Source organism: Eleutherodactylus coqui, chromosome 4 (assembly GCF_035609145.1).
Source record: "Eleutherodactylus coqui strain aEleCoq1 chromosome 4, aEleCoq1.hap1, whole genome shotgun sequence".
Lineage (NCBI taxonomy): Eukaryota > Metazoa > Chordata > Amphibia > Anura > Eleutherodactylidae > Eleutherodactylus > Eleutherodactylus coqui.
The window spans coordinates 285248359-285320447 of record NC_089840.1 but is presented as its reverse complement, the minus strand read 5'-3'; the positions used below and the strand labels follow the sequence as shown (position 1 = coordinate 285320447).

At 45.6% G+C, this 72089-nt stretch overlaps 1 protein-coding gene across 1 annotated transcript; it reads right to left on the bottom strand.

The window, feature by feature from the left end:
- Window positions 1-13125: 13125 nt before the first annotated feature.
- LOC136626741 (zinc finger protein 850-like) lies at window positions 13126-69736 on the bottom strand. Its single transcript, XM_066601747.1, has 11 exons — window positions 69290-69736; window positions 68496-68675; window positions 68285-68408; window positions 68138-68202; window positions 67665-67767; window positions 59094-60788; window positions 48346-48725; window positions 25808-25884; window positions 25614-25674; window positions 25141-25243; window positions 13126-16873 (listed from the first exon to the last, which is right to left on the bottom strand). The coding sequence occupies exons 1-11, from the start codon at window positions 69365-69367 to the stop codon at window positions 15597-15599; spliced, it is 4143 nt and encodes a 1380-aa protein (XP_066457844.1). The 5' UTR covers window positions 69368-69736; the 3' UTR covers window positions 13126-15596.
- Window positions 69737-72089: the final 2353 nt, after the last annotated feature.

The window sequence follows — 72089 nt, the reverse complement described above, 5'->3', positions numbered from 1 at the left end:
AGCTGTATGTTACATATGTGTGTGTGTGTGTATATATATATATATATATATATATATATATATATATATATATATATATATATATATATATATATATATATATATATACTGTACAATTTTTTAAAATTAAATATATCCATCAGTTTACTTTATTTTGGAAGCATATTTGTAATTTTTTTTATTCTGATGAATTTAGGAGACTTACAAATCTAACAGCAATTATTAAAATTTTGAAGTGGATTTTATTTTTATACACCAACCCAAATTCAAAAAGGCTTTTACGTCTCAGACTAATACCTATTACCCTATTTTGAAAAATAGACCCCTTAAGGTATTCATTGAGGGGTGTTGTTGGTATTTTAATCCTATATTTTTTGGCAGGAATTAATGCAAATTATGTGAGAAATTTTAAAATTTCATTTTTTCACAAATTGGTCCTTTTTAAAGACATTTTTTTTTGTGCAGAGCACTGAGGCATACACAACAAAATTGATACATCTGTTTCTCCAGTGCTCAGAAATATGCCGATTGTGGCCATAATCCTATGTGGAGACACATGTCAGGGCCCAAAATGAAAGGCGCACTCGGGAGTGATCAGAACCCAAATTTTATTGGGTAAATCCTTCAGGCCCCATTGCACACTTGTAGAGGCACTGAGTTGCTAAAACAAGAGAAAACCCCAGCAAATCGCCCCATTTTGAAACCTATTACGATTTAGATTTTTGGGGGGCAAATGTTATTTTTAAGTAATTTTTTTCAGAAATCACACATGAAAACAGAGACATGCACCCCAAAACTGATTCCCCTATTTCTCCTGTATTTAAAAATATGCCCATTGTGGCCATAATCCTATGTGTGTACACATGGCGGGGCACATAATGAAAGGAGTAGCAGGAGATGTAGACCCCTTAATGCATTCATCTGTGGGTAATAGTGAAAGTTTTTAGATTATGGAAAAATGATTTTGTAACATTTAAAATATGCACAGTGCTAAACCATCATTTTTGGTCATGCCTAATGATATGCTGCTTATAAAAAAGTATGAAGTATGAGGGCCTAGAACTAAAAGTATCAATTTCTCACTGTTACAGGAGATGATTGTGCAGGAAGGGTTAAATTAGCTTCCAGACCATATTTCCACTTATAGACAGATTAGGGGGACACCGCGGAGGACTGATTTTACTGTCCCTACCCTCATAAATTCTAAAAGCGGCAGTATACCCTGTCTCACACAGTTTATATAACTTCAGTCCATAACGTGCTCTTTTAGTTGGTATATATTGCTTGAAGTGAAGTCTGCCATTAAAACTCATTAGGGACTCATCCATGCTGAGGTTTTCTTCTGGGGTGTAATGAGTTTTAAATATCGCATTTAAATATGTGATTAAAGGGGTTGTCCCGCGGCAGCAAGTGGGTCTATACACTTCTGTATGGCCATATTAATGCACTTTGTAATGTACATTGTGCATTAATTATGAGCCATACAGAAGTTATAAAAAGTTTTATACTTACCTGCTCCGTTGCTGGCGTCCTCGTCTCCATGGTGCCGACTAATTTTCGCCCTCCGATGGCCAAATTAGCCGCGCTTGCGCAGTCCAGGTCTTCTCCTGTTCTCTATGGGGCTCCGTGTAGCTCCGCCCCGTCACGTGCCGATTCCAGCCAATCAGGAGGCTGGAATCGGCAATGGACCGCACAGAAGAGCTGCGGTCCACGGAGGAAGAGGATCCCGGCGGCCATCTTCACCGGTAAGTATAGAAGTCACCGGAGCGCGGGGATTAAGGTAAGCGCTCCGGTAAACTTTCTTTAGGTCCCTGCATCGGGGTTGTCTCGCGCCGAACGGGGGGGGGGGGGGGGGGTTTGAAAAAAAAAAAACCCGTTTCGGCGCGGGACAACCCCTTTAATGTCCGAATTTTAAATAAACGATCAAAGTTTGGATCTGTTCTGGGAAGGGCTTGCAGATTACACTGGACAAAATTGAAAAATTGTTTGGTGCCGGGAATGTTACAACTGATTTAGTGTATATTTGACCTTTTATTTGCAAATATGCAAACAGTTTCTCTCCATCAGCTATAGTTTCGGCGCATGCGCATGGCCAGCCATGCTGCGTCACATAGCCAATCTTATTCGTACATTTAGTTTGTCCCGACCAGTAGTGAGGAATGGTTGTGTACATTTGTCGCCCGAGGTGTTGTGGGGTGTTGTAGCTATACAATCATTGTGTTCAGGGGCGTACCTAAAGGCTCAGGGGCCCAGGTGCAAAAGTTCAGTTTGGACCCCTCCCTTCTTCTTAAATCGTGCTGCATACAGCTGCAAAACACATTTCCATACATGAACTAGCCCCTTGGTGTAATCTTTCCAAATATAACACATTTCCTGCGCTACATGAAAATTTATTTGTAGCCCCTTTGGCCACACACACGCTAGAGTACTAGAATACACACACACTAGGGTACTATGTGATTGCTGACTCCTCCGACACTGGTGACATCACCACAGGTCCTGGAAGCTGCTGTCCGCTTTGCCAGTGGGGGTCCATGTGAGACGGCTGTGAGGTGAATGATAGCAGCGGCTGTCCTCTCCTCTTCAGGACAACTGGGGTGATCTTAGGCTGGCATCCTTTCCTCCTTTCCCGCAGCTGCTACACACTGCTGGTGACCAGCCAGTCAAGCACTCAGCATACCCACTGCTCACCCCCGCCGGCACCCGAATCTTTTCTGCTGAGCAGACAGGTGCTCGAAAAGGACGATAGTCGCTCGAGTATTTTCCCTTAACGAGTATGCTCGCTCATCTCTATCAATTTCCCATTAGGCCAACAAAGCGGGTACACAAAATATCCATGTTTTATGTGCCTCTGGGACACTAGGACCAAACAATATTGTAGAAAAAAACACTAATTTGTATGGTATTTGTTTAATTATATCAATCATATGTCTAATATGGAATATGGTAACAAAATTCAGTCGGTGCCTATATCACAGAAACTAGAGCTGATAGGGAAAAATGGATGGCATATTTGAAATCAGGGCACAAAATATACCTTATAACAGCTGTCAAACGCTCTGCACCAAAATATGTGTTGGCCAGTGTTATCATTGAAGTGAAAAAAAATTGTATTTCTTCATAGCGGAGTGTGGGTATCACTGCAGCAAAGACAAGGGTGGTATGCGTGCTACTAGATGCCCAGTAAGATTTAATTGGGGGCTTCTTGACAATCCCCATATTTAACGTGAGCCCCAAGAATTTTTTAAATTCGTACAGGGTTGTAGGTTTCCAATTTTTTGCGTGTGTAGAAGAGGGATGCTGAGCCATATGCTGTTCAGCATGCAGATCTGTTTTGCGGGCTATGTCCATCAGGAGTTCATCACTTATAAAATGTGGGAAATAATTGATGAAGGATAAATTTGTGGCATCCAGGTTTATTCCTGGGGTGGCGGTGAAGTCCGCTATTTTGAGGGTAAGTGATGTGGTGGGTGTTCACACAAGACTAGCGACTTCAATGGGAGGAACCGGTATTTCCTACACTGCAGCGCTACTGGGCCCTGCTAATTCTCCTTGTATGTCTGTGCTGGCAGCCCGACAAGAGTCAGAAACACCGTCGCTGTCACTCACAAGGAAAGCTATATCTAAAACAGCGTCTGTCTCAGGCTCTGAATCTGAGTCAGAGCAGAGCATTACATATGCCACCCCTAAACTGTATAACCCACTGGCCATTTTATAAAAGAAAACCATGTAAAAAAAACAACAAAACTAATATTGTCCCACAGAACTTGAAATAGATAATAATGTGGTGCCCTAGTGTAGCTATATAATATATATATATATATATATATAAAACACTAACCCTAGATAGAAAATAACGGGAGGCCCTAACGTATAATGGAACCTGTAAATAATCTGCAGCACACTAAACTGTATAAAAAAGTATAACGCCCTAACGTACAAAAATGTACACCAACCCTAGATGAATAATAACGTGATGCCCGAATGTACCCTGTAAATGTACTGTAGCACACTAAACTATATATATATATAAATGTATACACACATACTTCATAGGCCGCTATGACAATCCGTCGTCTTCTCTCTACTCAGAAATGAAGCGATCTGAGGAGAGAAGGGGGCAGAGTGAAGCTGCCTGTCACAATATTTATTAAACATTTGGGATTGTGATCACCATGATTGGTTCTCATGATGATGATCACATGTCTGGAGGAACACAGGATTGGTCCCGATTGTTCCCGCGGCTATAGGGTCTCTGAGCTAGTCTTTTGACAGCTTGGACATTGCCGCACAAGAACACGCGTGCCTGAGGTTTAAAACCCAGTCGTAATTTTACATATGGCTGGGTTTTAAGCCCAGGACCAGGTGCCATAAATTTACAGTGCCTGGTCTTAATGGGGTTAGAACATGAAAATAAATCCATATGGCGGACATAACAAGTTACATTGACTTGCATAGCTGAAGGAGGGGGGGGGGGGTGAGTTTGGCTATATTAGGCTTTCAATCCATATATAAATCTTTACAGCACACTATCTATGACTGCTTGAAGTTGGGAATCAAAGTTATTTTCCTTTTATTTCTGCACCCCCTCCTCCAGGGCGTAACGGGCATCTAGTACTTCATTATTAGATTTAACCTCTTCCCCCATCCTAATTTCACCTGGTCCATCCTGTCACTGATTTCTGAAACTGTTGCAATAATGTTGGAAGAAAAGCTTTTAAAATGAGCTTGTATGGTATCTCTTAGTGCTGTGATTGCTTCTTTAACCCCTTAAGGACCAAGCTGTTTTCTACCTTAAGGACCAGACACTTTTTAGGAATTTTACCCATGTGGCGGTTTTACTGCCGTATTTTGTTTCCTTTAGCTACCAAAATTATTTTTGCTGCGCTTTTTTTCTGCGACATATAGGGCGATCCTTTTAAATATTATTTTCACTGACTTTTTTCCGTTTTTTAGTTTTATTGGGGGTAAAATGCTAAAAAAAAAAAAATTTTTTTTTAACATTTATAGTTTTTTTTTTAAATTTAGTGTATTTATGCTAAAATAGAGGAACCCTTTTCCGTACTTTATTTGTTTTGGACGTTTTGATATATAATATGTATGGTTTTGGTGAACAGGGCGCATACGGCGACGGTTTTGGTTGGCGTCGGCTTTGTGTTATTTTCTTTCTAATGTATATATTGTTGTTTTATTCTGAAATTTTTATTTAGTTATGTATGTAATCATGTTTTTTCCCCTATATGTCACCCATGACATAGAGGGTAAAAAACATGGGGGACATAGGTCCCTTCTTTTTTTTAACTTGACACTTTCCTACTGTAGCTGGGGGAGCCCCAGTTACAGGGGAAAACAACCCCTGTAGTGACACTAGTCACTGGCAGAGCTGGCCAGGGTCCATTATGACCCTCCAGCTTTGCTGTAGCAAGAAACCCTGGCGGCCGTAGTGGAAGACACCCTTCCACTTTCACTTTCTAGTACGCAGTGCTCAATGAGTGCTGTGTACTCAGCAAAGAAAAAGGCAGAAAGGGTTTAAAACCCCTCTTGCCTTCTCCGGGTTATCAGCTGTTACTAACAACTGACGACCCGTCCTTGCTCTGATTAATTGCAGAGCAGGAGGCTTAAAGCGCCGCTGTAATTTTACTATCGGGGGATTTTAAGCCCAGGACCAGGCGCTGTATACTTTCCGCGCCTGGTCCTTAATGGGTTCATAAACAACTCAGTGGATGGTCTATTCGTAGAGGAGAGATTTATAAACCCATCTTCTGCTGTTGTTTCAGGGTTTAGAGCAGTTTGCATACCCTCTCTGTTAGACATATCCTGTTCTTCAGGGCTGCTTGTAGGGGAGTTGTTGCCACATATCTTGGCTATGCTGTGTGATCCTACAGCAGCTTCTCACTGCTCTCTGCCCCTACCTCTGACAGGACCGCTGTGCTTGTTTTGTTAGGAGGGGGAGCCATGAGGGGTGGGGGGCTGTCAGGTCTTTTCTCCTTAGTGTTCTGTGTTTCGTCTGATAAGAAGCCAGAAGCCATGGTCATTATCAGAGGAGACTCACAAGCTGCAAATAATGCCTCCAGCCACCCTGGATTTGCTCTGGTGGCCTTTCTTCTTGTCATTCCTGAAGTCCTAGTTAAGTGCTGAACTGCGTACAGCGGTTTTTGCCACCAGTGGTGCTGGTTTAGTTGCTGCAGGAGTGAAGGTGCCGAGAGGAGCTCACTCTGCTGCTTCCGTCTCAGTTCAGATGTGGAATGACCACAACTCCCCTGGATCCAATGAATGCTGACCTGTTCTTCATGAAAACACGAGGAGCCATGGCCAACGTAAATCAGACTGAACTGAAAGATGGAGGAAACCCTGATGTGGGTGGGAAGAAGATTGGAATGTACAAGTAAGCATCCCAAATGTCCACCAAGAATAGGAATTCATTGACCTCTATAAAAACTATTGCAGAGCGGAGGGACTCCATTTGAAAACAGCAAAGATGGATATATTGGTTCAGACATTTCAGGTGCATCATGGGGAAGACTGAGCCATTCTTCTTGGGGACAATGAACAGATTCAGATAGAACTCCGCGAACATTTTCTGAGTGGTAACTTAGAAGTGGCAAATTAAGAGTTTGCTCGAAACCTAGAGCAAGAGAGGAAGATTGGGAAAAATGAGATATAAAGAAACGATCATGGGGTAGAGAAAAATTTTCTCTTGTACCTGGTAGAGATCACCTTTTTTGAAACAAGCTTCCTCGATAGCAGTTAGTCTGATTCCCCCATGATAATAATGCCCCTTTTGTGCCAAAACGTAGTAATAAGGAGCCACAGTAGTGCTCCCTTGAAAGTAATATTGCTCCATGTAGCTATCCTCCCAATAGTCCCATCTTTTTCTCCATATACATTAATAATGCCCCCTTTGTGGTTTATTAAAGGGGTTGTCCCGCGCCGAAACGGGTTTTTTTTTTTTTCAACCCCCCCCCCGGTCGGCGCGAGACAACCCCGATGCAGGGAGGTAAAGGAAGCTTACTGGAGCGCTTACCTTAATCCCCGCGCTCCGGTGACTTCAATACTTACCGCTGAAGATGGCCGCCGGGATCCTCTGTCTTCGTGGACCGCAGCTCTTCTGTGCGGTCCATTGCCGATTCCAGCCTCCTGATTGGCTGGAATCGGCACGTGACGGGGCGGAGCTACACGGAGCCTGCATTCTGCACGAGCGGCTCCATAGAAGATTGCAGAAGACCCGGACTGCGCAAGCGCGGCTAATTTGGCCATCGGAGGGCGAAAATTAGTCGGCACCATGGAGACGAGGACGCCAGCAACAGAGCAGGTAAGTATAAAACTTTTTATAACTTCTGTATGGCTCATAATTAATGCACAATGTATATTACAAAGTGCATTATTATGGCCATAGAGAAGTGTATAGACCCACTTGCTGCCGCGGGACAACCCCTTTAAGGTAATAATTCTGCCTGTGAGTTTCCCCTTACAAAATACCAGTTCCCTACTAGAGCGCCACACTATAATATTGGCCTCCTGAATTCCCCATATGAAGTAATACTGTCCCCATGAATGCCCCCTATATGGTACTAATGCCCCGTTTTCATCTTATGTTGCAATAATGCCAATTTATAAAGCCCTGTAGTAATGTCCCCTTATAATACTGCCCTTCCCCCACTCACTGTTTAGAGATAAAATACATATTACAGTCACCTAATACCCAATCAGGGCAGCGTCTTCTTTTCTTTTTGCTCTGTCACTGACCCAGCACAGGAGGTCTGAATGCATCACTACATTGCGCCTCTAGTGCCAGGCCAGCAGCAATGCATGGAGGAAAGGAGATGCTGTGCTGACTGAGATTAGGAGAGTAAAATATATCGTTTTTTTTTTTTTTTTAATTGTGAGATTCTGGTGCTGGAGGAAGATAAAGCAGGGAACCTCAGGCTCCTTGCTTTCCCATAATTATACCCTGTTTTGTGATCACCGATAGAGCTGAGAGTGACACTTGTCCAGGGATTTGTAGCGCGAGGCTGGAGGTCTGCAGTATATGCCCCAGACCTGCAGTGGTAGCATATCCTCCAGTTACATGTACATTACATACATATACTAAGATTAGCAAACAGAAGGATATAGGAAATTTGGGTTCTCTCCTTTTTTTAGAGAATATACTGAGGGCTTGGGTGGGTCCTGCCATTAAGTCAGGGCCGATATCCACTCCAGGCCCTCTTACTCCGCTGATAGGCAACCCAGATGCACCAACCTTTTTTCGTGGTACCCTATTGACAGCTAGGATAGCGAGTCGGGTCCCCCGAGTTCGAGATGTTATGATAGGCCATAGGTTGAAACCTTGCAAGAGATTTTAGATGGAAAGGATCCCCCGACTGGAGCATGGTATCAATACTTGCAGTTGTGTCACTATGTGAGGTCAGTTGGCAATTTACAACACTTCGGGAGACCGATAACTACTTTTGAGAAGACCTGTTTATCAAGTCCTGACGTTCCGCGGAAAATCTCCCTCTTATATAGATCCCTCTTAGAGACTGAGACGTCGGAGGGAAGCAGGACACTGGAGTTGGCCTGGGAGAGGGACTTGGGTTTGGGCCTCTCGGGTGAGTTATGGAAAAAGGCTTACATCATGACACATAAGATGAATATATCCAGCAGGATGCAGGAACTTAACTATAAAATCCTGACACGATGGTATAGGACGCGCGAACGGTTGGCCAGAGTGTACCCCCAGTATCCGGATCTGTGCTGGAGGTGCCTTAGAGAGGGACTTTAGTACACTTGTGGTGGTCCTGTGCGCTAATTCAGCCACTCTGGCAGGAGGTAGGAGCGCTGTATGCAGCGGTCTAAAAACAGGTAATCAACCTTACCCCTGAAATCGCCTTGTTATCTATGATCCCAGGCTCGATGTCCCACATAAAAGGTTCCTTGTTGCGCTTTTTCTTGCTAGCCATGAGACAAATCATTCCTAGGAAATGGAAGTCCATGACTCCCCCCACGAGATTGATGTGGTTAGAGTCTCTAGACAATCTAAAATACATGGAGGAGCTGTGTGCCAAGGACGAGATGCGTTTCACCAAACTTTACTCAGTATGGGCGGTGTGGCTTCAGTTCCGCTCCTCCCCAGAACTGAACACCTGGTTGGATAATGGTGCCCTTATTCCCTGATTGGCTTGAGATACCCCTTGCCAAATGTACTAGACAATGATAGGACTGAGAGTACAAGCTGGAACCATGGTCAATGTGGACAGATTATCCCTTCCCCCACCCCACCCTATGTTTTCCCCTTCCTTCTTTTTATTTCCTGTCTCTGTCTATTGTTTCTGTCGTTTTTACTTTTCTCTACTCACTACTCGCGGCCTAGGGACTGCAACTCTGAATCCTCTGGCTGCTCCTCCTTCCTCCCAGCCTCCTCACTCCATGAAAATGACATATTCTGAGCAGGTAGACTCCCAGGAACTGTTCTCGGGTCCCTGCCATGAGTGGGAAAAAACGGTTCCTCTCTCATCTGAGGAGTTTGCCATGACCGATGCCCAACCTTTTGGAAAGTTCCCGGATTCCGGGTGATGAGGCTGGGGACTTCCGGCAACTGTCTCAAGAGCTTTTTGTGGATGAGGATGATGAGACACAGTTGTCTGGCAGTGAGGTAGTAGTAAGGGCAGTAGGTCCAAGGGAGGAGCGAACAGAGGATTCGGAGGAAGAGCAGCTGGACGATGAGGTGACTGACCTCACCTGGTTTGCTAAGCCTACTGAGGACGAGGCTTCAGAGGGGGAGGCAAGTGAAGCAGCAGGGCAGGTTGGAAGAGGCAGTGGGGTGTCCAGGGGTAGAGGCAGGGCCAGAGCGAATAATCCCCCAACTGTTTCCCAAAGCACCCCCTTGCGCCAAGCCTCCGTGCAGAGGGCTAGGTGTTCAAATGTGTGGATGTTTTTTAGTTAGAGCACAGACGACCATTGAACAGTGGTGTGCAACCTCTGTCGCACCAAGATCAGCCGGGGAGCCACCACCACCAGCATGCGCAGGCATATGATGGCCAAGCACCCCACAAGGTGGGATGAAGGACATTCACTGCCTCTAGGTCACACTACTCCCTCTTCCCCTGTGCCACAACCTGCCACACAGATCCAATCCCCCTCCCAGGACGCAGGCACGAGCGCCTCCTGGCCTGCACCCACACCCTCACCTCCACGGTCCTCCACTCCATCCAGAAATGTCTCTCAGTGCAGCATTCAGCTGTCGCTAACACAAGCGTTGGAGCGAAAGCGGAAATACGCTGCCACCCACCCGCACGCACAAGCTTTAAACGTGCACATTGCCAAATTAATCAGCCTGGAGATGCTGCTGTACAGGCTTATGGAAACGGAGGTTTTCAAAAACATGATGGCGGCGGCCGTCCCGCGCTACTCGACCCCCAGTCGCCACTATTTTTCCCGGTGTGCCGTCCCAGCCCTACACCTGCACGTCTCCCGCAACATAAATTGTGCCCTCACCAACGCGGTTACTGAGAGGTTCCACTTAACCACGGATACGTGGACAAGTACTGGCGGGCAGGGCCACTATATCTCCCTGACGGCACATTGGGTTAACTTAGTGGAGGCTGGGACTGAGTCAGAGCCTGGGACCGCTCACACCTTACACACCCCCAGAATAGCGGGTCCTACGTCGGTGCTGGTATCTGCGGCATTTTATGCCACCTCCTCCAAACCCTCCCCCCCTCCTCCTCCTACGCCACCTCTACCTCTCAATTAAGAAGTGTGAGCACATCACAATTGTGTATATATCTTTAAGAAAACATATTGAAATATTAAGTGAAATTTCAGTTATAGGGCGTATTCTTCAAATAGTAATTTTGGCTAAGATGGCATAACCAGCCGATGTACTGCGATAAGAGCCATTGACATCACAGCATGTACTCTTATGCTAAAATAACAACATAAGGTAGCAGAACTAATGTTATAGAGCATTAATAGGAAATGTCTACAAATTCTGATATCTAGATTATTGGCTAGAAAGATAAGCGATTCAAAATGTTATATATACCCGCTGTTTGATGCATAAAAGGTAGGGATGAGCGAGTATACTCACTAAGGCACTACTCGCTCGAGTAATGTGCTTTAGACGAGTATCTCCCTGCTCGTCCCTAAAGATTCGGGGGCCGCCGCAGCTGACAGGTGAGTTGCGGCAGGGAGCAGGGGAGAGCGGGCAGGAGAGACGGAGAAAGAGATCTCCCCTCTGTTCCTCCCCGCTCTCCCCCGCCGGTCCCCGCCGACCCCCGAATCTTTAGGGACGAGCGGGGAGATACTCGGCTAAGGCACATTACTCGAGCGAGTAGTGCCTTAGCGAGTATACTCGCTCATCCCTAATAAAAGGAAGGAATCATCTGATTACACCAACACCAATTGTGTGTGATTTGTCTTCATTTCTGGAGCGGCTCCTGTCTACTAATTCTTCTAATAGCAAATTCTACACAAGCAAGATATACCAGTTTCGCAGATAAAATTGCAATAACAGATGCCATCCTGTATCCTCAGTGACCATTCTCTGGTATGGCATAATATTACCCAGGAACCATCATGAGTAAAGAGAAAAACTTGATATGCACATTCATTGTGACATCCAATTCACATAATGCCCGGTATATCACTCAAGGTTACTAATGTACCCGATGCCAATAAGTCTTTGATGCCAGGGACACCTTCGTTGGCACAGATGCTTATAGCAGCCACAGACACCCCCACTGGCACTGATGCTTGCAGCGACTACAGACACCTCCGCTGGCACTCGTGTTTGTAATGACCAGCCAGTACAGAAATCCGCCCTGTGCTGAACACACTGGCCCAGAGAACAGCTGATCAGTAGGGGTCCCTGGTGATAGACCCCACCGATCTACTATTCATAACTGGTCTTGAGGATCGGCCATCAATAGTTTACAACTGGATGATCCCTTTAAATCCCAAATCACACTCGGCTACAAATCTGTAATTCAGGATAAAACAAACTGTAACCAAAATGTTTGGCTGAGTAGGTGAGGAGTAACAGGCACCGGCCAGGATGAGGACAACATAAAGCATATGGGAGTGGGTTCTTATAGGCTAGCAATTACTTAATGCTAGTCTCCTAATTCTAGGTGGGCTGGTCTATAGTGGAGTGTAGGGGACAAAACATCCCTACTGTGCGGCCTGAGGATGAAAAGGAAAGTTCAGACTTTTTCTAGTGCAGCGATATCAATTATGTTTATTTTTTATTGCTCAGACTGTTATGGAAAAAAGGGCTTTTTTAAAAAAAAAATTTTTCTTTACCTTGACTAACTCCACATTTTTTTAGTCCTTGTAGGGACCTTGAACTTGCAATTGTTTGAGCACCTCTACAATACACTGCAGTACTTGAGTAATTGTAATTTTTACATTCACATATTAATCTAACAGGAAGGGCTTAATATGGTCAACTACATGGCAGCTCTGCAAACTTTTCATATCCCTTGGATTACCATGGCAACTATCAGTACCCCACAACCACATCAACGGGGTGATTGTGAATCCGGCTGACAGTTTACATGCTGCTGTTAGTATTAATATTGTATGGTAAGCTGTTACACAGCTGCAATCAGAGCTAGATGTGATCATGGTTGTCTGCAGCGGATGTCAGCGGTTTCAGCCCATACATTAAGCTTATAGGGCTAAAAGTACAAGACAGATTCCTTTTACCGCACATGCTCTGTAATTCCAGACTGTTGTCCCCTCTGAGGTTCTGCAGACTGCCGTCTTAGAGATGGGGTGTCCCGTGTGTATATTATGTATGTATGTATATATATATATATATATATATATAAGGGAGTAGGGTTCAAATAAGTTTTCCAGGATGTAATATTGATTATGTATCCTTAGGACAGCAATATCAGACCAGTGGGAGCCCAACTTCCAGGAGCCCTATCATTTTAGTGTCTTTGGCCTGTGAGGTCATGCTCACAGATCACATGGCCCGTGCATCTCTGTCCCATTGAATTGAACAGGATTGAGCTGCAATACAAGGCACAACCACTGTACAACGTACGGCGCTGTGCTTTTAAACAAGACCAATGTGAAGATAGTAATTGTATTGATCTGGAAGGCATCCAAGTAATCCGGTCTCATACTAAAAGTTTAAAGAAAGTAAAGTTTATTTAGAATACATTTTACAAGTTAAAGGTAAGTAGATAAGAAATACAAGCAAGGAGACCCTCACAAAAAGAGAGTGAGAATCTAATAAAGCACCCCAATGGTTGTATGTAAGGAAGTTTTCTGGTTCTCCGCCATAAGGAGTCTCAATGTTAACATGAGGAATTTTCAAGAAATCTGCAATTCAGCAACAATAAACATACAATAAACTCAAAGAGCTTCTTACATCTATTAGTTAAACATGTCTGCATCCCCCCGCACCTCATCAGAAAACCTTCTGGCCAAGAACATTGCTTTATCTTTACCGAAGACATTTAGGCCTCATGGCCACGGGCAGATCGGATTACGCATATGGATTTCCACAGCGGCAGACCTGCGGAAACCATTTTTGGGAGATCGCGGATGTAATTGTTTTTCCGTGCGGATACACTGCAGAATATCCGAGAGGAAAACAATCTGCCGCCCCCCCCCCCTCCAGCCTTTTCCCCTTCTCCCTAATTGATTTCAATCTTCAAATTCACAGTGCCTCCACAATTGTATTTGCGGATACACTGTGGATCATCCGCACCCATTGACTTCTTTTGAGCCCGTCCACACAGAATCTGCACTGAAATGGAGCATGCTGCGATCTATTTTCACCACCAAACGGTCCGTACATCAAATCCGTGTGCTTAAATTCAGTAGCGGATGCCTATGCCTCCCTATGGGCACATTAAATAGCGGATTTTTCGCGTGGGTGACCTGTGCGGATTCCACAAATCAATTCTGCCCATAGAACTTGGGCAATAAGGGGTTGTCACACTTCTAGCGGTTTTGCTGCAGGAAGCAGACAGCTCTGTTGGGGTGAAAATGTATAAAAGTGGCTATTTGCAGCCCGCCATCTTGTATTCGAACAGCTATGGATGTTCAATGTATAAATTATAAGGATTGCATAACGGAGTCTTATAGACTTGCTGGACCCATGTTAATATCTGGATATAGTATCTCCATTGTCTTGTGATTCTATTGTCTAATTAATCATGCAAATCTATCATCATTGTCTTCTGACTGAACTGGGCCTTATGTATATTTGGGGGTTAGTGCTGTCAGGGTTTTAAGAATCAGTTTTGTTTCTCTGATCTGCTCCCGTTTGAGGAATGGCCACTTACGGCTGTGACCTTGATATTCTCAATACAAATAGACAAGCAATAGATGATACTAAGTATAAAAAACAGGAGAATGTTCTGGAGAGTTAGAAGCATGATGGACCTGTGATGGGGAATACCCTCCCACAGTGGGGTTCCGATGAGGCCCCTGTTCTCTGACTTTTCACCGCTGCTTCTCCGGTTGATGCACAAAGCAGATGAAGTATACTTAAGGCTCTTGGTGATGTGATTATTGATGTAACCATTGTTTTAGAATTGTTTACAAAAGGTATATGCAATATCACTATGTAATAGTGACTTTATGTAACTTTGTTTTATTTTATTATTTGTATTAATAAATTGAGTTGTACCAACTCCGGTGTTCTTTAAAACCGTATCTGAACTTGTTGCCTTTCAAGTTGACAATACACTCTGTACTTTGTGCAGTGGCCTAGATTGGTTTTCCAGGCTTAGTACAATGCATTTCAGTAGGACTCAGCCTGCAGTACCAACCTCAACCACTGTGCAAAGTACAGAGCTGTCTGCTTCCTGCAAAAAAAAACAAAACTGCTAGCAATGGAAAATCCCCTCAAGAAATACAAAGAGTGCAAAACAGTAATGCATAATAATATACTCTATATAAACAACATACTCATATAAACAATTGGTTATTGAAAAGCTATTTTGATTATTAATTATATAGGGAGGTTCAAAAGTCAGGGCCACCCAGTTTTATCTTCTGAACAAAAAGAGATACAAGTGAGAAACTTTGTAAAACAATTAGATAGGTGGAAGCAAAGCTTTTTGCCCTTGTGTAGGTGTCTACTGGCTATCTTGTTGGCAGCCATCTTAGATTAAGCCTAAAACACTTTAATAGAAAAAGGGGATGCAGGATTCATATAAAAGCAGACTTTTATCAGAAATTGATAGGCACAGTCATTTTTTTCAATACCATCAACCTTTTTTTGTAGTTATGGATGATGTGACGTTGAGTATTAATAAAGTTATGTAAAAGTATATAGTATGAAGGACACTAATTGCATGACTTTTCAGGTACCTGAAGATACTCTTAACAATCCAAGACAAAAATGATATCATCTTGATTGAAAGCCTCGGTCGTCTCATGTGAACTTCTGTTACTGACCATCAAGATAACCCAAGAAGACCACAAGATTCAAAATATTAATATGGTTTCTTCCCTGCGTAACTTTTCTATGGTCAAAACGTTTTTATTATAGAGGAAAACATTTCCCACATTCTGGACATGAATACAGGTTCTCATCTGTGAGTTCCCTGATGTTTAACAGAATCTAATTTATCTGCAAAATATTGTTAACGGTCTGAAGAAAATGACTTCTTCCTTGTGTGAATTCTCCGATGTGCAACAAAATTTGATTTATGGGTAAAACACTTCCCACATTCTGAACAGAAAAATGGTTTCTCCCCTGTGTGAATTCTCTGATGTTCAACAAGATTTGATTTATTGATAAAACGCTTCCCACATTCTGAACAGGAAAATGGCTTCTCTGCTGTGTGAATTTTCTGATGTTTAACTAGATAGGATTTCTGAGTAAAACACTTGCCACATTCTGAACAAGAAAATGCCTTCTCCCCTGTGTGAATTCCCTGATGTTCAACAAGATTTGATTTATAGTTAAAACTCTTCCCACATTCCCAACAGGAAAATGGCCTCTCCCCTGTGTGAATTCTCAGATGTTCAACAAGATTTGATTTATAGTTAAAACTCTTCCCACATTCCGAACAGGAAAATGGCTTCTTTCCTGTGTGAATTTTCTGATGTTCAAAAAGATATGATTTATCGGTAAAAGACTTTCCACATTCTGAACAGGAAAATGGCCTTTCACCTGTGTGAATTTTCTGATGTTTAACAAGATGTGATTTATCTATAAAACATTTTTCACATTCAGAACAGGAAAATGGCTTCTCCCCTGTATGAATTATCTGATGTTTAACCAGGTATGATTTATCCATAAAACATTTTTCACATTCGGGACAAGAAAACAGACTCTCCCCTGTGTGAAGTTTCTGATGTTGAACAAGATGTACTTTCCGGCTAAAACATTTCCCACATTCTGAACATGAAAATGGCTTCTCTCCTGTGTGAGTTCTCTGGTGTTTAACAAGATTTGCTTTACTTATAAAACATTTTTCACATTCTGAACAAGAAAATGGCTTTTCCCCTGTGTGAATTTTCTGATGTTCCACAAGATTTGCTTTATCTCTAAAACATTTTTCACATTCAGAACAAGAAAATGGCCTCTCCCCTGTGTGAATTCTCTGATGTATAACAAGATATGATTTTTGGGTATAGCATTTGCCACATTCTGAACATGAATATGACTTCTTCCCTGTGGCAGCTGTTTCTTCTTCAACATCTCTCCTGTAAATGTTATGTTGCTTTCTAGTCTGTGATGAATCAGAAGATGGAACCTGTATAGAAGGATCAGATAATAGATGTTTGCTGGGAAGGGCTGAGGGTATATCTGGGGTAATGGTAGGCTTTACATATGTATCCTGTATGATACCATGATGTACCACAGTAAAACCTGAAGATATCAGATGTCCCTCTGATCTCCTGGTGTCGTCATCTGCCAAGAATTAAACAGATATTAATATTTTTGAATGTAACAATTATATTATTATTTTATTGCATTTCTATATAAACTGTTCATACACATTGTGAACAAGACAGGTTACACAAATCCCGCGCTCCAAAGTCTGTCGGTCGATAACCAGTAAATATTATGTATAAGGTTTTACTCATTTCAATGAGGGGTTCGCGGATATCAGCAAACCTCCTCAAGAATCCAGGTTAGCATCTAAATTATCACCCGTTCCTCCAGGTTTCTTTTGGAAAGTTGGTATGTTCTGGTGTTTATTCCATTAGCGTAGGACAATAGATACAATACAAGAGATGCAACGCGAGTCGGAGGGCGTACTGACTAATCTGCCTTCATTCTCAAGCATATGACACAGAGACGTGATAACAGTTTGAGGTACTTCGTATAACTGGATGACTGGAAGTGCGTATGTGCGTGCATCCAGAAGAAAATGGACACCAAACTATATCCGTGCGCACGCCTGACTAGAAGCAGAGGGAAATATCTGGACACAATTCCGTGCACACTCTGCTCGCACATGTTATTCACACAGATTTAGTATACTTATTAATGAAGCATCACCACATTCCTGAAAAGGATTTTATATGCATTAATACTCCAGAAACCGCATCCTTTTGTTTTTACTGAAAATCCACAAATTCCTTAGGAACACCGCCAGGACACCCAATCACAGCCGAGATCAGGTCTATTACCAGTAATCTTTCAGTATATGTAGTCCACCAACTGCTTTGTTGCATACCTTCTGGGTTACCTAAGGTACACGAGACACCTTTTAAGTTTGATTGTGATGGAGACCAAATTTACGCTGAGTTATGAAAATCTCTACATTACCAGGTTTTAAGAAGGAAAGATTAAGAACCCATATTTAATATTTTATAAATAGAGTTGAGCGAGCACCAAAATGCTCGGGTGCTCGAGTCGAACTTTTCATAATGCTCAAGAGCTCGTTTCGAGTAACGAACCCCATTGAAGTCAATGGGCGACTTGAGCATTTTTGTATGGAACCGATGCTCCGCATAGGTGATGACTTGTGAAACACCAGAAAACATCAGAAAGTCATGGAAACACCACATAAAAGGATACGGAACGGCAGGGGCAGCATGCATGGCTGCATCTGAGGCTCCCAGGTCCCACTATTAAGCCAAAATGGGGGCAAGAGTCTGGCGTCACCCCCCTAACAATTTACTTGGGACAAACCCTCATTAGCAAAGCACACGCGCTGGCACATCTTAGCTAAGCACCAGACTACCTGCAACCAAGGACAATCGCTCTCTGCAGGTGAAACCGGTGCCTCTTCTCCTGGGTTACATGCTGGCATAGCTGTCCCACCCCCCACATGACCCTGTGTCCACAGCGCACACAAAATTTTCCCTTGCCACATGCTCGCTTTATAGCCCCACCACCCTCATGTCTATTTAGAAGTGCGTACTGGATGAGGAGGAACCAAAGGCACACACTGCAGAGGGTTGGCAGGGCTAGGCAGCGACCCCCTTTGAAAGTGTGGGCAATAGCCCACAATGCTGTTGAGAATTGATGATAAATTGACGTACAATCATCATTCCAATCCCGTGCCACCTCCATCACAAAATTGTCAGGAGCCGAAAACGTGGGCATAAAGGGGACTCAGATGCCAGCACTTCTACACATCTCCACAATGCAGCAATACTGTGTGTGGGAAGCACGTGAGTGGGCCCAGGGTCAGGCTCGGTCCCAGCCTCCACCTTGTGAACCAAGGTGCTGCGAGTTAAATAGCTATGGGAAATCCATGTGTCTCCACACGTTATTCTGTGTATGTGTCAGGCAGCTGAACACCGCAATGGGAAACCTTTGCGCACCCACAGTATAGGCGGACCCCTGTAACATTTATGTAGCAAGAGTATAGGCGGACCCATGTAACATTTCTGTAGTAAGAGTATAGGCGAACCCCTCAAACCTTTCAGTAGCAAGAGTATAGACGGACCCCTGTAACATTTCTGTTGCAAGAGTATAGGCGGACCCCCTGTAACATTTCTGTAGCAAGAGTATAGGCGGACCCCTCTAACATTTCTGTAGCAAGAGTATAGGCGGACCCCTCTAACATTTCTGTAGCAAGAGTATAGGCAGACTCCAGTAACATATATGTAGCATGAGTATAGGTGGACCGCTGTAACATTTCTGTAGCAAGAGTATAGGCGAACCCCTGTAACATTTCTGTAGCAAGAGTATAGGCAGACCCCTGAAACATTGGTGTACCAAGAGTATAGGCGAACACCTGAAAAAAATTGGTTACCAAGAGTGTAGGCGAAGGCGGGAAAAATTAGTTAGATAACAGTATAGACAAGGGCCTGAAAAATTGGTGTACCAAGAGTACAAGTGTACCCCTGAAAAATTGCTCAACCGCGAGGGCAGGTGAAACCCATACACATTTTTTAAAGATACAGCTCGCTGTCGCTTAATTTGTAACAGAGCCTGGAGGCAGCCCTGTGAAAAAAAATTGGTTTCTGTCAAAGTATAAATACTTTTGAAGCTTTGAAAAATTGTAAAAAACTTTTAAACAGAGCCTTTTGGGCAGCAGAAAAATTTGCAGTTCAGCGTGATGACATGCTGTTTTAGGAGTAGGCAGAGTAATAATATCCGAGAGTGATTGACAAACCTAATTTCCCCTTTTTTTGTGGTGATAGAGGATGCATTTTTCTCCTGTTGCAGCGAAAAGAATCATTAGGTTCCGCTGCTTTCCGCCAGTGGAGAAGAGAAGTCTGGGGAAATCCAGCCTTTGTTGATCTTTATGAGTGTAGGCATGTGGGCGCTGGCAGTTGACAGGCGGGTACGCTTATTCCTGATGATTCCCCCAGCTGCACTAAACACCCAGTCTGACAAGATGCTAGAGGCAGGGCAGGCTAGCACCTCCAGGGTGTACAGCGCAAGTTCGTGCCACGTGTCCAGCTTTGACACTCAATAGTTGTATGGAGCAGAGGCATCACGAAGGGCGGTCATACGATCGGCTACGTACTCCCTCACCATCTTTTTACAGTGCTCCCTCCGACTCAGACTGGGGAATGGTGACACAGTCTTGCTGTGGAGCCATAAAACTGCCAAAGGCCTTCGAGAGTGTTCCCGTGCCTGTTCTAGACAGGCTGCCTGATCCCCGCGCCTCCCCTACTAGTTGGCCCTTGGAACTGCGTCTTCTGCCACTAGCGCTGTCAGATGGGAACTTTAGCATCACTTTTTCCACCAGGGCCCTGTGGTATTGCATCACTCTCATACCCCTTTCCTCTTCGAGAATAAGAGTGGAAAGGTTCTCCTTATACCGTGGGTCTAGAAGAGTGTACACCCAGTAATTCGTGTTGGCCAGAATGCGTCTAACGCGAGGGTCACGGGAAAGGCAGGGTAACATGAAGTCAGCCATGTGTGCCAGGGTCCCAGTACGCAACACATCGCTGTCCTCACTAGGAGGATGACTTTCAGGATCCTCCTCCTCCCCCTCTTCAGTCCATGCACGCTGAACAGATGAGAGGGAAGCAGCATGGGTACCCTCTGCAGTGTGGCCAGCTGTCTCTTCCCCTTCCCCCTCCTCCTCCTCCCCCTCTCCCTCCTCCTCCAAAACGCGCTGAGATATAGACATGAGGGTGATCTGGCTATCAAGCAACATAATGTCATCCCCCATCTCCTGTTCCAACCGCAAAGCGTTGGCCTTTATGCTTAGTAGCGAACTTCTCAGCAGGCAAAGCAGCGGGATGGTAACGTTAATGATGGCCGCATCGACGCTCAGTATTTGAGTAGACTCCTCAAAGTTTCCGAGGACCTGGCAGATGTCTGCCATCCATGCCCACTCCTCAGTAAAGAATTGCGTTGGCCGACTACCACTCCGCCGCCCATGTTGCAGCTGGTATTCCACTATTGCTCTACGCTGCTCGTACAGCCTGGCCAACATGTGCAGTGTAGAATTCCAGTGTGTGGGTACGTAGCACAGCAGTCGGTGCTCTGGCCGCTGAAACTAACATTGGCAAATTAAACCGATGTTGCAGGGTCCGAAGGGTGGCAGCGTCCGTGTTGGACTTGCTGAAATGTGTGGAGACGCGGCGCACCTTGCCGAGCAGGTCAGACAAGTTGGGGTAATTTTTCAGAAACGGCTGAACCACCAGATTGAAGAGGTGGGCCACGCATGGCACGTGTGCGAGGCTGTCGAGCTGCAGAGCTGCCACCGGGTTATGGCCATTGTCACACACGACCATGCCTGGTTGGAGGCTCAGCGGCGAAATCCAGAGGTCGGTCTGCTCTGTCAGACCCTGCAACAGCTTGGGGGCCGTGTGCCTCTTGTAATCTAAGCTGATTAGTTTCACCACGGCTTGCTGATGCTTGCCCATCTCTGTGCTGCCACGCGCTACCGACTGCTGGCGACGTGCTCACATTTCTTAATTGAGAGGAAGAGGTGGCGGAGGAGGATGGGGAGGGTTTGGAGGAGGTGGCATAAAATGCCACAGATGCAACCGAGGTAGGACCCGCTATTCTGGGTGTGGGTAGGACCTGGCTCTGACTCGGTCCCACCCTCCACCAAGTTCACCCAATGTGCCGTCAGAGATATAGTGTCCCTGCCCACCAGTACATGTCCACGTGTCCATGGTTAAGTAGACCTTCCCAGTAACCGCGTTGGTGAGGGCACGATTTATGTTGCGGGAGATGTGCTGGTGTAGGACATGGATGGCCCACCGGGAAAAATTGTGGCGACTGGGGACCGAGTGGCGCGGGACCGCCACCACCATTGTGTTTTTGAAAGCCTCCGTTTCCACAAGCCTGTACACGGCAGCATCTCCAGGCTGATTAATTTGGCAATGTGCACGTTTAAAGCTTGTGCATGCGGGTTGGTGGCGGTGTATTTCCGCTTTCGCTCCAACGCTTGTGTTAGCGACAGCTGAATGCTGTGCTGAGAGACATTGCTGGATGGAGTGCAGGGCCGTGGAGGTGAGGGTGTGGGTGCATGCCGGGAGGCGCTCGTGCCTGCGTCCTGGGAGGGGGATTGGATCTGTGTGGCAGGTTGTGGCACAGGGGAAGAGGGAGTGGTGTGACCTGGAGGCGGTGAATGGCCCTCGTCCCACCTTGTGGGGTGCTTGGCCATCATATGCCTGCGCATTCTGGTGGTGGTGGTGGCTCCCTGGCTGATCTTAGTGTGACACAGGTTGCACACCACAGTTCGTCGGTCGTCCGCGCTCTCACTAAAAAACATCCACACCTTTGAGCACCTCGGCCTCTGCACGGAGGCTTGCCGCGAGGGGGTGCTTTGGGAAACAGTTGGGGGATTATTAGCTCTGGCCTTGCCTCTACCCCTGGCCACTCCACTGCCTCTCCCAACCTGTCCTGCTGCTGCACTTGCCTCCCCCTCTGAAGCCCTGTCCTCAGTAGGCTTAGCAAACCAAGTGGGGTCAGTCACCTCATCGTCCAGCAGCTCTCTCTCTGAATCCTCTGTGCGCCCCTCCCTTGGCCTTACTGCGGAATGTCACAGCAGGCAGTGGTAATGCCTTCCCCGCAAGTTTATTGGCTAGAAAATGGTGCTAAACATGCAGGGAAGGAAATGCAATTGACTCGAGTACCGCATGGTGTTCGTCTCGACTAATGAGCATCTCGAGCACCCTAAAGCTCGAAAGAGCATCAAGCTCAGACGAGTGTGCTCGCTCATCTCTATTTCTAAATCTTTTATTGATGACATTTTAATTATATGGGGTCGCCCAAAAATGGACCTCCTAAACATTATTTTGGATCTGAACACCAACACATGGAGCCTGGCGTTTTCAGGCAAAATTTAAGCCAATCAGAAGGTATTTTTAGATTTACAATTATTCATAATGGATTGTCAAATTCAAACTTCATAATGGAGGGTCAAAATCCATGTCAAAACTCTTGATGCAAACAGCTTTTCAGACTTTAAAACCTGTCATGCCAAGAAATAGAAACTCAATATACCATATGAGCAATTTCAGAGAATCAGGAGAAATTGTATCACAAACTTAGCTTTTAATAAAAAAAAATCTAATGTTTTAAAGAGAAGGGGCACCCAGGGGTGCTGGTGAGTTCTCTATGCTAAGAGCACAACAAGAAGACCGGTTACAGAAACCACAGCAGAAAGCTGGGAAAACTGACGATCAGACCTCCAAAACATTGTTCATAATTTGCATTAATACTCAATATTCCCACCTGAGGAACATCCTATTGAAACATTGGGGGATCCTACAAGGTGACCCCTTTCTATCTGTCAATATCTCCCATTGACCTCACGTGGTACCTAAACACATAAAACTCAAAAATATAGTAATACCCTCTCACTCGCCCAAACAGAAGATTCAAACTCATATTTCAGGTACAGTCATGCGTATGTGTGAGGGGGTGAGGTCGGGGGGTGGAGGACATTGAGAACGTTTCAGATGTGGCATACGAAATGGAAAAGACTGCCAGAATATTTGCCACAACAGGAAGGAGATAGTTATACAAGATGAAAATAAAAATTATATTAAAAAAAAACTTAATCTGTGGATCAATCTGAATTGTTTATCTCCCTGAGTGTCCATGCGGCCTGAAATATTTTTAAATCATCTGATTGGACACCTTGTCACCCTAAGGACTAAATGAAGCGCTTGAGCATATTTGTTTTTATGCCAATTTTAAATATCTCCTGTATCTTCTTTACCCCCCACCTCCGATTTTCTGTCTTTTGAATGTTACAATTTTTTACTTTATTTTGCAATTATTTTGCCTCTTAATAATTTTTTTGTCCTTTAACAAATATTAACATAAAATGTTTGGGAGAATGGTTGTTGTGAATCTCCCCCTCTCTGACCTCTCTCTTTCCATGCCGCTGCTGTCCTCCCCTTTTCTCTCTCCCTTCACTCTGTCCATGTTGCTTCTCTCCCCCATCTCCATGCCGCTTTACTCTCTTCTCCTCTCCATATGCCACTTCTCTCTCCCCCTTTACAAGACACCTCTCTCTGTCTCTCCATGTCACTTCTCTCTCACCCCACTCTCCCTACCGCTTCTTTCTCCCCTCCTCTTTATGCTGTTTCTCTACCCCTCTTCTTGCCGCTTCTCTCTCCACCCTCTCCATACTGCTTATCTTCCCCTTCTCCATCCAGTTTCTGTCTCCCCCCTCCTTCATGCTGCTTTTCTCCCCCTCTCCATGCCACTTCTCTATTACCCCTATCATACCGCTACTCCCAAGATGCTTTTCTCTCCCCCTCCCCCCTTCAATGCCACTTCTCTCCCCCCTCTCCATTCCACCTTTTTATCCCCTCCTCCATACCTCTTCTCTCTCCCTTCCTCTCCATACCATTTCTATCCCCCCCCCATGCCAATTCTCTCTCCCGCCTCCATACCGCTTCTCTCCCTCTTCTCCATGCCACTTCTCCAAAAGCCACTTTCTCTCCCCCTCCCCCTTTCAATACTGCTTCTCTCCCCCTTCTCCATGCCGATTCTCTCCCCTCCTCTCCATGCCCCTTCTTTCTCCCCTCTTCCATGCCTCTTCTCCCCCTCCAGTGTGTGTGTCTCTCTGAAAGCTTCTGAACGCTGGCAAGAGCGATATCGAGCTGTGATTTATGTCTGAAGGAATCCCCCATAGTGGAGAGCGAGAGAGGGGAAGGTTGAGCTACAGGTGATCTTCCAGAGATCTTACCATATTTGGAGATATAGGGATGGGGCTAAAGGTTTTCTCAGAGAGAAGGGGCAATGGGGGTGGGGCTAGAGAGGGGCAGGGCTAGTGGAGGTTCTCATAGTGATTCTTTTTGAGATGAGAGGGGGAGGGGCTAGAGGGTGGATCTTTCTAGCCCTGTCCCCTCTTTTGGCAGAGTGGCTCAGTGCTGGTGGGAAGCTGTGCGGTAGTTGGAGCCGAGGAGGAGGTTGTCTATGTAAGATATTATTATCTGAGGAGCAGAAGGGCTGTGTAACATATTAGTATTAGAGGAGGAGGTTGTCTGTGTAATATAAGACTGTGAAATAAAAACCATCTGCTCAACTGCAATTCCGGTATTTCCACACCTCTCCACCCCAGGGGTAGTGGGGCTGTCTTATCCCCCCCCCCCCCCCAATCAAATGTGTCAACACAGGATGAGTTATATATGTACCAAGTTTGGTTGAAATTGCTCCTGTCGTTAATGAGTAATATTGCCACATACACACATACATCCTATTTTATTTTTTATATTATAGTGGCTGAATAAGGGAATATACAGCTGAAAACCCTGACAACACAGACTCTTCTCTATATGTAGTCTCACCTGGGGGGTCATCTGTAGAGATCTCCTCCTTACACGGCTGATTCCCCCTCACATGTGTCTCTGTAGCATCAATAGGGATCGGATCTTCCTCCAGTTTCACCAGCTGTGAAATAAATATTGTAAAAGTCATCACACAGTTGGAGAAGTCGTGTGGAAGGTTTTATATGGCCAAAAAAGGTCATTAATTAGTATGAGGAGCCGGAATGACATGACAGCAGTAGTGATCTGGGCCAAATAGCTGCAGGTCTCCTGTATAACTCCAACCTGTTGCTTCTTTATTCCAATCAGAAGTCTCCAGAACCAGAAAATAGTGATAAGATGCGGAGATCTAATGTCTGCGGTCGGCTGTAATCCTGCCATCTCCAGCTTTCTCATTACACAAGTAACAATCATATAATAAGACTGAACACAAGACCTTCCCAGCCGTCCTACAGACCAGAGGGAAGATTTCATGAGACCTTCTCTCCATCTACCTGATCATCCTGTGGAAGAAGAGGACGGGGACAACTCTCCGCTGTTGTTCTCTTACTGGATCTACCTGCAGAAAACACAGACAGCCACTGAATTCATTCTCTACATACAAATAATAAAGGCCATGTGGATTTAGTCCTGTCTATTACCTGGTAATAGGGGGGGCTGGTGGTCCTCCATCATGACGTCCTTGTACAGATCCTTGTGTCCTTCTAAATACTCCCACTCCTCCATGGAGAAATAGACAGTGAAGTACTGACACCTCATAGGAACCTGACAACACAATGATACCATCATCACCCAGACACGTTATACCGCCATAGTGTTACTGTATAATGTCCCGGCATTCCCAGCAGCATCACCTCTCCAGTCAGCAGATGAATCGTCTTGTTGGCGAGTTCTAGGATCTTCTGCTCATTGATCTCCTCCAGTATCAGGGGGCGAGGTGGAGGCCCTGTGATTGGGCTCAGGGGTCTTCCCCATCCATCAGACACTGGGGCCTGACAGCCATCACTAGAAGTCTTCTTCACTACTGTGTAATCCTGTTTATGGGGAGATACATCCATAAATATCACTAAAGACATTTCTAGAGTCCTCCCAGTCTAGTCCGGCAGTTATGTCGGCTCTTCACATCTGTGTTCATCAGTTCTGTTGTTCTATTCTGTTGGCTGTTCGACATTTTACCAGCTGCAATAGTTTCCAGCATTCCGGCCGTCTTCACACTCGGCTGCAGCATTTACAGTACAGGCCATGCGGGGGAGATTTATAAAATGTCTTTCACGCGGTGCCGGTATTTTCTATAACAAATCTAGTTAGTCTTTGAGAACTGCGGCAGATTCTAAATCCGCAGCGAGACTATTTATACTACGGATTTATGCTGCGGATTTTGAACCCCTGAAGAACAAAGGATAAAATCCACAGAATTTTGGCAAGTAAGTCCGCAGCATAATACGAGCCACTAAGATGCAGATTTGGCCACTGCGTATTTATTGCGTAATAGCTGCAGGCTACCATTGTGGAACGCCCGTAGTAATCACGCTTCATGTGAAGGCGGCCGAAAAACTGAATTAGCAGTAAATCCTCTGCCGTAGATGTGACCAGAGATTGACATAGACAAGAATGATGCAACGTGACATAAATCCCCAGAATCTCTCACCTCTCCTGTAAGCTGGAAGAGTATCTCTAGGGTGAGGGTGAATATACTCTCCGCCATCTTGTCCCGGTTCCTCTCCATCCTTATCGGGTCAATCAGGATAATTATCTGATATAGAAGATATTAGCTGAGGATCCTGAATGGGAAGAAGACGAGACAATGTATAATCGACGGGCCCAGATGGAATACACCCAAGGATTCTAAAGGAACTAGGTGACGTGATAGCTAGACCGCCATTTTTTATATTGACAATATTGAGACCGGGGTTGTACCACTGTATTGACGCATTGCTAATGTGGTTCCAATATGCAAATAGGGGTCTGAAAGTGAGCCTAGTAACTACAGGCCGGTAAGTCTCACTTGAATAATTGGAAAAATATTTGAGGGGTTTCTGAGAGACGTCATCCTGGATAACCTCAAGGAAATAACGGCATAACCCCTCATCAGCATGAGGGGGTCAATCATGTCAGACCAATTTGATCAGCTACGACAATGAAGCAAGTTCTAGGCTGAACCTTGGAGAGTCTATTAATCTTATATATCCGGATTTCTCTAAAGCATTTGACACCGAGCCGAATAATAGATTCATATATAAAATGAGACAGCTCAGTCTGGGTGAAAACGTATGTGTCTGGGTAAAGAGGTGGCTCGGAGATAGAAAGCAGAGGGTGGTAATAAATGGTTCGCACTCTGATTGGGCCACCCTTGCTAGTGGGGTGCCACAGGGTTCAGTATTAGGCCCCATTCTGTTCAATATATTTATCAACGACCTGATAGAGGGACTACACATAAAAATATCAATATTTGCAGATGACACAAAATTATACAAGATAATTAATACAATGGAGGACAATGTGTGGCTACAAACTAACCTAGAAAAGTTGGGGGCTTGGGCAGAAAAAAATGGCAAATGAAGTTCAATGTTGATAAATGTAAGGTTCTGCACATGGGCAGGAGAGACGGATGTCACCAATATACACTAAATGGGGTACGGATATGGAAAAGTGATATGGAAAAAGACCTGGGGGTACTAGTGGACTGTAGATTTAACTGGAGCAATCAATGCCAGTCAGCTGCTGCAAAAGCTAACAAAGTCTTGAGGCGCATTGAAAGAGGTATAGGGGCAAAGAACGGGAACATTATTCTTCCATTATATAAGGCACTAGTCAGACCCCACATGGAATACTGCGCACAGTTCTGGACACCGGTGCTCAGGAAAGATGTTACAGTGCTTGAGGGGGATCAAAGAAGGGCAACTGAATTAATAAATGGAATGAGAGGACTGGAATACCCAGAGAGGCTATCAAAACTGGGATTATTCACCCTGGAAAAAAGACGGTTGAGGGGCGATCAAATAACTATGTATAAATACATGAGGGGACAATACAAGGATCTCTCCCATGATCTGTTTATACCCAGGACTGCGTTGATAACAAGAGGACATCCGCTACGTCTAGAAGAAAGCAGGATTCATCACCAAAGCAGAAGGGGGTTCTTTACTGTAAGAGCAGTGGGACTGTGGAACTCTCTGCCTGAGGATGTGGTGACGGTAATATCCAGAGGAGTTTAAGATGGGACTAGATGCATTTCTAGAGCGCTAAGCTATTTACAGGATATAGACATTAGGTGACCAGCGGGTTGTTGATCTCAAATGTAAAAAATCGAGGGATGACTCTGGCTGCCATTATGGAGTCAGGAAGGAATTTTTATCCTTCAAATGAGCTAAATTAGCTTGTTGGGTTTCTTCTCGCCTTCCCCTGGACCAACAAGGAGGGGGGCGAGGTTTGAAACAGGATGAATTAGATGGATATTGTTTTCATTTAGCCTAACATACTATGTTATATACAAAATCCCCTATAATAATACAATTACCGGACATTCCCCCCTCTTCCCTTCCGCACCCCTGCTGAGCCCCAACACAGCCCCCTCCACACCCAACTGCTCGGCCCCCACTGCTGACCCGCAGTTCATTAGCACCATTATTAGCCATCTTCTGTCTTCCTGACTGACAGGACTGCCAGCCAGCGCCGCACTGATCACAGCATTACTCGACTCGTCCCGCGAACTTCAGACATGCTGGGCGCAAAGCTGGAGAGCGGGGGCGGACTCAGGTGATGCTGGGAACAGAGCGGCACTGGGTGATACATAGGGGGCACTATAACTAAGTGGGCCAACAAAGGCAGCCTTATAGTATAGTGGAGTCACAAAAAGATACCTGAATTTAATGGAAAGAGACATTACTGATTTGTCAGGTCACAGAAGATGCATTAGTACTACAGGGGAGTTACTGAGAGGTTAATTGGAGTAGCGTCAGGATGGACAGAGTGTGCAGAGACGAGTCATAGCTGGAAGAAGCCTTTATTGCAGTCTGGCCACAGAGAAAGAAGATAAATGTATGACCCCAATCCAGGGGCATACCTAAGGGCTCTGGGGCCCAGGTGCAAAAGTTAACTCGGGCCCCCCCCCCGGGCCTCCACCCCATACTCCCCTGTGACTAGGCCTATATTGTGCTGCAAACATGATCTAGCCTCTTGGTGTAATCTTTCCAAATATGACACATTTCCTGCACTACATGAAAATTTGTCTGTAACCCGGGAGACCACTCTCACACACACACCACTTTTTACCGCTATTAACGACATATCTTGAGCGCCGTACTATCCGTGGTACAACACTCCCATTGATTTTAATAAGCTTACTCAAACCTGCGCTCGAACACAGTGTTTCTAACCCTATGATTTTTGAGAGCTGTCTCTTCTATTTTTGCATTTTCATGTTTTTTAACACCTTCTCACAATGATGGGGTGCATTAAAAAGCGCTGTCAAATGCTGTAACCAGTGTTCGAAAACAATGCTCGAAATTCTGGTAAAAATGCCACAATTTCAAGCTGCGTTTTTTGAACACGTGTGAGAGCGGCCTTAGGGCGGTTTATGTTTTTGTTGTACTTTAGAACCTCAATTAAGAAAAACACATAAAAAACCTGCATGCCGTATTTAAAGACCACGTACGTTATTAAGGAGCTGCAGACACTATTAAAACACTATTAAACGGTCGTATTACACAACCTATAGATATCTTTAGGGGAACTAGACAGGGTTTCCCCCTCTCGCCCCAACTATATAATTTTTCACTGGACCCCCTACTTTATCATTTTCAGCCAGTGCCATTAGTACAGACAATCCAAGTGAGCCACCCTGATATTTCGGTAGCAGCGTTCGTGGACGACATACTTCTAATCATTAACAGCCCGTCTAAGTCTCTCTCACTGATCCTGCGGGACCTTCGGGAACTGGGCTCTCTCTTGGGATATTTTCTTAGCCTGGAGAAATCGGAGGCTCTATTGCTGAACGGCCCATCGCGACCGAGCTGGACTCATAGATACTCATATTCACAATTGCTTTCACTGCCGGGAGGCGGGGGTGGGTCTCCGCCATTGCTTGTGGGACTGCACGGTAGTTCACAACTTTTGGATCAGAGTACATAGATTCACTACAACACATCTAACGTCGGCCTGTCTGTTTAACCCGACATGGGCAATTTTTTTCCTTTTCCATAATTTTTATTGGTTTTATAAAAAACAAAAATAACTGAAATGTTACATATTTGTTGCGTTAGAATACAATTACCATGACAGATATTTTAAACATGCATTGCGTTGCTGAATAGTATTACGAAATATAAAAAGTAGTTGCCAGGTTGATGTAGTTCATCATTTGAGTACTAGATATCAACTATAAACCAGAAACCTTTGTGTATCAATTGAAGGCTTTTACTTTATGGTAAAAGGGTCTATTAGCGAAATAAGGGGGGGGGGGGGGGGAGGGTTAAGGCATGGAGATATAGGAAGGGGGGTATGTGGAGTGATTTGTATGCTAGTTAGTTGGGGGATGATTTGTCAGCCACAGGTCCCATTTCGGACTGCCAGCATTGTTTCATAGGTGCAGTTTGAACACATTAACCAGGATGAAATCAGATGTACATCAGGCAGTCGAAAACTATTACCCATGGTGGCCATGGCCGGGGTTAAAGCAGTCCTGCAGACTGTGACGGCTCTTTATGGAAAAACTATCTTTCCTCATGCGTGTGGATTAGGCGGAGGCAACAATAGCAAAAGAAGCACAGGTTCAAAATTTCTTTGAAATATGGGAGAGCTTCACTGAGATTTTGCCTCGATGGGTAAAAGGATCTATTAAGGAGTCCCTTAAACTAACTTGCTGGTACTTGGAGTAATGGTGGGAGACCCGCCAAAAAGCACCACATAGAAATGTTCTATGATGTGGGGCGAGAGACCTGGGCACCACGGTGTCGGAACGGGTCCTGTGACCTCCCTATGCCGAAACGGAGATAATAGCAAGAGGGGGATAAAAAAAAAATGACACTCAGAATACATCTAAGAATCGTTTTGGCTCAATGGTTATTGTTGGCCTGGTTGAAAGCCTCTGTTGTTACCCCCTTCCCCTGTGTTCCACCCCACCCCCCCCCCCAATAAAGAAAGAAACATCTCTTTTCCCTTCTTCCTAATAATAATAATCTTTATTTGTATAGCGCCGACATATTCCGCAGCGCTTACATGTACAGGGGGAATGCAGAAAGACAAAAGTACAAAAATTACAGAACCACGGTTACACTAGTAATAAGTTGATGGAAACAATAGGGGTGAGGGTTCTGCTCGAACGAGCTTACATACTACAAATAGTGGGGTGATACAGGAGGTAAAGGGCTGGAGATGTGCACAGTATGGTGAGGTGGAGAGTGAGGGATGCTATATACAGACAATGGTCAGACATTTAGGAGGAGCGGTTAATGATGGCTAGCAGGGATTGCAGTCAGTAGGTCAGGGAGCATGTTATCAGGCGGCATACAGAGGGGTTTGTTTAGGGAATGCGGTATGCCTCCCTGAAGAGGTGCGTTTTTAGAGCACGCCTGAAGTTTTTCGAGTCCTGGATGGCCCAGGTATCCTTTGGTAGTGCATTCCAGAGGACTGGTGCTGCTCTGGAGAAATCTTGGAGGCGGGAGTGAGAAGTTTGAATTAGAGGTATGCGCAGTCTAGTTTCGTTAGCAGAGCGGAGAGCCCGGGCTGGGTGATTGATTGAGATGAGGGAGGCAAAATAGGGGGGCGCTGCACTGTGGAGGGCTTTGTGGATGAAGGTACTGAGTTTAAATTGAATTCTGTATTTAACGGGCAGCCAGTGCAGTGACCGCCACAGGGCAGAGGCGTCAGAGTAGCGTCTGGACAGGAAGATGAGACTGGCTGCTGCATTCAGGATGGATTGGAGAGGGTAGAGTCTGGTGCAGGGTAGGCCGATCAGCAACGAGTTGCAATAATCGAGCCGTGAGTGGACGAGGGCAACAATAAGCGTTTTTAGCGTGTCTACGGTGAGAAAAAAGCAGATTCTTGCGATGTTCTTGAGGTGCAGCTGAGATGTTCGGGCGAGAGATTGGATGTAGGGGGTAAATGAGAGATCGGAGTCGAATATGACCCCAAGGCAGCGGGCATGCTGTCTAGGAGTTATGGTGGCGCCACACACTGAGATGGAGATGTCAGGATGAGATCGTTAGTGGAAGGAGGAAGTAAGTCAGTTTTAGAGAGGTTTAGTTTTAGATAGAGAGAGGACATAGAGTTAGAGACAGCGGACAGACAGTTGGTGATGTTTTAGAGGAAAGCAGAGATTTCACGGGAAAAGGTGTATAGCTGGGTGTCATCAGCATAGAGGTGGTATTGGAGGCCATCTCCTGATGGTTTGTGCAACAGGGGCTGTGTAGATAGAGAAAAGGAGGGGGCCGAGGACCGAGCCTTGGGGGACCCCAACAGCAAGGGGAAGAGAAGGAGAAGTGGAGCCAGCAAAGGAGACACTGAAAGAGCAGTCAGATAGGTAGGAGGAGAACCAGGAGAGAGCAGAGTCCTTTAGGCCGATGGAGCGAAGCATACTGAGGAGGAGTTTGTGGTTGACAGTGTCAAATGCTGCGGAGAGGTCGAGGAGGATCAGTAGGGAGTAATCGCCCCTCAATTTGGCTGTCAGTAGGTTGTTTGATACCCTTGTAAGGGCAGTTTCTCTCGAGTGTTTGGGTCGGAAGCCAGACTGTAGGGGGTTGAGGAGAGAAGTCTCTGATACATAGCTTACAAGGTGGGAGTAAACCAGCCGTTCTAGTAGTTTGGAGATGAAGGGGAGGTTTGAGATGGCTCGATAGTTGGAAGCATCAGTCGTGTCAAGAGTTAGCTTCTTTAGCAGTGGGGATATGATGGCGTGTTTGAAAGAAGAGGGAAAGATGACAGAGGTCAGAGAGAGGTTCAATATAGTGGTGAGATGGGAGATGACTACTAGGGAGAGGGATCAGGGGTGGTTTGAGGGGAGAGGGTCGCTAGCGCAGGTGGTGGGGCGAGCAGAGAAGGGCAATTTGGAGACTTCTTCCTCCGTCGTTGGTCTGAGTACAGACAGTGAGCAGGAGCTAAATGCTGTGCTGACAAGACTAGGGTCAGGGCTAGTCTGGGATTGGTAAGTTATTTCTTGACGGATGTCATCAATTTTCTTTTTGAAGCAGGCAGCCAACTCAACAGCACTGAGAGCCATCACCGGGGGCTGCAGTTTAGGGCTGAGAAGGCAGTGAAAAGCATCAAAAAGCCGTTTTAGGGTTGTGCGATAATGAGGAGACGAGAGAGGTGAAGTAGACTCGTTTGGCATGGTGGAGGGCGAGGTTGTAGGTTCTGAGCATGAATTTGTAGTGGAGAAAGTCTGCGGATGTTTGCGACTTCCTCCACAGCCGTTCAGCACTTCTAGAGCACCGCCGGATGAAGCGCGTTTGAGGCGTGAGCCAGGGTTGCCGCGTTCTACATCGGATGGCTTGGATCCTGGGCGGGCGCCGCTTCATCCAGGGCATGTTTGAGAGCGGTGTTGTAGCGATCGGCAGCCAGGTTGGGGCAGGAGAGGAGAGATATAGGGGACAGAGAGGACTGTAGGGACTCAGCAAAGTTAGGTAGGTGAGTCTGGAGAGATGTTAGGGAGCGTGACAGAGAAAGAGAGGAGGTTATGAGCCGAGAGCGGGAGAGGGGAGTTAGTGAAGCTGAAAGCAGAGCAGAGCCGGAGTATTGCCATTCCTGTGAGTGGTAGAGGCCGTGAGTTGAGAGAGACCAAGGGAGGAGGTGAGCAAAAGAAGCAAATGGGGAGTTGGGGTCATTAGTGGGGATGTTAAAATCACCTAAGATGAGGGTTGGGATTTTGCAGGATAGGAAGTGGGGGAACAAGGCAGCAAAGTGGTCCAAAAACATGCGAGGAGCACCAGGCAGTGCTAGATAACTGCTGCTCACATGGACAGTGGGCGTAAAAGCCGTAGCGTATGTACCTCAAATGATGGAAAAGTGAGTGAGGGTACAGGGGGGATGACCTGGTTGGTACATTTCGGGGAGAGAAGAGCACCTACTCCTCCGCCACGCCTGTCATCTGGTCTCGGGGGTATGGGAGAACTGCAGGCCATTGTAAGACAGTGCAGCAGGGGGGGCCGTGTCAGACTGCTGTATCCATGTTTCTGTGAGAGGGAGCAGACTTAAAGATTTAGCAGTAAAAAAGTCGTGGATGGTGGGGAGTTTATTACATGCTGACTGGCAGTTCCAGAGCGCACATTTAAAGGAGTCAGGGTAGGGTTTGCATGGGCCCCTGATGAATCATACGAGGAGAAGTTTGGAATGTACCTATCTAAGCTGGATTAGATGAGTTATATGAAGAATTCTCAGGAAAAAGTATTTTTTATTGAACATTCATATATTACCAGTTTACCTTTTGTAATGTGGAAAAGAGTTTAATAGAAACATTTAAATATAAAACAAACATCCACTAAGAAGTGCTGTCAGCTCCGCCGCGTCTTCTACCCGGTCCCTGGCAGTTGTCTTAGGCATTTTTTTCTGGTCAGGGATTGGAAAATCCCCGCCTCCGCTTGATGAACCAATCATAGCCATTCATTCATTTATTGAATGGCCGTGATTGGTTCATTGAGCGCTGCTCTGATTGGCTGAGTGCTTCGACGCTCAGCCAATCAGAGGAAGCACTTCCTGGAGGCGGGGATTTTATAATCCCTGACCAGAAGAAATGCCTGAAGACAACTGCCGGGCAGAAGACGCGGCGGAGCGGACAGCACGTCTTAGGTGATCTATGTGTTTTGGGGTTTTTCTGCAGCTAGGGCTTAGTTTAGGGCTTTGACATTAGGATTTCCTCCTGTAAAAGGTGCATCACACATAGACCGCGCTTTCATGCGATGCAACAGAGAGGAAGATCCATAGGGGAACATGAGCTACAAAACATCACCGGTCACGGGCATATTGTGAACCCAGCATGCTACACAACATTGCAAATGTGAAGGAACCAATAGGAAAGCTTGGGCTTCACATACAAGCGACTTGTCGGATTTGTCGCCCGTGTGACACCGGCCTTAGATGAAGTTTTAAAGAGTCTGTAAAAAGTGGGAGGAATAAAAAGACCCCAAAAATGTTTTGCTTTAAAAAACAAACACACACACACACACACGTGGTTTCTAAAAACAGTCGGTGACATTAGGAAGTCCTGCGCAATTTTATGAAAATCTCTGCAAAATGAAAAAAAAAATTATTTTTTAAAAACGACAGCGTTTTTGATGCATTTTTCGGCTGTGGTTCACAAACATAAGAAAATGATCCTCAGTGCCGTGTGAGATCATCGTCTGAGGGTGTGTTCACACCAGCGGGAAACGGACGCAGGTTTTATGTGATGCGAGTCACGAATATGAAAGCCGTTTGGAATGTTGTATCTGTGGGAGTTTCCTTGTGACGCCGCAGCGACTGAAGTCAGCGGGAAACACCTGCGATTCTTATATGCACTTGAGCAGCGCAATTTCACAGAAACCGAGACCATCAGCCTTCGGAGAAGCATGCGGCGCCCCAGGGGAGGGGGGGTAGGGGCAATGCAGATACCAGCTTGTCAGATCAGTGGGTTCTATTCACGGAGTATTGTGTGCGCCATATCTTCCCACAGATCCCCCGTGTGACAGCGGCCTTACAGGAATGTTACATGTGAGGGGAGGAGATCCATTCACTTATTAACCCCCGAACAGCCGCATTACAGGAATGTTACATGTGAGGGGAGGAGATCCATTCACTTATTAACCCCCGAACAGCCGCATTACAGGAATGTTACATGTGAGGGGAGGAGATCCATTCACTTATTAACCCCCGAACAGCCGCATTACAGGAATGTTACATGTGAGGGGAGGAGATCCATTCACTTATTAACCCCCGAACAGCTGCATTACAGGAATGTTATATGTGAGGGTAGGAGCTACATTCCCTTATTAACCCCCAAACAGCCGCATTACAGGAATGTTACATGTGAGGGGAGGAGATCCATTCACTTATTAACCCCCGAACAGCCGCATTACAGGAATGTTACATGTGAGGGGAGGAGATCCATTCACTTATTAACCCCCGAACAGCTGCATTACAGGAATGTTATATGTGAGGGTAGGAGCTACATTCCCTTATTAACCCCCGAACAGCCGCATTACAGGAATGTTACATGTGAGGGGAGAAGACACATTCACTTATTAACCCCCGAACAGCCGCATTACAGGAATGTTACATGTGAGGGGAGGAGACACATTCACTTATTAACCCCCGAACAGCTGCATTACAGGAATGTTACATGTGAGGGGAGGAGATCCATTCACTTATTAACCCCCGAACAGCCGCAGTACAGGAATGTTACATGTGAGGGGAGGCGATCCATTCACTTATTAACCCCCGAACAGCTGCATTACAGGAATGTTACATGTGAGGGGAGGAGATCCATTCACTTATTAACCCCCGAACAGCCGCATTACAGGAATGTTACATGTGAGGGGAGGAGATCCATTCACTTATTAACCCCCGAACAGCCGCAGTACAGGAATGTTACATGTGAGGGGAGGAGATCCATTCACTTATTAACCCCCGAACAGCTACATTACAGGAATGTTACATGTGAGGGGAGGAGATCCATTCACTTATTAACCCCCGAACAGCCGCAGTACAGGAATGTTACATGTGAGGGGAGGAGATCCATTCACTTATTAACCTCCGAACAGCCGCAGTACAGGAATGTTACATGTGAGGGGAGGAGATCCATTCACTTATTAACCCCCGAACAGCCGCAGTACAGGAATGTTACATGTGAGGGGAGGAGATCCATTCACTTATTAACCCCCGAACAGCTACATTACAGGAATGTTACATGTGAGGGGAGGAGAGACATTCACTTATTAACCCCCGAACAACCGCAGTACAGGAATGTTACATGTGAGGGGAGGAGAGACATTCACTTATTAACCCCGAACAGCCGCATTACAGGAATGTTACATGTGAGGGGAGGAGAGACATTCACTTATTAACCCCGAACAGCCGCATTACAGGAATGTTACATGTGAGGGGAGGAGATACATTCACTTATTAACCCCCGAACAGCGGCCATACAAGAAAGTTACACGTGAGGGGAGGAGATCCATTCAGTTATTAACCCCCGAACAGCCGCATTACAGGAATGTTACATGTGAGGGGAGGAGATACATTCACTTATTAACCCCCAGACAGCCGCCTTACAGGAATGCTACATGTGAGGGGAGGAGATCCATTCACTTATTAACCCCCGAACAGCCGCATTACAGGAATGTTACATGTGAGGGGAGGAGATCCATTCACTTATTAACCCCCAAACAGCCGCATTACAGGAATGTTACATGTGAGAGGAGGAGATCCATTCACTTATTAACCCCCGAACAGCCGCATTACAGGAATGTTACATGTGAGGGGAGGAGATCCATTCACTTATTAACCCCCGAACAGCCGCATTACAGGAATGTTACATGTGAGGGGAGGAGATACATTCACTTATTAACCCCCGAACAGCCGCATTACAGGAATGTTACATGTGAGGGGAGGAGATCCATTCACTTATTAACCCCCAAACAGCTGCATTACAGGAATGTTACATGTGAGGGGAGGAGATCCATTCACTTATTAACCCCCGAACAGCCACTTTACAGGAATGCTACATGTGAGAGGAGGAGATGCATTCACTTATTAACCCCCGAACAGCCGCATTACAGGAATGTTACATGTGAGGGGAGGAGATCCATTCACTTATTAACCCCCGAACAGCCGCATTACAGGAATGTTACGTGTGAGGGGAGGAGATCCATTCACTTATTAACCCCCGAACAGCCGCATTACAGGAATGTTACATGTGAGAGGAGGAGATGCATTCACTTATTAACCACCGAACAGCCGCATTACAGGAATGTTACATGTGAGGGGAGGAGATCCATTCACTTATTAACCCCCGAACAGCCGCATTACAGGAATGTTACATGTGAGGGGAGGAGATCCATTCACTTATTAACCCCCGAACAGCCGCATTACAGGAATGTTACATGTGAGGGGAGGAGATCCATTCACTTATTAACCCCCGAACAGCCGCATTACAGGAATGTTACATGTGAGGGGAGGAGATCCATTCACTTATTAACCCCCGAACAGCCACATTACAATAGAAAAACGTCAAAAAAATGTCACTTTATTTGTTGCAGGTTTTGAATTCATGTCTTATGGAAATAAAGTTGGCGCAGAACCCGGTGACTTCCTTATTAACCCCTTAATGACCGGAGCATTCCAACAGATAAAGCTGCAGCAAACTGTCTGAAAGGCAAATCTCCTGGCCTTGAGGCTTGCACGGGGCTTGAGTCAATCACAAAAGTAATCCCAAGGACACGACTTGTAAGAAGCTGTTCAGTCCACGGTGCTCCAACCGCAGCAATTGCTAGGAAAATCGAGAGCCGGCCCCCTGGTTGTCCGCGGCGTTATCTCCTCCAACATCAACACTGATGGAACAATGCTCCCGGTCATTCTAGATCGGCGCTACAGACCCTCGTCATCCAAGCGGGATAACTAACTAACTTGTCCCCCTGCTTCCACCCTGCTTATCGCATACGACCTCCACCCCCCTGCACCCTCTTACCGCCCCCTGCTTCCTAATAATTGATCTGCACATGTAACTCCCGGCCTCCATAAATCTGCCCCCCAGTGCTGGTGCCCCCACATACCTCCACCTGCAGCCGGACAGGAGCCGAGGGGTTGTTCTGTGCTTACAGGACCTGTGATGATGTCACCGTCATGTGATCAGTGTGTGGGAGGAGACAAGGGGTCACATGACCAGGTCTATCCGCTCAGTGGGTGCAGGACTCTGCTGTGTGAGGATGTATTTAGAGAGTGTATGGAGCCGAGCCGAGTGTGCCGGACGGTGGAGGAGCAGAGCGGGGCGAGTGTGAGACGGAGGGGCGATGTTGTGACGTCTTCTTACCTCCTGTGTTGGTCAGTGACGGCAAGCAGGAAAGAAAATGCTACGCTGACCGGGCATGAGGTGAAGTTAATATATAGTGGGGCATTATTACTATACAAGGGACATTACTGTAGTACTTCATAAGTTGGCATTATTGCCACATCAGGAGACAACGGGGCATTATTACTATATAGGGGAGCATTCATGGGGACAGTATTACTATATATGGACTTTCAAGTGACCAATATAGCGTGGAGGTCAGGTGGGCACTGCTATTTTGTAAGGGGGCGCTCACAGGCAGAACTATTACTTAAACAAACCACAAAGGGGGAATTATTAATGTCTATGGGGAACAAGAGGGCACTATTGCTAGGATGGATAGAGGGGACAGTATTACTTACAAGGGAGCACTACTGTGGCTATTATTACTGTGTGTGGGCACAAAAGGGGCATTATTATCATGGAGGGTCTGGCTAACTGCCATCAAGGAAGCTTGGGTCAAAGAGGTGATCTCTACCGGGTACAAGAGAGATATTTCCGCTACCCTCTTTAAATGTGCGATTCTGGACCTGCCAGTCAGCATGTAATAAACTCCCCACCATCCATGACTTTTTTTTTACTGCTAAATCCCTAAACCTGCTAGCTCTAACAGAAACGTTGATGCAGCAGTCTGACACGGCCTGCCCTGCTGCACTGTCCTGTAACGGCCTGCAGTTCTCACATACCTCAAGACCGGAAAACAGGTGTGGAGGAGGAGTAGGTGCTCTTCTAACCCCAAAATGCACCTACCAGGTCACCCCCCTCGTACCCTCACTACCCATCATTTGAGGTACATATGCTATGACTTTTCCGCCCACTGTCCATGCGAGTTGCAGTTATATACCGCCCTCCAGGTGCTCCTCGCCTGTTTCTGGACCACTTTGCTGCCTGGCTCCCCCACTTCCTCTCCTGCGAAATTCCAACCTTCATCTTGGGTGACTTTAATATCCCCATAAATGATCCCATCTCCCCATCTGCCTCCTAGTTTCTATCGCTCACCTCTTCCCTTGGTCTCACAGCTCACAGCCTCTCCCACTCACAAGGATGGCAATGCTCTCGATCTGGTCTTCCTCCATCTCTGCTGTGATTCCCACTTCACTGACTCCCCTCTTCTGCTCTTAGACCAAAACCTCCTCTCTTTCTCTATCAAGCTCTCTAACATCTCTTCAGACCCACCGACCTACCATACTTACGGGAACCTTCAGGCCATTCACACCCAGGACTTTGCCTAATCCCTACAGTCCTCTCTGTCCCCTATCTCACTCCTCCCCTGCCCCAACCTGGCTGTCACAAACTACAGCACCACTCTCAAATGTGCCCTGGATGAAGCTCCACCCCCCCCCCCCCCAGGACCCAAGCCATCTGATGCAGACTGCGGCAACCCTGGCTCACGCCTCAAACACGTTTCATCTGGCGGTGCTCGAGGAGTGCTGACCAGCTGTGGAGAAAGTTACAAATGTCTGCAGACTTTCTCCACTACAAATTCATGCTCAGAACCTACAAACTCGCCCTCCACCATGCCAAACAAGTCTATTTCACCTCTCTCGTCTCTTCAGTTTTGCACAACCCTAATCGACTCTTTGATACTTTTCACTCCCTTCTCAGCCCTAAACTGCAGCCCATAGTGAATAATTTCAGTGCTGAAGAGCTGGCTGCTTACGTCAAAAAGAAAATTGATGACATCCATCAAGAAACAGCCTCCCAATCCCAGATTAGCCTTGACGCTAGTTTCATCAATACTGCATCTAGCTACTACTCACTGCCTGAACTCCGATCAACGACAGAGGAAGAAGTCTCCAATTTGCTTTCCTCTGCTCGCCCGACTACCTGCACTCGTGATCCTCTCCCCTCACATCTCCTCGGATCCCTCTCCCCAGTGGTTATTCCCCATCTCACCACTATATTCAACCTCTCTCTGACCTCTGGCATCTTTCTCTCTTCTTTCAAACATGCCATAATATCCCCACTGCTAAAGAAACCGACTATTGACTCGACTGATACTGCCAACTACTGACCCATCTCAAATCTCCCCTTCATCTAGAAACCTATTAAACGCCTGGTTTACTCTTGCCTTCTAAGCTATCTATCAGAAAACTCTCTTCTCGACACCCTACAGTCCAGCTTCCAACCCCTACAATCGACAAAAACTTCCATTACAAGGGTGTCAAACAACCTCCTGACAGCCAAATTCAGGAGCGATTACTCCCTACTGATCTTCCTTGACCTTTCCACAGCATTTGATACTGTTGACCACAAACTCCTGCTCAGTATGCTTTGCTCCATTGGTCTAAAGGACACTGTTCTCTCCTGGTTCTCCTCCTACCTATCTGACCACTCTTTCAGTGTCTCCTTTGCTGGTTCTACCTCTCCTCCTCTTCCCCTTGCTCTTGGGGTCCCCCAGGGCTTGGTCTTCTGCCCCCTCCTTTTCTCTATCTACACAGCCCGTATTGGACAAACCATCAGCAGATGGCCTCCAATACCACTTCTACACCGACGACACCCAGTTATACATCTCTTCCCATGACATCTCTGCACCTTTCCTCCACAACATCACCGACTGTCCACTGTCTCTAACACTATGTCCTCTCTCTACCTAAAACTGAACCTCTCCAAAACTGACCTCCTGGTGTTTCCGCCCTCTATTAACCGATCTCATTCTGACATCTCCATCTCAGTGTGTGGCACCACCATAACTCCCAAACAGCATGCCTTGGGGTCATATTCGACGCCGATCTCTCCTTGACCCTCTACATCCAATCTCTGACCCGAACATGTCAGCCGCACCTCAAGAACATCTCAAGAATCTGCCCTTTTCTCACCGTGGACTCGCTAAAAATTCTCACTGTTGCCCTCATCCATTGTCGGCTCGATTATTGCAACTCGTTGCTGATTGGACTCCCCTGCTTCAGACTCTACCCTCTCCAATCCATCCTGAATGCAGCAGCCAGTCTCATCTTCTGTCCAGCCGCTACTCAGACGCCTCTCTGCCCTGTGCCAGTCACTGCACTGGCTGCCCGTTAAATACAGAATTCAATGTAAACTCACTACCTTCATCCATAAAGCTATCCACAGTGCTGCACTGCCCTACATTGCCTCCCTCATCTCAATCCATCACCCAGCCCACGCCCTCTACTCTGTTAACAAAATCAGACTGAGTGTTCAAACCTCTCATTCCTGCCTCCAAGCCTTCTCCAGAGCAGCACCAGTCCTCTGGAATGCACTACCAAAGGCTATCCAGGCAATCTATGACTCAGGCGGGCTCGAAAAACGTACTTCTTCAATTAGGCATACCATATCTCCTAAACCAAACCCCTCTGTATGCTGCCTGATAACATGCTCCCTGACCTACTGACTGCAATCCCTGCTAGGCACTATCAACTACCCTCTACAGTCACACCATTTCTGCCCTCACACGGCTTAATGTCTGACCATTGTCTATGTGCATAGCATCCCTCACTCTCCACCTCGCCATACTGGGCACATCTCCAGCCCCTTTACCTTCTGTATCACTCAATTATTTGTAGTATGTAAGCTTGTTTGAGCAGGACCCTCACCCCTATTGTTTCCATCAACTGATTACTACATGTAACCGTGGTTCTGTAATTTTTGTACTTTTGTCCTTCTGTATTCCCCGTCTTTATAAGCGCTGCAGAATATGTTGGCGCTATACAAATAAAGATTATTATTACCCCATTTCTTTAAATTTCATGCTCCTCAATCTCCTTCTCTTGTTTAACTTTTCAAGCAAACTCTTAATTTGCTTTGGGCCCAGCAGCCATTGTTCTGGTTCCCACTCAGGTAAAGGTTCATGGAGTTCTATCAGAACAGGGCAGGTTCAGAAGTAGTATTCAAGTCCCTTTTCAGGCTGTAAAGAATTTCTTTAGTAGCGAGGTTACCCATGTTATAGGAATAAATCATATTCCAACAGATTTCACTGATCTGCTCCAGATTGGTTATAATGAGAAGCTTCAGGCATGAATATATGTATTTGAACTGACGGGTGTTATTGGTCAGCCCCCAATACTCTTATGATTTATTCAAAGGAAGTACAATACAAATATAATTGACCATGATGCACCAATTACATACATGCCAAAAAAAATCACAGGGGCAGAGGGAACTACTGTGACTAGGAATTACATGCATGCCCCACCCAACATCATAACAACTCCTGATTGTCCAAGTATGTAATGACGCTAATGATTAACATATGTTTTTGCCCCAGGTATATGTCGCTATGTGAACACATAATTCCTATATACCCAAGGAGCATAGACTTTAATAATACTCCAATCTTAACTGAAAGAATGCAGTCAGTGATGTGAAAAAATAATTAATATAAAACAAGAAAATAATAAATACATATAAATTACAACAGAAAACAAAAAAACAACACAGGCTATCCCCAACCAATTTCACCATGTCAGAGATGGTGAATTGGGAAATGACTCATTTTACTGATATGATTGTATTACCCTCATGTCACTAATGCATGAATAGCAGTAGCAGTTGAATTGCCCCCATTTCCCATAAGTAAAAAAGACGGATGCCGGGTAAAAATTTTATGTCTCTGAGAGTGATAAAAGTATCTTTGTCCTGAATATTCATGTGCTAGATCTGGCAGGTCAGCCAGTTGGTGGTCTAGTGCAGGGGTCCCCAACTCCAGTCCTCAGGGACCACCAACAGGTCATATTTTCAGGATCTCCTATGGTAAGAACACCTGTGGCAATGTCTGAGGCACTGACAATAATTACATCACCCGTGCAACAGCTTAGGAGATCCTGAAAACATGACCTTTTGGCGGTCCCTGAGGACTGGAGTTGGGGAACACTGGTCTAGTGGTTAGGATTCAGAACACTCACCACCGTGGCCCGAGAAGATAAGGTAAGAGACAAGAATATGTCAGGACACTGGGTTATATATTGAGTGCCTCTTGGCGGGAGCCCCCCGAGAAGGCTATAGCAGACAGATGGAGTGAGCCCTTATAATAAAACCGTGAGTACTACAAATAAGACCTGTGTCATCACCTGTCTTGAGTTCTTTGGGGTGGTATCAGCCCCAAAGAGTGCAATACAGATGGAGGTAGACTTTGAACTTCGCTTAGTGACCCGTCGTGATGGCCTTGGGGTGGTATCAGCCACGAAGGCTGGAGACAAAGGCGGGGAGGCTCTGCCTATGTGATGACATTTGTAGGAGACACCTGAGAATTAGTAATAACCAGGTGGATCATGGGAGACTCACTGAGAAATGAGGGGGGGAGGGGAAGAATGTGTTCAAGTGCCTACTAGGCAGATAGTCCAAGAGATAGTAAGCTCTCCTGTCAGATGCACTGACTACAATAGACTGACTTATAAATGTCTTGATGGCTTAGACATGAAAGAAACAGAAGGAACAGATGACAAAACATTTTTGCATATACAAAGAATTGCTGGACTGGGGAAGTGTAGAGAGATGCCTTCTGGGAACGAGATTGAAGTGCATTCAGGAATTGAATGGAGAACCTAGGGCTGATACTGTAGGGTCAGCGGGTGCAGCCATGGATGGGTGCCAGAGTCAGTGGCAGAGGGAAAGAGAGATTATAAGAGTTAAAATTGAAAATCTTCAGAAGCAACTTCACGCTAAAACAATAGATGTCCAGGAAAAGAGAAGGATTATAACACACCTGAAAGAATTGGGCGAAGATATAGGACGCCATATAAACAGCTTAAGGTCTAGCATAATAAGTTAATATCTGAACCTTTAGTGGCTCAAGGGGGAATGAGTTCTCCTTGTTATAATTATACCCCGACACAATTAGTGGGTAGACATTGCAAAATGAGTAGATGCTGTAATGGTATGACTATGACGGACAAGACAGAGCAAAAATGTAAGACTATACAGACGTTTTATGCCAAAGGGCAGGTACACTGCTCTGAGATAGTGAAACGTAACCATCGAGAGATGGCAAGAGCGGTGGAAAATATTTCAGAAGTAACATTTAAAGAATAATAGGAAGCATGGTAGAGGAAGTGATGAAAAGAAAGGGGGCATTCACTCATTAAGTTGTTACAATAGTGTAAGGGTGAGACATCTAAAGAAAAAGTGTAGAAGCCCTCCACGCTCCCCCTTCTAAAAGAGTTCTAATTCAGAATACAGTGTTATACCTGATCAACTATCTGAGCTGGTGACAGAATTTCCCTTCGGATTTATTAACTGCATATCAAACAATAAACTTGAAAGTCATGCGGCATCATCCTCAGAGCAGTCTCAGAATGCTGAGGTTATTGCCCAGCAGCCTATAGGCAATGAAGTACCTATGTCCCAGCTGCACGATATGACTCCTGTACAAGATTGGGATGATGATGGGTTTCAGGTAGATACAAGTATACATATTACATTACTGGACCCAGAGGAGATCCCTAAGGCTGGGTTCACACAGGGCGGATTCTCAACGGAAAACCGTGAGATTTCCGGCGGGAGAACCGCTGCTTCAAAACCCGCGGTGGTTTTGAAGAGGCCTGGCGGCTTGCTCTTCCGCTGTGGCAGGCGCTCCCATAGAGGAGAGTGCAACCGCAGCGGAAGAAAAAAAAAAAAAGAAATCTCGTCCACATGGCTGGCTAAACCCCGGGATTAGCGGCCGCATGCGGATTTGCCGCAGCAGAATTCCGGACGGAATTTCCGCGGCAAATCCGCCCCATGTGAACCCAGCCTAAGTATTTCCCAGACCCATAGTAGAAAGAGATATGGATCTTTAATAAATAAAGGTTCCTAATTAGAGATGAGCGAGTATACTCGCTAAGGGCAATTGCTCGATCGAGCATTGCCCTTAGCGAGTACCTGCCCGTTTAGGAGCAAAGATCAGCTGCCAGCGGCGGGCGGGGAGCTGCGGGGGAGAGCAGGGAGATCTCTCTCTCCCTCTCTTCCCCCCGCTCCCCCTGCTGACTGCCGCAAATCACCTGTCACCCGCGCCGGCAGCCGAACCTTTTCTCCCGAGCGAGGAGATACTCGCTAAGGACAATGCTCGCTCATCTCTATTCCTAATATTTGTTTAGGATAAATTTGCAGTTAATAAGGGAGGGGCTGTCAGCTTTAGAGGATTATATTAGAATTTATATTACTGCTGTGTCCCGTGTTAAATCATATGGAATTGTTGTATAGCATATAAAATATACAAATGTACTCTGGAAAGTGATACCTTTAAGCTATAGTATGTATGAGCCCAAGTAGCCAAGGATAAATTGAGATAATAGTGGTTGAGGTGGCTATTTGCAGCCTCTCTAAGCTATGCTTTTTAGGTAGGTTGTAGATTCCCTAGGATCTTGAAGCATCTGGGCATAGTGCCATTCTTGTCTGAGGCTTACATTTTATGATTCTGACTCTCACAACCAGTAAGTGGCCACATGAAATACGAGCACTTGGTTTGAGTGTAAAGTAAGCTGGGGAGCCCCAATTGTGTTGGAAGCTCTGTATGACCAGACAGAATGATGCTTGTAATGGCCCTTGGTAAATAAGTACTTCACCTATGCTAGAAATTATTGTAAAAGTGTGTGCAAAGATAATTGCAACATACAAAAAAAAATTGTCGGTGCACGCCGCAGGGTAGAGGGCGGCTTTATGATTCCCTGTGGTCGTGATGCGACTTCGCCCTGCCGCTCTGGGAGGGAAGTTCTGCATATATACCTTGCTGGCCCAGACTCTGGTTACCAGTGTTTGGTTTTGATTTGTTTGCCTACACTTGCATTTATTGACCTGACTTCAGTGTGTTTGACTTCGGCTTTTCATTTGACTCTGCTTCTGTTTTTTCCTCCTGTACTCTGCACGTGTCTTCTGGTTTTGACCCAGCTTGTTTCTCGACTATTCTCTGTCTGCTTAGTTATTGCTTCCAGTCAGCTACTCGGTGCTCACCTGCCGGTCTCCCTGTCCCATCTTCTTGGGGTTCCCTGTCACTAGTGCAGCACAGGGACCATTGACGAGTTGTCGCCCAGGGGCCTAGCCCAGGGGGGCAAGTAGGTAGGGACACGGGAGAGGGCTGGCGTAGAGATCCCCTGTCAATCTGCCCCTGCCAGTCCTAACAGAAACACTAGCCCATATTGATGCTGGGTATCCGGTTCGACCTTCCCGTTTGACCCCTGATATGGAGGCTATTGCTGCTCTTGTCAATCAAGTGCAAGTCTTGACAGGTATGGTGCAAGACCTGTCCACTCAGCTCCAGCAACAGGAGCAGACCGCTACCAGTACGTTGGTCACAACTCCTGCAGGTCGGGGGTCGAACCTAAGATCTCTCTACCTGATGTTTTCGATGGTGACCGTAGGACGTTTTTCTCTTTCTGGGAAGTGTGCAGGTTGTATTTCGAATTACGTCCCTACTCGTCGGGTTCTGAATACCAGAGGGTGGGCATTGTTATTTCATGGTTGAGGGGCGACCCTCAAAACTGGGAATTCTAGCTACCTCTCAACTCACTGGCCCACTAATCGGTAGATGCCTTTTTTACTGCTCTTGGGCAGATTTATGGTGAGCCAGATAGGGCAGGTTACGCCATGAGTAAGTTATTGGGTCTTCAGCAGGGAAGATGTCCAGCGGAAGAATTCAGTTCCCAGTTTCGTCAGTTTTCTCACTGAAGTAACAAAAGGTTTCAATAATGACTTGTGAAAGACCCTATGAACCCTCCATGTAGCTGGCAAATCAAGTTCATAAGCGAGCGGATTTACTACCCGTGTGATGATAAAGGGACCCATGTAAGGCGGTGCCAGTTTCAACGACGGAACCTTTAATTTGAGATTTCTAAAAGACAAATATACCTTCTGTCCCACCCTGTAAGGTTCAGATACTGACTGACTTCACTACGCAACTGCATATGAGCCCCCATTGCTTCCAGATTCTTCTGTACTTCTTTCCATACTCCCTGCAGCGCATCTGTGGCGACATCAGCTGTAGGACAGGCAGACGGAGTAGAAATAGCTATAAGGAAGCAAGGATGCTGACCATATACGCAACGGAATGGAGACACCCCAGTAGAGGAACAAGTACGGTTGTTTAGCGCAAACTCTGCCAGCGGCAGGAATTCTGCCCACTGATGAGCCTTTTCGCTAGCAAACAACCGTAAATATTGCACTAAATCCTGGTTCTTCCGCTCAGTCTGACCATTAGTTTGCGGGTGGAATGCTGACGAGAAGGAAAGCGACGTTCCCAGGTTCCTACAGAAGGCTTGCCAGAATTACGCAACAAACTTAACCCCACGATCAGATACAATGTTCTCGGGCACCCCATGTAGACGAATGATTTCTTTTACAAAAATCTTGGCAAACTCTATAGCAGAAGGTAGCTTCTTTAGTGCCATGAAGTGTGCCATTTTTGAGAAGCGGTCCACAACAACCAGTATCATGGTGAATTTCTGAGACTCTGGCAGATCTGTGATAAAATCTACTGATAAATGCGACCACGGACGAGACGGCACCGGTAACGGTCTCAGGGGCCCCTCCGGACGCCACTGCCGACTTGTACTGTGTGCACAGACAGAGCATCCCTTAACAAAGTCGCAGAGCTCCCGCAACTTGCCTGGCCACCAGTAGTGTCTAGAACAAAGATCCAGAGTCCCCTGAACCCCCGGATGACCTGCGAGAACAGATAAGTGAGACTCTTTAATGACCCTGAGATGTAAGGTCTCTGGCATAAACCATCTGCCCTCCAGCACCCCGAGGGAGCGTCTTACTGACAACTCCGTAGACGAGGAATGAGATCAGATTCTACAGCTGCCACCACCACCTCAGGTGCCAAGATATTCTCTGGAGCCACTGTCTCACTTTCTGGCGAACTGAAACTCCGTGAGAGGGCGTCTGCCTTCACGTTCTTCTCCCCTGGAATATATGTAACGACGAAGTTAAACACCCACTTGGATTGAGGAGCTGTGAGTCTCTTGGCATTGGTGAGATATACCAAGTTTTTATGATCACTCTATACAGTAATGGGATGCCTTGCCCCCTCAAGATGGTGACGCCACTCTTCTAGAGCCCATTTAATCACCAACAACTCACGACTACCCACGTTGTAGTTACGTTCCGCCGAACTGAACTTCCGCGAGAAGAAAGCACATGGGCTATACCCAGGTCTCCTGCTGATCTCCTGAGACAGTACAGCCCTTGCCCCTACCTCAGACGCATCGACCTCAATGAAGAACGGTCGCCGCGTCAGGCTGTACTAGTACCGGGGCAGCAGCAAACGCCCTCTTGAGACAACCAAAAGCCTCTAGGGCCTCTGGTGACCATCTCACCAAGTCGGCCCCCTTCTTGGTAAGATCGGTCAGGGGCTGCGCATTAACAGAATAATTCTTAATGAATTTACGGTAAAAATTTGCGAAACCTAAAAACTGCTGGAGAGCTTTCAGGTTATCTGGTCTGACCCATTGGGAGATTGCTGCCACTTTATCAGACTCCATCTGAATCTCCGTGGGTGAAATCGCATAACCCAGGAAAGACACTTGTTTTGTGCCAAAATTGCATTTCTCCAACTTGACAAAAAATTGGTACTCACGCAAACGGGTCAGAACCAGCCTTAGGTGCTGCACATGAGAATCCCAGTCTGGGGAGTACACCAGGATGTTATCGAGATATATGACCAAAAATACCCCCAGGAAGTCATAGAAGACCGCATTCATAAATCCCTGAAACACAGTGGCGGCATTACAATGTCCGAAGGGCATAACCAGACATTCAAAATGTCTGAACGAGGTATTGAACGTGGTCTTTCACTCATCTCCCTCTCGGATGCAAATTAAATTGTAAGCCCCTCTTAAGTCCAATTTGGAAAACCAGTGGGCCCCTACCACCTGATTGAATAAGTCAGGAATCAGGGGCAAGGAGCACTGGTTCTTCACGGTAATTTTATTCAAAGCCCGATAATCCACACAAGGCCTCAAAGTCCCATCCCTCTTCTCTACAAAGAAGAGACCTGCCCTGGCAGGGGACCTGGATGGCCTGATATGTTGTTTGGCCAGAGACTCTGAGATATAGGACTTAAGGGCTTCAAGCTCATGTCCCGACAAATTGGAAATGGCTCCCTTAGGGATGGGACTGTCGGGGATCAAATCAATGCCACATTCCCACTCCCTATGGGGAGGCAAAGTCTCAGACAGGTTCTTGGAAAATACGTTATGAAAATTAGACAAATACTCCGGAATAAGTATGGCATCTGCTGAACACATGGATCTAGTAGCTAAGTGACTATGACAGGACAACCCCCAATGTGTCAATTCCAAAGTGGACCAATCAAATCGGGGATTGTGCAGTGCCAACCAGGGCATACCAAGCACTACATCAACAGACATCCTTTCCATTAGTAGGAACAACAGATTCTCTGAATGGAGACTCTTGCTATCAAGCGCACACACACAGACGCTTACTGACGGGGACGCACACAGACGCTTACTGACGGGCACGCACACAGACACTTACTGACGGGCACGCACACAGACACTTACTGACGGGCACGCACACAGACACTTACTGACGGGCACGCACAGAATATACTTATCAGCCCGCAACAGCAGCAGACTTCTCTTCAGCAGCAGCCGAATGACATCACCCTCAGTGTTGGGACCTCTCTCCTTGCGGCAGCACTCTTTCGTCTGGTGCCGCTCCGCTACCTCTGCCTGCTGGATAGATCCTTCAGCGGGCAATCTCCCTCGGTCTCCTGGCAACGGTTCCTGTGCCGCTCCGATGTCTCCCTTCTGCCCTGCTTGCTTCTGGCGTCTGACGTCCCTTCTGGTCAAATGCTTCCTGTCACGAGCACTTCAATATGATACTTGCATTGACTACTAATGTACCTGATGTCAGTAAGGCTTGTGTAGTTTTTGATGCCAGGGACACCTTCACTGGCACAGATGCTAATATCAGCCACAGACACCCCGCTGGCACTGAGTTTGGTAGTGGCTACAGACAAGCCCGCTGGCACTGATGCTTGCCGCGACTATATACATCCCCGCTTCCACTGATTCTTCCAGCGACTAGAGATGCCCACGCTGGCACTGATGCTTCCAGCGACTACAGACATCCTGGCTGGCACTGATGCTTCCAGCGACTACGGACATCCCGGCTGGCACTGATGCTTGCAGCGACTTCAGACACCCCCGCTGGCACTGATGCTTCCAGCGACTAGAGACATCCCCGCTGGCACTGGTGCTTCCAGCAACCAACCAGTATGGAAATCCGCTCTGTGCTGAACACACTGGCCCAGAGAACAGCTGATCAGTAGGGGTCCCTAGTGATGGACTCCAACGATCTACTATTCATAACTGGTCTTGAGGATCGGCCATCAATAGTTTACAACTGGACGATCCCTTTAATTCTCAAATCAAACTCGGCTACAAATCTGTAATTCAGGATAAAACAAACTGTAACCAAAACGTTTGGCTGAGTAGGTGAGGAGTAACAGGCACCGGCCAGGATGAGGACAACATAAAGCATATGGGAGTGGGTTCTTATGGGCTAGCAATTACTTAATGCTAGTCTCTTAATTCTAGGTTGGCCGGTCTATAGTGGAGTGTAGGGGACAAAACATCTGTTCTGTGTGGCCTGAGGATGAAAAGGAAAGTTCAGACTTATTCTGGTGCAGCGATATCAATTATGTTTATTTTTTATTGCTTAGACTGCTACGGAAAAAGCATAAGTAGCAACGTTTCGGCCCCGGGATAGGCCTTTTTCAAGCATGCTTGAAATGCTTGAAAAGGCCTGTCCCAGGCCGAAACGTCGCTAATTATACTTCTTATGGAGATTTAAATAAAGGCACAGGTTAGTGCTGAACCAGTTTTAACAAGAATCCCTGTGTGCTGCTACATCTTCAAATTTTTGATTCCTTTTAAAGCAGTTGCTCTGTAATTCCAGACTGTTGTGCCCTCTGAGGTCCTGCAGACTGCCGTCTAAGAGGTGGGGTGCCCCGTGTGTATATTGTGTATGTATATAAGGGAGTAGGGGTCAAATACGCTTTTTAGGATGTAATATTGATCATATATCCTTAGGACAGCAATATCAGACCAGTGGGAGCGCAACTTCCAGGAGCCCTATCATTTTAGTGTCTTTGGCCTGTGAGGTCATGCTCACAGATCACATGGCCCGGGAATCTCTGTCCCATTGAAGTGAATAGGAATGAGATGCAATACAAGCCACAACCACTATGCAATGTACAGCGCTGTGCTTTTAAACAAGATGAAGGTGAAGATAGAAATTGTATTGATCTGGAAGGCATCCAAGTAATCCGGTCTCATACTTAAAGTTTAAAAGAAAAGTTTATTTAGAATACGTTTTACTAGTTAAAGGTAAGTAAATAAGAAATACAAACAAGGAGACCCTCACAAAAAAAAAAGAGCCAGAATCTAATGAAACACCGTAATTGTTGTATGTAAGGATGTTTTCTGGTTCTCCGCCATAAAGAGTCTCAATGTTAACATGATGAATTTTCAAGAAATCGGCAATTCAGCAACAATAAACATACAATAAACTTAAAGAGCTTCTTACATCTATTAGTTAAACATGTCTGCATCCCCCCGCACCTCATCAGAAAACCTTCTGGCCTAGAACATTGCTTTATCTTTACCATTTAGGCCTCATGTCCACGGGCAGATCGGATTCCGCATGCGGATTTCTCCAGCGGCAGACCTGCGGAAACCATTTTCAGGAGATCGCGGATAATCTGTGCAGAAAACAATCTGCCGCCCCCCCCCCTCCAGCCTTTTCCCCTTCACCCTAATTGATTTTAACTTTCCAATTCACAGTGCATCCACAATTGTATTTGCGGATACACTGTGGATCATCCGCACCCATTGACTTCTTTTGAGCCCGTCCACACAGAATCTGCACTGAAATGGAGCATGCTGCGATCTATTTTCCATACCAAGCGGTCCGTACATCAAATCCGCATGCTTAAATTCAGCTGCGGATGCCTATGCTTCCCTAAGGGCAGATCGAATTGCGGATCTTCCACACGGGTCACCCACAAATAATTCCACAAATCAAATCCGCTCATGGACATTGGGCCTAAAAGGGTTGTCACACTTCTAGCTATTTTGCTGCAGGAAGCAGACAGCTCTGTGCAGCTATTTGCAGCCCGCCATCTTGTATTCGAACAGCTATGGATGTTCAATGTATAAATTATAAGGATTGGATAACGGAGTCTTATAGACTTGCTGGACCCATGTTAATATCTGGATATAGTATCTCCATTGTCTTGTGATTCTATTGCCTAATTAATCATGCAAATCTATCATCATTGTCTTCTGACTGAACTGGGCCTTATGTATATTTGGGGGTTAGTGCTGTCAGGGTTTTAAGAATCAGTTTTGTTTCTCTGATCTGCTCCCATTTGAGGAATGGCCACTTACGGCTGTGACCTTGATATTCTCAATACAAATAGACAAGCAATAGATGATACTAAGTGTAAAAGACAGGAGAAGGCTCTGGAGAGTTAGTAGCATGATGGACCTGTGATGGGGAATACCCTCTCACAGTGGGGTTCCCAAGAGGCCCCTTGTTCTCTGACTTTTCACCACTGCTTTTCCAGTTGACACACAAACGAGTATACCTAAGGCTCTTCATGTAACCATTGTTTAAGAATTATTTACAAAACATATATGCAGTATCACCTATTTTAGTCTATTACTTTGTTTTATCTTATAACTAGCTTACCCGTCGCGCGTTGCTGCGAAGACAGATAGTCATACATACATTCGTTTTTATATATTTAGATAACAACCAATCACAGCGCAGCTTTCATGTTACCTTAGTGGTATAATAAATAACAACTAGAGATGAGCGAACCTACTCGGCCACGCCCCTTTTTCGCCCGAGCACTGCGATTTTCGAGTACTTCCGTACTCGGGCGAAAAGATTCAGGGGCGCCGTGGGTGAGTGGGGGGTTGCAGCGGGGAGTGGGGGGGAGAGGGAGAGAGAGAGAGGGCTCCCCCCTGTTCCCCGCTGCTACCCCCCGCTCCGCCACGGCTCCCCCTGCCCCCCGAATCTTTTCACCCGAGTACGGAAGTACTCGAAAATTGCAGTGCTCGATCGAGTAATTACTCGAAACGAGTAGGTTCGCTCATCTCTAATAACAACCAAACGCAGCGAAGCTTACACGTTACCTCTGCTTTATAATATATAAGACCCAATCACAGCGCAGCTTTCATGTTACCTCAGCAGTATAATATATAACAACCTATCACAGCGCAGCTTTCATGCTACCTGAGCAGCAAGAGAAATAACAACCAGTCACAGCGCAACCTTTATTCTGCCTCAGCAATATAAAAAAATAGCAACCAATCACAGCGCAGCATTCATTTTACCTCAGCGGTATAATATATAGCAACCAATCACAGCACAGCTTTCATGTAGCCTCAGTAGTATAAGAAGTAGCAACCAATCACAGCACAGCTTTCATGTTGCCTCAGCAGTATAAGAAATAGCAACCAATCACAGCACAGCTTTCATGTCACCTCAGTAGTATAAGAAATAGCAACCAAGCACAGCACAGCTTTCATGTCACCTCAGTAGTATAAGTAGCAGCAACCAATCACAGCACAGCTTTCATGTTCTCTCAGCAGTATAAGAAATAGCAACCAATCACAGCACAGCTTTCATGTCACCTCAGCAGTATAAGAAATAGCAACCAAGCACAGCACAGCTTTCATGTCACCTCAGTAGTATAAGTAGCAGCAACCAATCACAGCACAGCTTTCATGTTATCTCAGCAGTATAAGAAATAGCAACCAATCACAGCACAGCTTTCATGTCACCTCAGCAGTATAAGAAATAGCAACCAATCATAGTGATGCTTTCATGGTACCTCAGCATTCTTAATATCCAGCAATTGTCTTGCGAAACGTTCGGCGGATGCATCATTTTGTAGTTGAACACGCATCCCGTTGCTCGTAATGCCTTTTGCTTTCGTGCTTGAGATGGAAATCAAACGATCTTTGTCTGGGGGGGCATAACTGTCGACGACGCTCGCACGCGCGCCACCTATCGTAGGATAGTTGTACTATGCCAGTAATCTTCCCAGGAGTGTACTCAGCAACTTCCCAAAGTTTCATGGCGATTGGATGAATGGTGTTGTAATGAATAACGGACAGACAGACAGACATACATTCATTTTTATATATATATATATATATATATATATATAGATGACATCACAAAGTGAGAGAATTAGATTCCGTACGTAAAATTTGAATGCTAATTCTTTGTCGATTAGAATTGAATAATGGAGTTGGGACCCATTAGCTTTTCCTATTTATGAGATAATCAATGCTCGTGCCAAATTTCAGGTTTCTATGACATTGGGAAGTGAGAGAATTAGATTCTGTACGTAAAATTTGGACGCTAATTCTTTTGTGCTTAGAATTGAATAATCGAGTTGGGACCCATTAGCTTTTCCTATTTATGACAATCAATGCTCGTGCCACATTTCATGTTTCTATGACTTTGGGAAGTGAAAGAAGTAGTGGCAATAATGGAAATCGAACGATCTACGTGGGGGGGGGGGCGTAACTGTCGACGACGCTCGCACGTGCGCCATTTATCATAGGACAGATGTACTATGCCAGTAATCTTCCCAGGAGTGTACTCAACAACTTCCCAAAGTTTCATGGTGATCGGATGAATGGTGTAGTATCGCATAAAGAACAGACAGACCTTCATTCAATTTTATATATATAGATTTGTATTAAAGGGGTTGTCCCGCGCCGAAACGGGTTTTTTTTTTTTTCTTCATAGACCCCCCGTTCAGCACGGGACAAACCCAAGGGACGTGATAAAAAAAAAAAAATTTTACTTACCCGAATCCCGTCTCTGCAGCTTCTTTCTTCTTTCCTTCACCAAGATGGCCGGCGGGATCTTCACCCACGATGCACCGCGGGTCTTCTCCCATGGTGCACCGTGGGCTCTGTGCGGTCCATTGCCGATTCCAGCCTCCTGATTGGCTGGAATCGGCACACGTGACGGGGCGGAGCTACGCAGTGACGCGTAGAAGGGGGCGGAGCCATAACGCCGCTCGTGCCCAGACCGAAGAGAAGGGAGAAGACCCTTCTGCACAAGCGCGTCTAATCGGGAGATTAGACGCTGAAATTAGACGGCACCATGGCGACGGGGACGCCAGCTGCGGAGTAGGTACCGTATATACCGGCGTATAAGGCGACGGGGCGTATAAGACGACCCCCCAACTTTCACTTTATATGCCGGTAATACAGTGTATGATGTCATTGAATAGTGTGATTGGCTGAAGCCACGTGCGCCTTCAGCCAATCACAGCCATTCAATGCTGTCATTGAATGGCTGTAACTGGCTGACGGCGTGTGTATTAGCTTTCTGGAGGCGGGGATTTCAAGCCCCGCAATCAGAAAGCAATGCTGCGCCGGGGACGAGGAGCGAGCGACATCCTGCCGGAGCGCGACAGAACGCCGGGGGAGGTGAGTAATGATTTTTTTTTTTTTACACTTTTTTTTTGGTATTACCGGCGTATAAGACGACCCCCGACTTCAGAGCAGATTTTTCGGGGTTCAAAAGTCGTCTTATACGCCGGTATATACGGTAAGTGAATAACTTCTGTATGGCTCATATTTAATGCACAATGTATATTACAAAGTGCATTAATATGGCCATACAGAAGTGTATAACCCCACTTGCTATTGCGGGACAAACCCTTTAATAAATTGTGCTGTATCAGCCCACTTGTCCTTCTTTAAAGCCGTACCCGAACTTGTTGCCTTTCGAATTGACAATACACTCTATACATTGTGCAGTGGGCTAGATTGGTTTTGCAGGCTTAATACAATTCATTTCAGTAGTACTCAGCCTGCAGTACCAACCCCAACCACTGTGCAAAGTACAGAGCTGTCTGCTTTCTGCAAAAAAAAAAAACAAAAAAAAAAACAGCTAGAAGTGGGACAATCCCTTTAAAAAATACAAAGAGAGTGCAAAACAGTAACACAATAATATATTCCAGAGGTTGTTACATATAAGCAATCGGTTATTGCAAAGCTATTTTAATTATAAAGGGAGATTTAAAAGTCAGGGCCACCCAGCGTATCTTCTGAACAAAAAGAGATACAAGTAGGTAACTTTGTAAAACAATTAGATAGGTGGGTACAAACTTTTTGCCCTAGTGGTAGTTCCTATTGGCTATCTTGTTGGCAGCCGTCTTAGATTAAGCCTAAAATACTTCCATAGAAAAAGGATCATGGGATGCATGATTTATGAGCAGACTTTCATCAGAAAATGATAGGTGCAGTCATTTTTTTCAATATTTCCAACCATTTTAGAGTTCTACATGATGTGATGTTGAGTATTAATAAAGTTATGTAAAAGTATATAGTGTGGAGGACAATGGCTGGATGTTCTTCAGGACACAAATGTCCTAAAAGTTTGGGAAATATTGTGAAAGCACAATAGTGAACAATCCCTAAAATAAGGAAGAATGGGAAACATTTAAAGAAACCAGGATGGATGAACACAGAACTTGCACACATGTTAAAAACGAAGAAAAATATGTTAATCAAACGGAAAGAGGGCGGAATATCTAAAGAAGAATATAATGTGGCCCACAGAAACTGTAGGGCAAGTGTCAGAAAAGCTAAAACTAATAATGAATTGAGGCTTGCAACAGAGGCCAAAAGCAATAAAAAAGGATTTTGGGGGGTATGTCAAAAGCAAAACAAAAGTCAAAGATGCTATTGGACGATTACAAGATAAAAATGGTGAATTGGTTAAGAATGATGTTGAGAAGGCTGAACTTTTAAATTCCTATTTTGTATCTGTTTTCTTTCAGAAAGTAGATGGAACATCAGTTGAACTTCCCTGTGCTATTGGGGGGATAAAAGAATGCAGGCTATGTATAAGCAGAAAGATGGTGAGGGAACACTTAGCTAACTTAAATGAATTCAAGTCTCAAGGTCCAGATGAACTACATCCTAGAATACTAAAGGAAGCAGCGGAGGTAATTGCTGAACTACTCACCAAAATCTGTGAAAATTCCTGGAGAACAGAAAAAGTCCCAGAAGATTTGAAAAGGGCAAATGTCCCTATCTTCAAAAAAGGAAAAAAGGTGGATCCAGGAAACTATAGGCCTGTGAGCCTGACCTCTATACCGGGAAAGATCTTTGAACAAATTATTAAACCGCACGTATGCAAGAACTTGGATGAGAATGGAGTAATTAACCAGAACCACCATGGGTTTGTAACAAACAAGTCATGCTACATTAATCTAATTTCCTTCTATGACAGTATGCATCACCGACTGGGTTGATCAGGAAAATATGGTGGATATAGTTTATCTTGACTTTAGTAAAGTATTTGACAAAGTATCTAATACTATACTTATTGAAAAAAATGACCAAATATGGGATTGACAAGGCAACTGTTAGGTGGATTCACAACTGGCTCAGTGAGCAGACTCAAAGAGTGGTCTTAAATGGCTGCACATCTACGTGGAAGAATGTATCAAGTGGAGTACCAAAAGGCTCTATCCTAGGCCCAGTGTTGTTCAAAATTTTCCTAAATGATCTGGAGGAGTGAATTGATGGGAAACTGATCAAATTTATTGACGACACAGAGTATTCAAAAAGATCTAGAAAAGCTTGCATAGTGGGCAGCAACAAACAGAATGGTATTTAACAAGGAGAAATGCAAAGTCCTACATCTGGGTAACTCTACCATTTTATAACACCTGAAGATGCTCTTAACAATCCAGGGCATAAATTAGATCATCTTGATGGTCACTAACAGAAGTACACATTAGGTGGCCGATGCTTTCAATCAAGATAACCCAAGAGGACAGCCAGATTCAAAATATTAACATGGTTTATTCCCTGCATAACTTTTCTACGGTTAAAATGTTTTGATTGTCGAGGAAAATATTTTCCACATTCTGGACATGAATACAGGTTTTTCCCTGTGTGACTTCTCTGATGTTAAATTAGAATTTGTTAATCTGTAAAAAATTGTTAACAGTCTAAAGAAGAAAATTGCTTCTCCCTTGTGTGAATTCTTTGATGTTTAATTAGATTTGACTTAGAGGTAAAACACTTCCCACATTCTGAACAGGAAAATGGCTTCTTCTCTGTGTGAATTCTCTGATGTTCAACAAGATTTGATTTATATGCAAAACACTTCTCACATTCTGAACAGGAGAATGGCTTTTCCCCTGTGTGAATTCTCTGATGTACAACAAGACTTGATTTATCGGTAAAACACTTCCCACATTCTGAACAGGAAAGTGGCATCCGCCTTTTGTGAATTCTCTGATGTTTTACTAGACTTGATTTAGAGTTAAAACACTTTCCACATTCTGAACAGGAAAATGATTTCTCTCTTGTGTGAGTTCTCTGATGTCTAACTAGATAGGTTTTCTGAGTAAAACACTTCCCACAATCTGAACAAGAATATTGCTTCTCCCCTATGTGAGTTCTCTGATGTTCAAGAAAATTTGACTTATGGGTAAAACATTTCCCACATTCTAAACAGGAAAATGGTTTCTCCCCTGTGTGAATTCTATGATGTTCAACAAGATTTGATTTATTGATAAAACCCTTCCCACATTCTGAACAGGAAAATGGCTTCTCTCCTGTGTGAACTTTCTGATGTTTAACTAGATAGGTTTTCTGAGTAAAATATTTCCCACATTCTGAACAAGAAAATGGCTTCTCCCCTGTGTGAATTCCCTGATGATCAACAAGCCTTGTTTTCCGACTAAAACACTTGCCACATTCTGAACAGGAAAATGGCTTCACCCCTGTGTGAATTCTCAGATGCTCAACAAGATTTGATTTATAGTTAAAACTTTTCCCACATTCCGAACAGGAGAATTGCTTCTTTTTCGCGTGAATTTTCTGATGTTCAACAAGATTTGATTTAAAGGTAAAAGACTTTCCACATTCTAAACAGGAAAATGGCTTTTCACCTGTGTGAATTTTCTGATGTTTAACAAGATGTGATTTATCTATAAAACTTTTTTCACATTCAGAACAGGAAAATGGCTTTTTCCCTGTATGAATTATCTGATGTTTAGCAAGATATGATTTATCCGTAAAACATTTTTCACATTCAGGACAAGAAAATGGCCTCTCCCCTGTGTGAAGTTTCTGATGTTGAACAAGATGTGCTTTCCGGCTAAAACACTTCCCACATTCTGAACAAGGAAATGGCCTCTCTCCTGTGTGAGTTCTCTGGTGTTTAACAAGATTTGCTTTACTTATAAAACATTTTTCACATTCTGAACAAGAAAATGGCCTCTCTCCTGTGTGAATTCTCTGATGTTCAACAAGATTTGGTTTATCTATAAAACATTTTTCACATTCCGAACAAGAAAATGGCCTCTCCCCTGTGTGAATTCTCTGATGTCTAACAAGATATGATTTTTGGGTATAGCATTTGCCACATTCTGAGCATGAATATGACTTCTTCCCTGTGGCAGCTGTTTCTTCTTCAACATCTCTTCCGTAAATGTTATGTTGCTTACTAGTCTGTGATGAATCAGAAGATGGAACCTGTATAAAAGGATCAGATGGCAGATGTTTGCTGTGAAGGGCTGAGGGTTTATCTGGGATAGTAGTAGGCTCCTCGCCTGTATCTTGTATGATACCATCATCTTCCACTGTAGAACCTGAAGATATCAGATGTCCCTCGGATCTCCTGGTGTCGTCATCTGCCAAGAATTAAACAGATTTTTATATTTTTGAATATAACAATTATATTAATATTTTATTACATTTCTATATAAACTGTTCATACACATTGTGAACAAGACAGGTTACACAAATCCCGCGCTCCAAAGTGTGTTGGTCGGTAATCGGTAAAGATTATGTATATGGTTTTACTCATATGAATTTCTAGGTACAATTCCGTGCACACTCTGCTCACACGTTATTCACACAGATTTAGTATACTTATTAATAAACCAGCACCACATTCCTGAAAATGATTTTATATGCATTAATACTCCAGAAACCGTATCCTTTTGTTTTTACAGAAAATCTACAAATTCCTTAGGAACTCCCCAGGACACCCTATCACAGCCAAAATCAGGTCTATTACCAGTAATCTTTCAGAATATGTAGACCGCCATTTACAATGCTTTTTATATACCTTCTGGGGCCAGACGGGTTACTGAATGTACCCGCTTTAAATTTTTGGATTTTACAGCGGTGGTCAGCATCCTGAGGTGAGGCAAACTGGTCAGAGTGTGGTGCAGGAAAAAGCATGTAGGCTTATTTACAGTTTCCTAAGAGCTAATGTGATCTGTGTTCCCTATTAGAGATGAGCGAGCACCAAAATGCTCGGGTGCTCGTTACTCGGGACGAAAATTTCGCGATGCTCGAGGGTTCGTTTCGAATAACAAACCCCATTGAAGTCAATGGGCGACCTGAGCATTTTTGTATATCGCCGATGCTCGCTAAGGTTTTCATGTGTGAAAATCTGGGCAATTCAAGAAAGTGATGGGAACGACACAGCAACGGATAGGGCAGGCGAGGGGTTACGTGTTGGGCTGCATCTCAAGTTCCCAGGTCCCACTATTAAGCCACAATAGCAGCAAGAGTGGGCCCCCCCCCCCTCCCAACAACTTTTACTTCTGAAAAGCCCTCATTAGCAATGCATACCTTAGCTAAGCACCACACTACCTCCAACAAAGCACAATCACTGCCTGCATGACACTTCGCTGCCACTTCTCCTGGGTTATATGATGCCCACCCCCCCCCCCCCCCGCACAACCCAGTGTCCACAGCACACACCAAAGTGTCCCTGCGCAGCCTTCAGCTGCCCTCATGCCACGCCACACTCATGTCTATTTATAAGTGCGTCTGCCATGAGGAGGAACCGCAGGCACACACTGCAGAGGGTTGGCACGGCTAGACAGCGACCCTCTTTAAAAGGGGCAGGACGATAGCCCACTCTTCTGTCTTCTGTCTGCCAACCAGGCCAACTCTTCTGTAAAGAATTGAGGAGGCTGACTCCCACTGCGCCGCCCATGTTGGAGTTGGTATTCTACTATAGCTCTACGCTGCTCATAGAGCCTGGCCAACATGTGGAGCGTAGAGTTCCACCGTGTGGGCACGTCGCACAGCAGTCGGTGCACTGGCAGATTAAACCGATGTTGCAGGGTGGCAGCGTCCGTGTGGGACTTGCGGAAATGTGCGCAGAGCCGGCGCACCTTTCCGAGCAGGTCTGACAAGCGTGAGTAGCTTTTCAGAAAGCGCTGAACCACCAAATTAAAGACGTGGGCCAGGCATGGCACGTGCGTGAGGCTGCCGAGCTGCAGAGCCGCCACCAGGTTACGGCCGTTGTCACACACGACCATGCCCGGTTGGAGGCTCAGCGGCGCAAGCCAGCGGTCGGTCTGCTCTGTCAGACCCTGCAGCAGTTCGTGGGCCGTGTGCCTCTTATCTCCTAAGCTGAGTAGTTTCAGCATGGCCTGCTGACGCTTGCCCACCGCTGTGCTGCCACGCCGCGCGACACCGACTGCTGCCGACGTGCTGCTGCTGACACATCTTGATTGCGAGACAGAGGTTGCGGAGGAGGAGGAGGAGGGTGGTTTAGTGGAGGAAGCATACACTGCCGCAGATACCACCACCGAGCTGGGGCCCGCAATTCTGGGGGTGGGTAGGACGTGAGCGGTCCCAGGCTCTGACTCTGTCCCAGCCTCCACTAAATTCACCCAATGTGCCGTCAGGGAGATATAGTGGCCCTGCCCGCCTGTGCTTGTCCACGTGTCCGTTGTTAAGTGGACCTTGGCAGTAACCGCGTTGGTGAGGGCGCGTACAATGTTGCGGGAGACGTGGTCGTGCAGGGCTGGGACGGCACATTGGGAAAAGTAGTGGCGACTGGGAACTGAGTAGCGCGGGGCCGCCGCCGCCATCATACCTTTGAAAGCCTTCGTTTCCACAACCCTATACGGCAGCATCTCCAGGCTGATAAATTTGGCTATGTGCACGTTTAACGCTTGAGCGTGCGGGTGCGTGGCGGCGTACTTGCGCTTGCGCTCCAACACTTGCGCTAGCGACGGCTAGACGGTGCGCTGAGAGACATTGGTGGATGGGGCCGAGGACAGCGGAGGTGAGGGTGTGGGTGCAGGCCAGGAGACGGTAGTGCCTGTGTCCTGATAGGGGTGTTGGATCTCAGTGGCAGGTTGGGGCACAGGGGGAGAGGCAGCAGTGCAAACCGGAGGCGGTGAACGGCCTTCGTCCCACCTTGTGGGGTGCTTGGCCATCATATGTCTGCGCATGCTGGTGGTGGTGAGGCTGGTGGTGGTGGCTCCCCGGCTGATCTTGGTGCGACACAGGTTGCACACCACTGTTCGTCGGTCATCTGCACTCTCAGTGAAAAACTGCCAGACCTTTGAGCACCTCGGCCTCTGCAGGGTGGCATTGCGCGAGGGGGCGCTTTGGGAAACAGTTGGTGGATTATTCGGTCTGGCCCTGCCTCTACCCCTGGCCACCGCACTGCCTCTTCCAACCTGCCCTGCTGCTGCACTTGCCTCCCCCTCTGAAGACCTGTCCTCAGTAGGCGTAGCAAGCCAGGTGGGGTCAGTCACCTCATCGTCCTGCTGCTCTTCCTCCGAATCCTCTGTGCGCTCCTCCCTCGGACTTACTGCCCTTACTACTACCTCACAGATAGACAACTGTGTCTCATCGTCATCGTCCTCCTCACCCACTGAAAGCTCTTGAGACAGTTGCCGGAAGTCCCCAGCCTCATCCCCCAGACCCCAGGAACTTTCCAAAGGTTGGGCATCGGTCACGACAAACTCCTCCAGTGGGAGAGGATTCGGAACCATTGCTGCCCATTCTGGGCAGGGGCCCGAGAACAGTTCCTGGGAGTCTGCCTGCTCCTCAGAATGTGTCATTGTAATGGAGTGAGGAGGCTGGGAGGAAGGAGGAGCAGCAGCCAGAGGATTCAGAGTTGCAGCAGTGGACGGCGCAGAACTCTGGGTGGTCGATAGATTGCTGGATGCACTTTCTGCCATCCACGACAGGACCTGCTCACACTGCTCATTTTCTAATAAAGGTCTACCGCGTGGACCCATTAATTGTGAGATGAATGTGGGGACGCCAGAAACGTGCCTCTCTCCTAATCCCGCAGCAGTCGGCTGCGATACACCTGGATCAGGAGCTCGGCCTGTGCCCACACCATGACTTGGGCCTCCGCGTCTTCGCCCGCGTCTACGTCCTCTAGGCCTACCCCTACCCCTCAGCATGCTGTATTACCAGTAGTGCAGAAACAGAACTCTGTAATTAAATGTGCCGCTTATTGGCCTGTGGTTGGAGGCTGACTTCGCTTACGGAACGCACAGCAGAGCCAGGAAAGAATTTTGCGCAAGCCTGCTGTAACACTTAGCTGGCTGTGTATGAATTAGGACAACTACCCTCAGCAGAGATGCAGTACACTGAGGACGGTCACAGGCAGCCCAAATAGATTTTTTTCCCCAAATTTTTTTGGAAAAGCCCACTGCCTACATAGACTGTATATGTCTTCTGTCCCTGCGTCACCACTACTGGCCCTGGACTATGTAAAATTACTGCAGACTGTTTCACTGTGGACAGGAATACAGCGGTGATGTAACAGGCAACACAGAGCCAGGAAAGAATTTTGCGCAAGCCTGCTGTAACACTTAGCTGGCTGCGTATGAATTAGGACAACTACCCCCAGCAGAGACCCAGTACACTGAGGACGGTCACAGGCAGTGCAAATAGATTTTTTTCCCCAAATGTTTTTGGAAAAGCCCACTGCCTATATAGACTGTATATGTCTTCTGTCCCTGCCTCACCACTACTGGCCCTGGACTATGTAAAATTACTGCAGGACGCAATGCTCTGGACGCAATGCTCTGCACGGCCGATATACAAAAAAATAAATGTGCAACACTTCAAAAAGCAGCCTCAACAGTACTGCACACGGTCAGATGTGGCACTAAGAAGGACCGTTGGGGTTCTTGAAGCCTACAATAACTCCTAACGCTCTCCCTATAGCAACTCCAGCAAGACAGCACTTTCCCTGAACAATGTCAGAATGCATCTGTGATCTCGCCAGCCACTCACTGCAGGGGGGTGGTATAAGGCTTGAACGTCACAGGGGGAAGTTGTAATGCCTTCCCTGTCTTTCTATTGGCCAGAAAAGCACGCTAACGTCTCAGAGATGAAAGTGAAAGTAACTCGAACATCGCGTGGTGCTCGTTTCGAATAACGAGCATCCCGAACACGCTAATACAATAACGAGCATCAAGCTCAGACGAGTACGTTCGCTCATCTCTATTCCCTACACATCCCTCATACTTCATCCTACTGTAGTGTATTTTATTGTATTTTAAAACCCTCACCAATTGCAGAATTGCTTTTAATGCAGCTTTACTTAATAGGATAAAATGATTGTATTATTTAATAATTTTATAATTCTATACAGTTTTACATAAATTTTTGAATTTAATATGTTCATATTATAGGTTTCTGTTACTCATGTTTTACCTTTCTATTAATTTAACACTTTTTATTGTATTTTTTTCTAATTGATTCTCATAACTTTCTCCACCTTTGATTTTATAACTCTTTGCAATTTGGACGCCTTTAGGACAAAAACAGCTTTTCCTTGCCATATTCTATGATATATTATCCCATGAGGACTATAAATGTGCTGCTGGTTCAGTAATAAGCATACTGAATCTATCTGAATAACATGTCTGAATGGAGCATACGCACGGAATTGAGTCTTGAATTTACCCAGAATTGTGTCTGGTCAGGCAAGCGTACGTACATAATTTGATGGCCATTTTTCTTCGCCCACATGTCCGTATGGCGTGCAGGATTTTTCTCATGTGTGCCAATCATGGGCGCAGGCAGGTACACACTTCTGGGTGGATAAGAGCTGCTGACGCCCCCTGCTGTAAACTGCCCTGTACTGTGCTGCAACTACAGTCTGCTGATCATGTGCTGCTGACCGGGGAATAAAGACGCATCTAGAAGGTTGGCACCACCATTATCAGTGGGCACACATGTGTTTGTAGCCATTCACTAACCCAGCTGACTGTTACTTGTACTAAGATGTGGGAAGTTCCTACTGAGCATGCCCAGTCCTTCTGGATCCAGCAGCAGAGGAGAGGGACATGATAATAGTACTTGCACATGTGCGGAGGCAGCACTGGGGACGGGGGTCCAGGTCTGATAGAGTGATTGGATGTTGCAGAGACCCTGACATAGTGCATGGGGTATCAGCTGGGGGCAGATGGAAGGAGCAGCTGAATGCAGAATGAGGATGGCTTCTCCTTACACGGCGCCTGTGGCTCTACCAAAACATTAAGGGGAAATAACATAACTGCTTGCATAGCTTATTGCTGTATATATCAGAAATATTCCATAAGGGGCCATGAGGGCCCAACATTCTGTAGTGGAAGCTGAGCTCACATCCCAGCACCATGCAGCCTGAAGAGCATTTGCCAGAGATCCCAGAATTGGCAGATCAACCATTGGCCCCCCGTTCTCTTCACAGATAAGAGCAGCTTCACAATGAGCACATGTGACAGACATGAAAGCGTCTGCAGAGGATGGAGATCATCCAGATCTGATGTGTGATTGAGATGTTCCCTCTATTCTTTTTAGCAGAATATATTGAATGTTTATATAAAAATATTATATAACATTTACACTTTATTATATACTAGCTGATTACACGGCTTTGCCCGTGTATTTTTTTTTAGACACGAAAAGAATTTAAACGTGTGTATATATATAAAAAAAGGTACTAATTTAATATATTCGTATATGATGAGGAGGTTGTCTGCGTAATATAATGGCATATGAGGAGGAGGTCATCTGTGTAATGTATTGGTATATGAGGAGGTCGTCTGTGTAATATTAGTATTTGAGGAGCAGGAAATTGTCTGTGTAAAATATTATTATCTGAGGAGCAGGTGGACTGTGTAATACTGGAATAATTAAAAATCAAAAACTCACCATCTTCCCCTGTAATTTTCGTTCCCAATAGCAACCAATCACAGCTCAGTTTTCATTTGTTATACTGCTGAGGTAAAATGAAAGCTGCACTGTGATTGGTTTCTGTGGGCAACACAGATTTAGTTTTGGACAGCTTTCATAAAAGTGGCTGCTGGGCTCATTTCTGTGTGGTACATAGTGGCTCAGTGCTGGTGGGAAGCTGCGTGGTAGTTGGAGCAGAGGTGGAGGTTGTCTGTGTAAGATATTATCTGGGAGCAGGAGGTCTGTGCAATATATTAGTATTAGACGAGGAGGAGGTAGTCCGTGTAAGACTGAAATAAAAACCATCTGCTCAAGTACATTTCCGGCATTCGACACCTCTCCCCCCTGGGGTAGTGGGGTTGTCTTATTCCACCCCCCAAAAAATTTGTCAACACGGAATGACTTATAAATGTATCAAGTTTGGTTGAAATTGTTCCAGGTGTTCATGAGTTATGGTGGCGCATACACACATCCTATTTTATATATATAGATAAATTGTGGCTGAATAAAGGAATATACAGCTGAAAACCCCGACAACACAGACTCTTCTCTACATGTAGTCTCACCTGGGGGGTCATCTGTAGGAATCCCCTCCTTACACGGCTGATCCCCACTCACATGTGTCTCTGTAGCATCAATAGGGATCGGATCTTCCTCCAGTTTCACCAGCTGTGAAATAAATATTGTAAAAGTCATCACACAGTTGGAGAAGTCGTGTGGAAGGTTTTATATGGCCAGAAAAGGTCATTAATTAGTATGAGGAGCCGGAATGACATGACAGCAGTAGTGATCTGGGCCAAATAGCTGCAGGTCTCCTGTATAACTCCAACCTGTTGCTTCTTTATTCCAACCAGAAGTCTCCAGAACCAGAAAAAAGTGATAAGATGCGGAGATCTAATGTCTGCGGTCGGCTGTAATCCTGCCATCTCCAGCTTTCTCATTACACAAGTATCAATCATATAATAAGACTAAACACAAGACCTTCCCAGCCGTCCTACAGACCAGAGGGGAGATTTCATGAGACCTTCTCTCCATCTACCTGATCATCCTGTGGAAGAAGAGGCCGGGGACATCTCTCCGCTGCTGTTCTCTTACTGGATCTACCTGCAGAAAACACAGACAGCCACTGAATTCATTCTCTACATACAAATAATAAAGGCCATGTGGATTTAGTCCTGTCTATTACCTGGTGATGGGGGGGGCTGGTGGTCCTCCATCATGATGTCCTTGTACAGATCCTTGTGTCCTTCTAAATACTCCCACTCCTCCATGGAGAAATAGACAGTGACGTCCTGACACCTTATAGGAACCTGACAACACAATGATACCGTCATCACCCAGACGTTATACCGTCATAGCGTTACTGTATAATGTCCCAGCATTCCCAGCAGCGTCACCTCTCCAGTCAGCAGCTCAATCATCTTGTTGGTGAGTTCTAGGATCTTCTGCTCATTGATCTCCTCCAGTATCAGGGGGTGAGGTGGAGGCCCTGTGATTGGGCTCAGGTGTCTTCCCCATCCATCAGACACCGGGGCCTGACAGCCATCACTAGAAGTCTTCTTCACTACCGTGTAATCCTGTTTATGGGGAGATACATCCATAAATATCCCTGCAGACATTTCTAGAGTCCTCCCCGTCTGGTCCGGCAGTTATGTCGGCTCTTCACATCTGTGTTCATCAGTTCTGTTGTTCTATTCTGTTGGCTGTTCGACATTTTACCAGCTGCAATAGTTTCCAGCATTCCGGCCGTCTTCACACTTGGCTGCAGCATTTACAGTACAGGCCATGCGGGGGAGATTTATAAAATGTCTTTCACGCGGTGCCGGCAATTTTCTATAACTAATCTACTTAGTCTTTGAGAACTGCGGCAGATTCTAAATCCGCAGCGAGACTATTTATACTACGGATTTATGCTGCGGATTTTGCACCCCTGAAGAACAAAGGATAAAATCAGCAGCAGTTTGGCAAGTAAGTCCGCAGCATAATACGAGCCATTAAGATGCGGATTTGGCCACTGCGTATTTACTGTGTAATAGCTGCAAGCTACCATTGTGGAACGCCCGTAGTAATCTCGCTTCATGTGAAGGCGGCCGAAGGACTGAATCTGCAGTACATCCTCTACCGTAGATGTGAACAGAGACTGACAGAGATAAGAATGATGGAACGTGACGTCATCCCCAGAATCTCTCACCTCTCCTGTAAGCTGGAAGAGTATCTCTAGGGTGAGGGTGAATATACTCTCCGCCATCTTGTCCCGGTTCCTCTCCATCCTTCTCGGGTCAATCAGGATAATTATCTGATATAGAAGATATCAGCTGAAGATCTTGAATGGGAAGAAGACGAGACAATGTAAAATCGCCGGGTCCAGATTGAATACACCCAAGTTTTCTAAAGGAATTAAGTGACATGATGGCTAGACACTATTGAGACCGGGGTTGTAGCACTGGATTGACGCATTGCCTATGTAGTTCCAATATGCAAAAAGGGGTCTGAAAGAGAGACTAGTAACTACAGGCTGGTAAGTCTCACTTCAATAATTGGAAAAATATTTGAGGGATTTCTGAGAGACGCCATCCTAGAATACCTCCAGGAAAACAACTGTATAACCCCTCATCAGCATGGGTTCATGAGGGGTCGATCATGTCAGACCAATTTGATCAGCTTCTACAATGAAATAAGTTCTAGGCTGGACCTGGGAGAGTCTATTAATCTTATATATCCGGATTTCTCTAAAGCATTTGACACCGTGCCGAATAATAGGTTGATATATAAAATGAGACAGCTCAGCCTGGGTGAAAACGTGTGTATCTGGGTAAGGAACTGGCTTGGAGATAGAAAGCAGAGGGTGGTAATAAATGGTTCATACTCTGGGCGACAGGGTGTCACAGGGTTCAGTATTAGGCCCCATTCTGTTCAATATATTTATCAATGACCTGATAGAGGCACAACTCAGAAAAATATCAATATTTGCAGATGATACAAAATTATATACGAAAATTAATACAACTGGGGACGATCTATGGCTACAAAATAATATAATAATCTTTTATAATAATAATAATAATCTTTATTTGTATAGAGCCAACTTATTCCGCAGCGCATAAAATAACCTAGATAAGCCGGGGGCTTGGGTAGAAAAATGGAAAATGAAGTTCAATGTTGATAAATGTAAGGTTATGTACATGGGCAGGAGAAACGGATGTCACCAATATACACTAAATGGGGTACTGCTAGGGAAAAGTGATATGGAAAAAAGACCTGGGGGTACTAGTGGGCTGTAGATTTAACTGGAGAAATCAATGCCAGTCAGCTGCTGCTAAAGCTAACAATGTCTTGGGGTGCATTAAAAGAGGTATAGGGGCGAGGGACGAGAACATTATCCTCCCACTATATAAGGCACTTGTCAGGCCCCACATGGAATACTGTGTACAGTTCTGGACACCGGTGCTCAGAAAAGATGCTGCAGTGCTTGAGGGGGATGAAAGAAGGGCAACTAAATTAATAAACGGAACGAAAGGACTGGAATACCCAGAGAGGCATCAAAATTGGGATTATTCACCCTGAAAAAAGACGGTTAAGGGGCGATCAAATACCTATGTATAAATACATGAGGGGACAATACAAGGATATCTCCCATGATCTGTTTATACCCAGGACTGCGACGGTAACAATAGGGCATCCTCTATTTCTAGAGAAAAGCAGGTTTCATCACCAACTGAGGAGGGGATTCTTTACTGTAAGAGCAGTGAGACTGTGGAACTCTCTGCCTGAGGATGTGGTGATGGTAAAATCCAGAGGAGTTTAAGATGAGACTAGATGCCCTTTTAGAGCGCTATGCTATTACAGGATATAGACATTAGCTGACCAACGGTGTTGTTGATCTCAAATGTTGATCCAGGGATTACTCTGCCTGCCATCATGGAGTCAAGAAGGAATTTCTTTCTTCCAAATGAGCTTGGCTTGTTGGGCTTCTTCTTGCCTTCCTCTTGACCAACAAGGCGGAGGGGAGGTTTAATGCAGGAAGAATTAGATGAATATGGTTTTCATTAAGCCTAACATACTATGTGACGTAGAAAATCCCCTATAATTATACAATTACCGGACATTCACCCCTCTTCCCTTACGCAACACTGCTGACCCCCTCCACAGCCCCCTCCACACCCCACTGCTCCACACCCACTGCTGACCTCCAACACAACCCCCTCCACACCCCACTGCTCAACACCCACTGCTGACCCTCAGTTCATTATCACCATTATTAGCCATCTTCTGTCTTCCTGACTGTCAGGACTGCCGCCCAGCGCCGCGCTGTTCACAACATTACTCGACTCATCCCGCGAACTCCAGACACACTGGGCGCAAGGCTGGAGAGGGGGCAGAGTCAGGTGATGCTGGGAACAGAGTGGCACTGGGTGATACATAGGGGGCACTATAACTAAGTGGGGCAACAAAAGCATTATAGTAGAGTGGAGTCACAAAAGGACACCTGAATTATAGGGAAAGAGACATTACTGATTTGTCAGGTCACAGAAGATGCATTAGTGCTATGAGGGAGTCACTGAGAGGTTAATTGGAGTAGCGTCAGGATGAACAGCGTGTGCAGAGACTAGTCATAGCTGGAAGAAGCCTTTATGGCGGTCTGGGCCCAGAGAAAGAAGATAATTGTATGACCCCAATCAGAGGACACATCACCTGTGATCACTGAAGGTAACTGCACTGTAATCACTAATACTGGAAGTAACTGCACTGTAATCACTATCTCTGTGTGCAGCTTGTGTGTTTTAGAGCTGTACTATCACCCTGAGAGGGTCAGTAAGCTTCCAACATACAAGGATACATAAAATACTAGAACTTAATGTGCGCAATGATTTTTGATACGTTTCTGTAAAATTAAAACCTGCTGATTACACTGGTTACACTGAATAATAGTGACCTTAGTGACCAAGCATTTTCTTCGTAACTCCTTTATTTATCCATCGATGTCGCTGTAT

Bases quoted from the DNA above. Each gene is read 5' to 3' on its own strand.
- LOC136626741 (XM_066601747.1), bottom strand. From the start codon at position 69,367: ATGGAGAGGAACCGGGACAAGATGGCGGAGAGTATATTCACCCTCACC. The intron at 68,676-69,289 runs GTGAGAGATTCT...CCCCATAAACAG, and splicing joins TCTTCCAGCTTACAGGAGAG to GATTACACGGTAGTGAAGAA. The intron at 25,885-48,345 runs GTTAAGTTTGTT...TTGTGTTGTCAG, and splicing joins ACATTGTATCTGATCGTGGG to GTTCCTATGAGGTGTCAGTA.